Source organism: Oncorhynchus mykiss, chromosome 17 (genome assembly GCF_013265735.2).
Source record: "Oncorhynchus mykiss isolate Arlee chromosome 17, USDA_OmykA_1.1, whole genome shotgun sequence".
NCBI lineage: Eukaryota > Metazoa > Chordata > Actinopteri > Salmoniformes > Salmonidae > Oncorhynchus > Oncorhynchus mykiss.
The window spans coordinates 35,139,283-35,211,371 of NC_048581.1; the positions used below are offsets into that span (position 1 = coordinate 35,139,283).

A 72,089-nucleotide genomic window follows, 5' to 3' on the forward strand; every position below is an offset into this window, starting at 1 on the left:
AGTGTACTGTAAATGATCGAGACGATGTGGATGACAGCAAGTAAGAGAACATGGGTAAGCTTGTTATCAAGGCAAAGGGTGGCTACTTTGAAGAATCTCAAATATAAAATGTTGATTTTTAACTTTTTGTTTTGTTTACTACATGATTCCATATGTGTTATTTCATAGTTTTGATGTTCACTTTTATTCTACAATGTAGAAAATAGTAAAAATAAAGAGAACCCATGGAATGAGTAGGTGTGTCCAAACTTTTGACTGGTACTGTATATACGTGCCGTGTTCAACCAGTCCAACCATTTCAGAGTTTCCTAGTTCCAACTAGCACACGAATGCCGCATGACATTAAGCGAGAGGAGAGACATGACACTATAGAGTACCACAGCGTGAGTCATATCCATAAAAATCACCTTGTCTGAGAGAGATTTCCATGGTTATCAAAACGACACGCCAGGGTAAGCCTACACGAAACACAGCACTTATTTTAAGTTTCTCTAAAATCCCCTATGGAAAAAAAATCAATGGTGGAACCATTTCCCTGTTTCACCTCTAGCTTTTGTGGGTATTATGACACCACTGTGGGGCTCTATGCTGATAACGTTTGTAACCTTTAACATATACATTCCCACTATGCATGTATAATAGGAAACAAAGTAAATTATATTGTGCTAACTGTATTAAGTTAAAGCAAGCATTCAGACCAGCCTTTTTGATTGAACTTCCCTAAACTACATTACATTGTACCTGGATTTCGATGCTACTGTGGACATTCCTCTTTTCAACATGCTGTCAGGGGGGTGGTAGAAGCCACATCCCAGCACGGTGAAACAAGGAGGAGTTTATTGTTGCCAGGTGGGATTAAGCTGCGGTCACAATTTTGTGGGAAATTGGTATTTAACATATGATTGGATGAATCCATTTGAACGGCCCTCCAACTGGTAATTACTGGGAAACTCGTTTATCATCGCCAATGGGTGGGTGGATGCTTATGCCTCTCATATTCTAGTCGGAACTAGGAAACGCTGAAATTTACGATTTGCTAACTGGTTGTAGTTATACCGATGCTTTCATCGAATTAGCAACTCGGAAATGTCCGTGTTTTCTAGTTCCGACTAGCATTTGAACGCGGCATAAACACCCACTTCTATCACATGCCTAGTTAAATAAAATAAAAAAATAACATGCTCAACTCTGATGTTGTTGACAAAGGAAAAGGACCTCTATAACCAACCTGCACTCAGGGGTAGACGTAACATAGTAAATGTAAATCCGGAACATTCCAATTATTAAGTGTTAGTATGTAATCTATTAATTTGTGGATGTCCATCATCCATTTCGTATGATATATTACAAATTACAATTCATATGATATTTTACGTTTCACAAAACATATATGTTACGAATTCTGATTTGTTGTTGATAACCTTAGCTAGGTGGCCGGTGTGGCTAATGCTAACATTAGCTAGGTGGCTAACGTTAGCTAGGCTAGAGGTTAAAAGGTTACGAGTTAGGTTAAAGGGTTAGCTAACATGCTAAGTAGCTAAAAAGTTGTAAGTAGTTGCAAAGTTGCTAATTAGTTCAGATGCTAAAGTTTTCCATGATGAGATTTGAACGGTCACGAGACTTTCACGGTATACGCCTACCCATCCACCCTACTTTAGTTTTTGCCTTAAAGGTGCAATATGCAGAAATCGCTCCGCCTTTACCTGGATGCTAAAATTCTAATAGTTCTTCTAATTTCAGTTTGTGACAAAACAAGCAATGTAGAGAATCATTTAACATCTAAACCACTGTGAAATATATTTTCAAAAACCCCAAATATAGTATTTTCAGCTTTTTGAAGCTGGTGTATAAAAACTGAAAGTAAATTATACAAAAAATTATGAACGGGAAGCATCGAAATAGCGCACTTAAAACCAATCTACCTCTTCTTAGACTTGCTTTCAATGAGAATGACAGATCTATAACTCATATTACGTGGATGTGTACTCAGAGCATGTGTTGACCAAAAATGCAATCACTGGCATTTTCAACCTGTCCCTGACCCAGTCTGTAACACCTACATGTTTCAAGCAGACCACCATAGTCCCTGTGCCCAAGAACACCAAGGTAACCCAAATGACTACCAACCTGTTGCACTTTGAAAGGCTGGTCATGGCTCACATCAATGCCATCATCACAGAAACCCTAGACCCACTCCAATTTGCATACCGCCCCAACAGATCCACAGATGACACAATCTCTACTGCACTCCACACTGCCCGACACGAGCACCATCATTATGTTTTCTGACAACACAACGGTGGTAGGCCTGATCACCGACAACTATTAGATAGCCTGTAAGGAAGGAGGAGGTCAGAGACCTGGCAGTGTGGTGCCAGGACAACAATCTCTTCAACGTGATCAAGACAAAGGAGATGACTGTGGACTACAGGAAAAGGAAGGCCGAGCACGCCCCCATTCTCATCGATTGGGCTTTAGTGGAGCAAGGTCGAGAGCTTCAAGTTACTTGGTGTCCACATCACCAACAAACTATCATGGTCCAAACACACCAAGACAGTCATGAAAAGTTTTACATCTGCACCATCAAGAACATGGTTGCATCACAGTTTGTTATGCCAACTGCTTGGCATCAGACCGCTAGGTGCTACAGAGGGTAGTGCGTACGAACCAGTACATCACTGGGGCCAAGCTTCCTGCCATCCGGGACCTTTATACCAGGCGGTGTCAGAAGAAGGCCCTAATAATTGCCAATGACTCCAGCCCCCCTAGTCATAGACTGTTCTCTCTGCTACCACACGGCTAGCGGTACCGGAGCGCCAAGTCTAGGTCCAAAAGGCTCTTTGGAAGCTTCTACTCCCAAGCCATAAGACTCCTTAACAGCTAATCAAATGGCTAACGAGACTATTTGCATTGACACCCCTTTTTATTTTTACGCTGCTGCTACTCGCTGTTTATTATCTATGCATAGTCACCCCCGCACATTGACTCGGTATCGGTACCCGCTGTATATATCTCCTCGTTATTGTCATTTTATTGTGTTACTTTAAAATATATATATATATATATTTAGTAAATATTTTCTTAACCAACAATGCAGTTTTAAGAAAAATAAGAGTTAAGGGCTTGTAAGTAAACATTTCACAGTATTTGCCACGTGAAAAATCTGAATTTGGTCGCCCAAAAAGTCTTACATAACCATATATACCAAACGTAAACGTAAATATCATACTCATTGGACTGTAACTTTACAATGTTACGGATAGTTTAATAAGACCGGGCCACTATAATAGCATTTTCGGCAGTTACATGCAACAACAAAATAGTATTCATAAAAACGAATCTGTTCATATATTTTTTGTAGCCCAATGTGCATGATAGCTCTAGTTTTAAATTATGGTTGATGCAGCTTGTGTGCCATTAGCCAATTAGCGTTTCTCAACGAGTTGAACGCATGTGAACGCACACAACTCCTATTTACCGCTTCACAACTGATGATTACCACCTTCCCTCTTGGTTATGAACGCAGCACTATTATATTCGCAGATCGCGTCACTCGAGTTTGGGTTGGGTTGCAGTCGTTTGTTAATTCAATTGATAGCTTTCCTAGTGGGCAAATGCCCGTAAAGATACACATTCGTCTAAAAATGTTAGTCTTTAATAGATAGATTAAATATGGATTGAAAATTGGATTTAACAGTGGACTATTTCTGCCGTTCTATTATTCACGGCTGCACATTTGTACAAAACCTTTGTTGGGCCAAATGGCCATTTCGATCAGGTGGCCACCGGACTAATCCTGAGAAATTATTTCAAGGGATAGATAGATCGTTGTCATTGAGAAGGGCATTGTTACAATACCACTGCAACAGGTCTCCAGTAAAGACGACATCAATAATTGTGTAACAGGAGAATGTAAATTAGAGAGGCTCTCGTGCGTATAATACACGGGGTCGACAGAAAAAAGGAATAAACTTGATCCGATGTCACTGCTCTGTTGGGTTATCGAATACGTGAGGGATTTGATATCCTCGAATCGAAGATAGCAATAGCCAACGTTGCATGCGATACGGAGCCAATATGATGCCGGTGAGTTATTTTAACAGACTACATGTTCCTTTGATGTTATGATTAAGATTATGATTAGACAAGACAGAATTGTTTAGAATATGCCCTCTCTCCCTAGGCTATGTTTTATCTAGTTCCTCAGCCTATAGCATCTAGTTCTCTATTATATTGAGACAAAGGCAGGATCTCCACACAAAATCTGAGTAGGTTTTTAGCACACTGACAATCAACATGTTGCTGGCAACAGTGGCATACAGTGGTAACAATAGCCGGTTCTGTAAATACTGTGTATTTTTGTCATTTTTAGCAGATTTATGGGAGCAAGAGCAGATTTACCAAGGCAATGTCGACAGATTTTAGACCTAGTCATGTCAGGATTCGAACCAGCATCGTTTCGGTTACTGTCCCAACGCACTTAACCGCTAAACTACCTGCCGCGCTTGCAGCCTTCAATTTTCAATTAATCCCTGGCTGCATTAATGACTTTCAGTAAACCCAGTCTTCCAATCCAGGGTAACAATACAGGACAGATTTGTTTGAATACCCCACATCTTGGCCAATTATGGGCTTCCTTGACCAGAGTGTTGTATGCAACATTAGCGTGATTAACAATAGTGGAATCGGAGGTTTGCCTTCAAAATAAAAGACCACCATTGAAACTGATGAAAACCGATAAACATTGTGGAATCATTGTACTAGATACTGCTAAACAAAGATGGAGTGTTATATAAATTCAACAAAATACAATAACTAGTTAATTTGACACGAGTAAAAATCAGTTGAAATTGCACTGCGGATGTATAGACTTCAGAATTGCACTGGGGGCATACATATATGTTTTATATTTAACCAGGCAAGTTGGTAAAGAACAAATTCTTATTTACAATGACGACAGAGGGTTAACTGCCTTGTTCAGGGGAAGAAATACAGATTTTTTTTTACCTTGTCAGCTCAGGGATTCGATCTAGCAACCTTTCAGTTACTGGTCCAATGCTCTAACCACTAGGCTACCTGCTGTAATGTTTGGATTCCAAAGCTATACGATACTACAGATAGCAAGTTAATTATCTCATATCTCGGAATAGATGTGTAGTGTTGTACTTCTTTGAGTTTTTACCGCCAATAGACTCATTCATTCCTTGACTGAGAGCGCTTCTTGTCCCAGAATCGCCCAGAATGCACCTCACGGCCCATTGACGTAGCATGGGCAACGTTTCCCATCTCAAAGTATATCTGCCGTTGGGAATGTCAAATGTGAGGCACATCGATCTGCAGGTTAAGATTGTAGACTCCTAAATTGATAGTGCAGTTTGTTTAGGCAATTTTACAGCAAACTAGCTTCTTTACATGCTGACATTTCATTTCTTATTGTGTGTTTGCTAGTTAGCTATCTAGCCAGATAGTCAGCCCATAGAGAGCATTGCATTATGGATTTTATAAACGACTTGAGATGCCACAGATGATTTTCATTATTGCTACCAACCTTACTATAATGCCAAAGTTAGACATTTGTTCACAAAAATATTGTTTTCACATATTTGTTTTTTGAACACTGTAAATTTAAAGGAATGAGTGGTTTGGAGTGGATTTTTCCTTCCAATCTCACCAGTCAACCTACTATCTGTTTACCTATGGATCCTGGGTTCATGAAATGGGGTTCCAGCCTACTCCGTGACACCCACAGATTACAATTCTAAAGAGTATGCACAAATATTGGTGTCGTAGCTCTTATTGTGAGACTTTATTTTCTCTAGGCTGGTTACGACAGAGCCTGGTCGCGAACCCAGGGTCTTTGGTGGCACAGCTGGCAGTACAGCACCCTTAACCCCTGCGCCACCCGGGAGGCCCCGATATCATGGATAGTCAGTCCTTGAATCAATATCTCTGTCTATCATTTCTCCATGCCCATCTGTTAGCTTTTCACCAAAACAGAGACAGGGTGTCCTCTTTGTTATTGTTTCAACTACAGATTCTAGTTTTAAAGGTAAAAAAGCAAATAAGACCATTTTTTAAAAAAATGTATAAAAATAAATGTAACAATAGTTTGACAAATCGGTAAGCTTTGAAATAATATCAAAGTCAATTGTTGATATTTTTCAGTGATGAAGATATGGATGTCTCATGGTGAAGTATGCAAAATGGGTCCATTTCGAGCTCCTCCATATCCTGAATGTTTTGTCATTCCTGTCCAAAAAGTCACTGTCTGACCACTTCTACCGTGGGAAAATGGGAATGGAAGGTTTTGTTCAAATCAAAAGGGGGTGCTGTCAAAAAGTGACTGAATTCATATAGAACATCCCAGCTTACAAAATGTAACCCTTATTGGGATTTTTTTATACAACGGGTGGTTCCATCTGACTCATCTGCCCAGTCAGGCAATTTATAAACTTGCCATTGACTCCAGGTAAATGCACATTGCAAACTGTTTAGGTGCAGATAATGCATACTTTGGTTGAGTGCACCCATTCATAGCAGTCTCAGGCCCTTACATCGAGAGTAGAATGTATACAATGCATAGTCATATGAGAGGCAGCGTGAGCCTCAAATCTTACCCCACACCCCACACCCAGAGCACGACTGCTGTAACCAGTAAATAAGAATGTGTTCTTAACCGACTTGCCTAGTTAAAAAAATAAAAACCACTCTTGGGTTTGACACTTACAAGATCCTCTTTGTGTGCTGCAAGAAAGTGTGACTGAATTTGTTTATAAAACTGTACTATGTGAAACAAAATACAAACTAACATTCTTACAAATTTGAACAGGCTTTCCTGCATTGCTCTAATCTTTGCCAGTCGTAACCTGGATAGGTTTCTATGTTTAGATTTTCCATGAGGTGGGTGCAGGGTTCCACACACAATGGGCACAATGGTGTTCTATTATTAGCTGGTCTGCAGAATGGTAAATCCAGATATTATCGAAGCTCTTGAGTGCGTCACTTGTTTGGCTCCCTTGAGGTCCGGTGTTTCCAAGTGAGGATTTACTGTCCTTATAGCCCTTGGACATGGTAGAGTACATGATTATTACTGTGTAACAATATACCCGAGTGATGATGTGTAAATTAGAGCCAACATGTCATCCTCAACAACATCTAAACGTTTTCCCTTTTCTTGTTCAACCAGACACTGATCTTTAAAAGGAACCTTGACTAATGAGTGGATGACATATCTTGACAACAGTTGAACCTAGTGAAGAAGAGGACAGTTGCCTTATCACTTGTGTAATTTTGCTAGTTAAACATGGGTTGGAAAGTAGACACAAAACAAGAAGTACAGCTATTTGAAGAACAATGACCCTGCATTGTTAAACTGTAATGACGGTGAGCGAAATATAACTCAGCGTGTCTGTTTGTTCCTCTTGGGAGCCCTATAGTGTTGGCCCTACATCTTGTGTTTCTTTATATAGGTTGAGATCCTGGAAAATTAGTGTTAGCCATGGTGGAACTCATAAATGTGGTGGTTAGGCTAAATCTATTTCAGGCTGTTCCATCATGTGGTTATGTGAACGGAGAATAGATTTTTACTCAACTTGCAAGGACCTCCTATCTTCAAGTGATTATTTAGCATGGTCAGGGGTGGTACAGATAGGGGTAAATAATAGATTAGTTTATAGGCTAGGCCTAACTTTGTTTTCTTGTTCCAAATATCATTGATTACTATTGTTAAACTCATCTCACACCTGAGGTTACAGAGTGCCTTTGCAACTGTTACCACTGTAACCAGTAGCAACCACACAGACACACACACTCTTTCTGCTGCGACATTTAGGCTATTTCTAAATTCATTAGGCGATTATTCAAAAGTACTGCTCCATGGCTGTGGTGGAGATTTACAATGACATTTCCCATTGTCCCAAAATGCCTATGTCAAAATGTAAACATTTCAGCGACTGGGTTGTATTTGCTTTCACCCAGTACTGTTTTTCTGCTCCCAGAGTAACGCTCAGCACAGTGGGGGTTGGGAACGGGGGAGGGTTGCTACTGCTACGCTGATTCAATAGTAAAGTCACGTGAGCCTGGCCATATGGCCTGGGTCCAGGCTGCAGCTTAAAAACATTGGGAGCTGACCGGCTCGCAAGCCTATCCCAATCTGCCAACATTTTATTAAAGATCCACACAACCACAAGTCAAGGGTTAGTGCTAATATCTTTTTTAAAACATGGAATGGAGAAAAGGATACCGCTTTAACTGAAAAGGTCCCTGTTTCAAGAGGGAACACAACAGTTCTTTGAAGTTGGACTCCGTAGGATGGCTTTGCCCCGATGATGCATGTATTGACAGATGCTCATTTGTTGTATGCTGTTATTGGCATGAATAATGAATGACTCCAGTGGGTTGGATTACTCCTCTAGCTTGTAACTGCCGTCACAGCAAACTTAACTCTCTATTTCCAATTAATTAGCTTTCAATTTGTGTCCGTCATGGTATATCGACAATTCACTCAACCTGTTTAACCAAATGTAATGGTCAGTTGGTCCGATAACAACTTGCGTGTGTCATTTCAATTTGTTCTCTTCCCATGCCTACTTTTGAGCACTTTAGCATTTATAGCACCACAGCACAATAACTCACCAAGAATGAATGTCACAAAAAAAGGTTATTTTGATTTCCTCAAGGCGTCTCATGCAAAGTTGTTTTTTGGGAAGAAATTTTCAGGCGCAAGAAGGGCTTTGTCAGTAATTAGATTTCGGATTAAGACCACCATCCACGATTAATTTAGTCTATCCCTATCAACAGTGATTTATACATGATCAAATACACAACCTTTTAGTTGAAATTTTGTTAAGAGAATGTGTTATAGATTCTCTAGTCCGAGTTATCGTGGTCAAATGCCTGACGCCTATGTTTATGTCACCTAATAACAGAGGAACAATTTGCAATTACAGCTAATCTTTCCAAAGATCTCACAGCACTTAGCTCACCTTATTCTCCACCAATTAGAATCCCTATTGCTAATGACGTTTGTTCTCAGTCACACTGATGCGCAATTAATGAGAAGCTTAGCCTCACCGATCTCATTAGATGCCCCACACTGTGAAACATTTTTTTTTTTTTTTACCACAGACTAGACCTCCCAGGCCAATGTCTGATCAGAATAGTGTTAAGTTGCCCCAGACACTCATCATGGGTCAGTTTTGCATTTTTAGGATTGGGGGAGGGGATGCTGATCCTAGATATGTACTTAGGGGAAACTTTACCCCCAAGCTGTCTGATCTGTCTGAATAGAAGGGCGATGTTGTGTTATTAGGGCTGCTCCCACACGCAAAGTCAAAGTGCTCTGCCTTTCCCCTGTGTGAATCAGGGGAATTGTATTCAATCAAGCCGCCTGTTTATATAGAATCTATCCTTAGAATTGAAAACAATCCATTCTAATTCTATCGTGGCTTTATTAATACAACTACTGCCTATGCACACGTCTTATTCTGAAAACTGGAATTATCAGTATGTGGGGGCTACCTGGAATACAGTGTAGCCTATAGGACAAATTCTCTCATAGGAAGTAAAGTATTCTATTCTACTTCTGGTTCTCCAATATATACAGTGGGGTCTAAAATTATTGACACCCTTGATAAAGTTTAGCAGTAATGACTGTATAAAATAATTCGTACTAATACAATTGCTTAGAGAAATGACTGCTCAGCAAGGAAGAAGCCACTGCTCCAAAACCAACATAAAAAAACAAGACTACGGTTTGCAACTGCACATGGGGACACAGATTGTACGTTTTGGAGAAATGTCCTCTGTTCTGATGAAAGAAATTGTATTGTTTGGCCATAATGACCATCGTTATGTTTGGAGGAAAAAGGGGAAGGATTGCAAGCCAAAGAACACCATCCCAACCATGAAGCACGGGGGTGGCAGCATCATGTTGTGGGGGTGCTTTGCTGCAGGAGGGACTGGTGCACTTCACAAAATGGATGGCATCCTGAGGGAGGAAAATGATGTGGATATTTTGAAGCAACATCTCAAGACATCAGTCAGGAAGTTGAAGCTTGGTCGCAAATGGGTCTTCCAAATGGACAATGACCCCAAGCATACTTCCAAAGTTGTGGCAAAATGGCTTAAGGACAACAAAGTCAAAGTATTGGAGTGGCCATCACAAAGCCCTTACCTCAATCCTATAGAAGCTTTGTGGGCAGAACTGAAAAAGCAAGGAGGCCTACAAACCTGACTCAGTTACACCAGCTCTGTCAGGAGGAATGGGCCAAAATTCACCCAACTTATTGTGGGAAGCTTGTGGAAGGCTACCCAAAAATGTTTGACCCAAGTTAAACAATTTAAAGGCAATGCTATCACATACTAATTGAGTGTATGTAAACTTCTGACCCACTGGGAATGTGATGAATGAAATTAAAGCTGAAATAAATCACACTTTGTACTATTATTCTGACGTTCCACATTTTTAAATAAAGTGGTGATCCTAAGACAGGGAATTTTTACTAGGATTAAATGTCAGGAATTGTGAGAAACCGAGTTTAAATGTATTTGGCTAGGGTGTATGTAAACTTCCGACTTCAGCTGTAGGTAGTTGGGAATTGTTCGATTATTTGTTAGATATTACTGCACCATTGGAACTAGAAGCACAAGCATTTCGCTACGCTCGCGTTAACATCTGCTAACCATGTGTGTGTGACCAATAAGATTTGTATTTTTATTTGATTATTCAAAATCATGGTAGCATCCACGCTAATGTAAAAGTGTTTAGAAACATATTATATTGTTATTTACAGTAAAAGTGACTCTAAAATGACACAATACATGAATGACTATGTTTTGTTTAGCTTTTTTTCTCCCAATTTCATTACGATCTTGTCTCGTCACTGCAACTCCCCAACGGGCTCAGTAGAGGTGAAGGTCGAGTCAGGCGTCCTCCGAAACATGACCCGCCAAACCGCGCTCCTTAACACACGCCCGCTTAACTCGGAAGCCATTTGCACCAATGTGTCGGAGGAAACACAGCTCTACTGACGATCAGTCAGCCTGCAGGCGCCCGGCCTGCCACAAGGAGTCGCTAGAGCTAAGTGATGCCCCCCCCGGCCAAACCCTCCCCTATCCCAGATCTTTAGGGGTGTCAATCATTTTAACCCCTACCTTTTTGAGACTTGTTATACAAAATCTCTTTCTTTAAGCAAATGTATACAATTATATAATTTCGCAAAAAATGATTTTGTTGCACACAATATAGCTCAGTATTTTAATGATTTTATACAGTCATTATTGCTAATCTTTATCAAGGGTGTTAATCATTTCAGACCCCACTGTACATACAATACGAGATCAATTGAACATCTACCGTGGGGGATAGCACAAGGGCTGTCATTGGCGCTCATTCAACAACAACAAAAAAGTCACATTTCCATAATGGCTGATTATTCTGAGGGGAAAATAACATTCCCCTGTTCTATTAAAGGCTTGATCATCCACTGCAAGGATGCATCCAAAATGGTAACCTTTTCCCTACATAGTGCACTACTTTTTACCAGATCCATATGGTTCCTGGTCAAAAGTATTACCCTACATAGGGAATATGGTGCAATCGCGGATGCAGGCCAAGAGCCAGCAATGATAGCTCCCCTATACATTTGTGTATGGAAATACAAGTGTGCTACTTTGCATGTAATTTGATATTCGGTCGAAATGTTTTCGACAAGTCTTACAAAAGCCATGCATTCAGTGAGTGGTGCCAAGCAAACAGGGACATGCCAAGGAATTAGCATAAGCCCCCAATGTTCGCGGACCCATTTTTTTCTGAATTGTAGTTGTAAATAAAATATTATCTTATGCTCATTATTTAATGAGGCTATATTTGGGCATTTTCACAGCATTTGTAGGCCTTTTTAGACATTAACTTTTTTTTAATGAGCCTTACCAAGTAGGGTGCACTTCATCTCTGATTGTCCTAGATGGCCTCAAGGCTCACTCAGATCTCCCAATGTGCCTACCTTTTCCCATAGCCCTTGCCCTATGTGATTAAAATGACGGCCCAGTGCTGTGAAACAGGAAATGACAGCCTCCTTCACTTTATCAACCTCTGACACCATGCCCCACTTCTGTACTGGTTGAAACATGGGCTTCCTTAAGACGTGTATTTAGTCCAACGTTTTCCTATTACCACTCAATAAATGAATACATTAGTGTACGTGCAGTTTGGTTGATGAACAGCGTTAGTTTAAATACATTTGCTGTTGAGAAGTGTGCGGTATACAGAGGAACAAGCTGGGGTCCACATTTTTCTTCAAGCGGCTTTACAAGATACAAATAGGATTCAAATCAGCTATATACTGTTAAAGTGCGACTGCCTTTTAAAAATCCCCTTGCAAATCCCCTATGTGGCATTGATAGGAGTCAGAAACAGTTATTCTAGTGTCAAAATTGACTACAAAATGTAAATACGCAAATTTTGGTCATAAAGTCAGTCTCGTCTAAAACTGAGTTTGGAACATCTGTGCGTCACAATGGGTATTTGCCACTCCCCAATGTGTGCATGTCTGAAGAGAGGCCGGAAGTTGGGAAGTCTTTTTGCGGACATTAATTATCTTGTTTTCTGCAAACAGGAAGTCCTCTGGCTTTGCATGATGATGTCATATGGTGGAGTCTACCTTTTAAGAGGGCACATGGCCATGATGTTATCCTAACTCTAATTGCCAGTCTGTGGATTTCTTGTACTCCTAGCGTGACTAGGACCGAAAGGCAGTCAGTCATATCCCCAGCTGTAGTCCGATCCAGTGCCCAGATTGAGAGCATATTTTAAAAGAGGACAAAAAAAAGCCTCTTTTTAAACCTTTAGTGCACAGCTGCTTCAAACCGGATACTTGAATTGGTGCATGGAGTGTCAGCTGGCAAGCTTGTGCCACGGTTTCACAAATGTAGGATCAGTCGGCATTACGAGTGGTTTAGCATTGTTACGTGTCTCTCAGCCACTTCTGTTAAATGCCAGATGTTTGTGGCGGATGTGGAAGGCTTTATTATTTTATACTGTTGCCTCGGCATAATTATGTTTCTCTCCATAATCCAACTGTGCTTGACATCATAGATTTATCATGAATGGGTTCCGGCTTGAACACCTTTGACAAATTTCAGGAAATTGGTAGACAGCTCTGTTTGACAAATAATTTGAAAACCAATCAGATTGATAGTTTAGTAGGTTCTAAATCTCCTGATTTGATATGGATTATCTCCAAATTATAACTGGTTTTAGGCAGAGGTTTCCGGAATGGTAGGTTCTGTAGGTTGTTAGTGGGAACGTAGGGCTGCAGCGATGGCAGAGTCTACAGGACAGCTTCCATGTTACTCTCAGGATGTGTCCCACATGGCACCTCATGGACCTGGTCAAAAGTAATGCACTAGGGAAAAGGGTTGCCATTTTGGGATGCATCTGCAGTCTAAAGCCCATCTGTTACCTCAGTGATATGGACCTTTCAGGCCCCATGCCAGACCACCACTACGAAGCAACAAGTCAATGATGGCTTCTTGCATCCTCTATACCTTTGGGCAGCGGAGCGTGTTTGGCTTGGCCTGCTATTTATGGTGCGAATAAATTGCTGACTTGCACTTGGCCCTATAACCCTTTATTGTCCCCCATATACAGTTGTCACAGTGGCTGGCTGCAGCGTTTGCGCATTTGAAATGAAACCATTGACCTATGTAGAGTCTTGTGAAAGGTCAAATTCACAGAGCCCGCCCCCGTTTCTCGAGGACCAGTGTCCTTGACAGTGTTGCCTCTTCATCATGTTTTCATTTTCAGAGACTGGAGCTTGGCTCTATTGGAATTTGAGACCCAGTTTTCTCTTTGGAAAAAATGTTCAGAACTGCATTCGCCCCTTTATAATTCCAGAGGGGGTTCTGGAGTAGTTCCCAGATTGTCCCCATTCTGTCTTTGGGCTGGCTCACTCCAGATGTTGAAGCAAAGCCATTATTATTTGTGGAATTCCCTGTGGGAACTTCTATGTAAAAGGACCCATAAGCACAACATGTGAAGTTCATAGGACCATGTTAAATTGGGTGACAAATGAAAGCCACAAGTCTATATTTTTGAGAAATTAAGGCATATATGCGTTTCAACCATTTTCCATCCTCAAAATTAGGAATAAACAAATTGTCAAACAGATGGAAAAGGGGTCTTAGAAAACATCTACCAGATAGTCTTAAAAGGTATTAGAAATACATCAAAACACAATCATGTTGAATTAGACCCCTGCTAACTGATGCAACAGGCAACAATTTTAACTATTTTCTTAGTTACAGTTCATAAAAGGAGACTCAGTCAATTGAAATACATTTCTTAGAACCTACTCTATGGATTTCACATGACTGGGCAGGGGCACAGCCATGGGTGGGCCTGGGAGGGCATAGGCTTTATTACAGACAGAAATACCTGTTGTTTAACATGTACATTTTAGTGGCCTTTTGTCGCTGCACAAGGTGCACCTGTGTAGTTATTATGCTGTTTAATCAGCCTGTTGATGTGTCATACCTGTCAGGTGGATGGGTTATATTGGCAAATGAGAAATGCTCACTAACAGGGATGTAAACAAATTTGTACACACAATTTGAGAGAACATATTTTTGTGCATATGGAACATTTCTGGGATCTTGTATTTCTGCTCATGAAACATGGGACCAACACTTTACATGAGCAGGGATAGATTAAGAAATCATACGCTTTGTTCTTTAAATAGGCCCCGCCAGTTAATTCGTGTTTTCACTGATATCGATTTTGTTTCATGAATTATTAAGGGATTGAAACTCAAATCTGTTACCAAATCGGTAACAGAATGTCAGAAAATTGGTAACGGAATGTTTGCATTTGAAATGGTACAATGGGAAATCATAATAGTCACAAACAACAGTTGCTACTGTTCTCCATTTTGCTGGCGTACTATTATGTTCAGCTGATAAATGTTTTCCTTTCTCCTTCTGTCGTCTGGTTGTCAGAGAAAGAGGAAGAAAAGTCAGGACAACCTCTTCTCTCTATCTCTAACGTAACCTCTCCCGGCTCTTACTGACACCTCCCCACGAGCCCCCTCTCTTTAAATTCTTTATTTGGTCACGGACACCTATGTTTCATAAGTTTGGACACCACAGTACAGTAAACAAAAGTAGAGAATAATTCAGCATAAATAAAAGTAGAATATAGTTCAGTAGAGTGAGGTACAGTACATTACCCTATAATGTACTATACTCTACTATATTTACTGTGTTCTGTACTGTACTCTACATATCTCTACTGTGCTGTACTTTGATGTCCAAACGTGTGAAAAATAGACGTCTTTGATTGGTTCAGATTTGTTCTAGACCAACCACATTTGGTCTTGTTTGGTGGTGGAGCTCAATAAAATAATAGCCAGTGTGTAGAATAATACCTCCATATGCAAACGAGGATATTGCACCTTTGTATACGTATTTAGGGTGAATGACCTTCATATCCAAAATGATGCATTTCTGTGTAGTATAGATCAAGGACCAATGATGAAATTCTGTTGCCTCAATTCTGTTACCGGGTGTAAATCCACTTCACGTTCAATAACCAAAATATATATTTTTTTCTAATTCAGGGTGTCATGTCATGGCTGACATCCCATTCTTTCTGCAGACATTTCTGAATCTTAATTCGGAGCAGATTTGTAAGTGTTTGGAAATGTGGTCACATAAACTGAGGGAGATTTAACTGAAATTCTGTTACCAAACTTCCAGTAAATGTTTTATTTTTTTTATTTATGTTCATTGTAATTTCTTAGTCCTTGTGCGTAGAGTTGTATGGTTTGTAAACTTTTTTTTAAATCAATGGTTTTTGTTTGGCATACATTTTAAGTAAAAAAATATGAGTCTAAGCCCAATTCCGTTACCGTGGAATTGCCCCTATTAGGAAAAAAGACCACACTGACAAATGACTCCCTGTAAGATTTTTGGATCCAAAATAGACATTGACCATCTGTTTGTTTTCAAATGGAACAGGTACCTAATGTGCTACTTATTCTGTTCTCACTATTTTTGCGAGTCCCCCACTGCGATGGGCTTTCTGAATTGGCTCAGTCTTTGTCTGGGGTTGGACCCAGATGTTCTTTTAACAGGGTTTCTCATTCTATCATATTGTACACAGCACCAATGTCGAGTAACGCTGTTCTAATGGTCTATTTTTTTACTGTGTCTTAGATGTTCCTCACCGTGTACCTCAGCAACAACGACCAGCATTTCACAGAGGTGCCCGTTACCCCGGAAACCCTGTGTCGTGATGTGGTGGAGCTGTGCAAGGAGCCCGGGGAGGGAGAATGCTACCTAGCTGAAATGTGGCGAGGTTCAGGTGAGTTTCAGAACGGTTCTTACTCTGTCTTCTGCAGTAAAAAGAGACAGTGAAGTAAGTAGGAGAGGAGTGCTAGAAGGGCATGGGCCCTTCACCGTAGTCATGTGTGAGACTGTGGTATGACTGCTAGACCAGCCAGGACATATCCTGGCTAACATTTAACAGCAGTGTTAACTCTAGGTTTATGTTAAGGAGGGCTGCACTCATCAGTGTTGAACTGAATGAAACCAATCGAAGGCCAAAGTTTTCAGTGGTGGGTAGGAGTACCCCCCCCCCAAAAAAAACTGTTCCATTTCACTCTCTAGCCCCTACAGCTTCGATGTTCACTAATCTTAAAAGTGATGTAATAGGTGAAAGCAGTACCACTATCCCGTCAGATGTGAACACCTGAAGGGTAAGAGGCAAGGGACCAAAATGGAACCGTGCCTTGGACTCAAGAACCGCTTACTCAGGCATCTTTCTTTGTCACACCAGAACGCGCCATTAGTGACGGAGAGCGAATGCTGGACGTGCTCCAGCATTGGGGACAGCAGAGGGGGGAGGTTCGCTTCCTCCTGCGCCACGAACGGGCACCCTGCAGAGAGTCGGGTGAGAGCCACAAACACACATTTATCAATGCCCATCCCCCACCAGTACCCTGGATGTTAAATAGTGTGGTAACTGTATGTGTCAAGTGTAGCCTGAAAAATGGGGAAGCCTGGGTAGTCAGGTGTGTTTACTGACTGTTATGTGTGTGGTGTACACAATGTTCTATTCGTCCTATATTCCGTTACATTTGAGCCAAAGTTAATACAGCCGGCTACTATTCTAACTGGCAGACACATTTCGTTGTCCCCATTGTTGGGATGATGAATTTCAATACAATTGTTACCATATTAGAGTTGCTACGTGGCCACAATTGGATTTGAACAATGTCACATGTGAAGTAAAAACTCAAAATAACAAAGAAAAAATGTGTGATAAGATTGTATTTCTTCCTGTTATTTGGTGACGCATGCGGTTTTGACCATGGCACAATGCCAAGCATTCTAAACGTTGCTGAGATAATTAAAATCTCCGTGATCTCTTGCGGCTGCTGGGGACATCGTTATTTAACAGGGTACACTCTCGTTTTATGTCTTGCCTGCATTCTCTCAGGCCCAAAGGTCACCCAGGATTTTTCTGACTGTGACTGCGTCCCACATGGCCTGTGGGCCCTGGCCAATGTTGTGCACTATAAGGAATAGGATGCAGTTCATGATGCAGCCTGTGTGTGGTGATGATGATATGCCACGGGCACTGTCTGTGACTAACCTGAGCAATGCCATGCCACCCCGTGTGCCACATGGCCCACACATACCAAGACGTATGTAAATGCCTGGCAGAAAGATTCTTCAGCCGTCCTTAATCCTTCTTTTGCTACTATTGTGTTCTCTTCTATATTTTGTATATTTTATATGAACTTACCATAACCCAGTGGCACTATTGTCACAGCGTCCGTTGTGGTTGTTGGTTGTAATAACACAATCCAGTTTATGAACACACCCCCATATGATGTAGAATATGGAACACTTTAACACACTTTAAAGGTGCTACACATAGGATTTGTATTTCATTTTTGCATTGTAATTTCAGAAAATGTACATAATAGATCTGCAGTAATAGTGAAATGACGGTGTTTCGCAGTATTACTGACCTGCCAGTGTTGTGATTGGCTGTGATTAGGGTTGCATATTTTGGGGAATATTCAGTGGTGGAAACTTTGTGGGAATTAACGGGACTATATGCAATTTAATACTAATTCCATATAAATGTAGATGTTTTTTTTGCATTGGATATATTTACCATATCATATGGAGACAGAAACATAAACCTTTTACCTTATCATAAGTAGACTTAATTGCAAATTACAGGCCTCCCGGGTGGCGCAGTGGATAAGGGCGCTGTACTGCTGTGCCATCAGAGACTCTGGGTTTGCGCCCAGGCTCTGTCGTAACCAGCCGCGACCGGGAGGTCCGTGGGGTGACGCACAATTAGCATCGTCCCGCGTTAGGGAGGGCTTGGCCGGTAGGGATAACCTTGTCTCATCACGCACCAGCGACTCCTGTGGTGGGCCGGGCACAGTGCGCGCTAACCAAGGTTGCCAGGTGCACGGTGTTTCCTCCGGGTTGGCTGGCTTCCGGGTTGGATGCACTCTGTTTAAGAAGCCGTGCGGCTTGGTTGGGTTGTGTATCGGAGGACGCATGACTTTCAACCTTCGTCTCTCCTGAGCCCGTACGGGAGTTGTAGCTACTAAAAACAATTGGATACCACAAAATTGGGGAGAAAAAGGGGTAAAAAAATAAAATAATAATTGCAAATTATTCCATCCTTCCAATAGAAATAAAAAATATATATTTAGTTACGAATTGAACTTTAATTAAATGAGTAGACTCTTTACATGGGATGATTTCACTGAACAACAAAAGAAAGGGAACATTGAATGATCTCCAATGATCCATTGCATCTCCCATAAAGCTTTCAACATACATCTGTATGTTTTGGTTGTCTTCCTCTCAGGCTTCCATGTCTTCTCCCTGGACCTCCTCAATGTCCACTTCTTGAACATCAGACACTGAGGCCTCATCTTCACTGTCACTTTCCAACCTTTTTGAGGATGGCTCGTTGTCAGGCTCAAAAAGCCTCAAATTTGCCCGGATGGCCACCAATTTTTCAACCCTTGTATTGGTGCTTTGGTGTGTGTGTGTGTGTGTGTGTGTGTGTGTGTTCCCAAACAAGGACCAGTTGTGCTCTGAGGCGGCTGTTGTTGGTGGGATTTGGAGGATGATGGAGGCAACAGGGGAAACAGCATCAGATCTACAAAGTCCCTTCCACCAGGTGGCTGATGAGATGTTGGCACGACTACCATATTGCATCTCCATCCCAAAGCCCTTGCTTGGAAGTGTTACTTCGCCAGACTGCCAAGAACCTTGCCCTCATCCAGGCCAAGGTGGCGAGACACAGTAGTGATGACACCATAGGCCTTGTTGATCTCTGCACCAGACAGGATGCTCTTGTCAGCATACTTGGGGTCCAACATGTATGCTGCGGTGTGTATAGGCTTCAGGCAGAAGTCTTCACACTTTTTGATGCATTTCAGAACTGCAGTTTCCTCTGCTTGGAGCAACAGTGAAGTGGGCAGGGCAGTATGGATTTCTTCTCTTACATCTGCAAGCAGAGTCTGATCAGACAGGATGGTATTGTCTCCCTCAATCCATGCAATGGCTACTGCTACACGTTTCAGGAGTTTCAGGCTGCTTACCACTCTCTCACAAAATAAATCATCCAGGAGGATCCTCTTGATGGGGCTGTCCATAATCAACAGACTATGATATGGACATTTCTTGGAGAGACTCCTTCCCCTCCAGGAGACTGTCAAACATGATGACAACACCACCCCAACGGGTGTTGCTGGGCAGCTTCAATGTGGTGCTCTTATTCTTCTCACTTTGCTTGGTGAGGTAGATTTCTGCTATAACTTGATGATCTGTTTAGCGGAAATCAGGTCAAGCGGCCAATGTAGAAATTGCTCTGTCAATTCCTGGGTGCTAAAATTCAACACTGTTCACTCAATTTCAGTTTATGTGAGAAAACAAGCACTGAATAGTATAGGGAATCATTGTACCATCTACATCGCTGTGAAATATGTTTCATAACAAAAAAATATAGTTTTTACAGCTGTTTGAAGCTGGTGGACCACGACCGAAAGTAAACAGCTCAAGCGCGAGTCTTCGCCATGTTACGGGGGAGGGGGGGACATTTGTTTTGAATGCAGCCTAGTGCTGTTGCGGTTCACATAGATTCCACATGTGTAAGCACCTTTTTAAACAACTGCACCTTGTAGTCTGAGATGGCATGCTAACCATTAACTGCCCTCTCAGCTGGGGTGTATTCATTATGGAAACCATTTACCATTTTAAGAACCAAACGGAAGCAAACAGAGTAAAACATGTTTTTATTGGCCAAATTCAGGTAGGCCCCTCTCCGTTTGCTTCCATTTAAGAACCGCTTTGCAACAGAATTGGTGTCATGAATACGCCCATCCTCATGGTTAAAGTGAGCCCAAAGGGAACAATACACTTTACTTTCATTGCTGTGATCTAGGTTTTGTGCTTGTTATTTTTCCTCGAATATCTGCGTTGCGTTTTCATGAGACGATTAGCCAAGGTCATGTTCTTTTCAATGGTACCACTATGTGATGCCCCTTCATAACTTAGTCCTTTATGTCACTTGAAAACAACAGAAAGCCCTTTCTTTCTTAACCCAAGGCTCTCTGTTCATTTGAGAACCTTGTGTAGGTCCATGTGTTTGGGTTTCTAGTTGCTTGGAATGACGGGCCCCCTACGCAGGACTAAGCCGTATTACGCAACAGAGCAGTGCAAGGGATATCACAGCACAAAGGCTTTATTATTTGTTCTCGGGACACGATTGTAGTCAATTACAACCAGTCTGGCTCGGCTCCTTGTTTTGCTTGTGCTGTTATTACCGTATAAGGTGTAGGATTTGGGTTGTATAACTAATAAGCCTGAGTTGTGGACCCCCAAAGAGCTTATTAAAGGGATCAGCCTTGTTGCTCTGCCTTTTTTTGGTTACCCATATAAGCTGTTCGCAAAACAGCATTGCATAACCGTCAGACACTGGCACGGGAAGAGCAACTGTGTGGACGAGGCCTGGTTCTTTTGGCTGCTCCACCAGTTATTACATAATGAGCAGTTCTACAACTCATGCTTGTCCTTTTCATCCCGTATCTTCAGAGTATGACCCCTATTCATGGCGCAGTGCTCGGGGGTCTTGTGTCGGTTTTCCGGGTCATGTTTGTTCCGTCTTTGGTCATAAACCGACTGTAGTACACAAACAAATTGGAGCCCCCAATTTCCCAAAATAGCAATTAGCTTCTCACCTCTTTTTACACTTCCCATGATCAGTTGTGAAGCAAACGCATGTCCCTCTCCAACAGTTAGATATAAACACACACACAAGACAGCTGTATTTTGTCTTGTATAGGTGGATCAAGGGTTTCCGATCACTCGGCCAAAAGGAACATGGTCATGGTCCCTGTGGACCGATGCATGGAAAATGGGGTGAGTGAAACAATTGTACAACATTAAAATGAAGGAAGGTGGAAGCCGGGCGGTTTAATGGTGTGGTGTGACACGTTCTTTGTCATTATTGACCCCCCCCCCCAGGTGGCACCGCCTCGCATGGACATCACCCTCTCGGAGCTGCAGGAGATGGCATCACGGCAACAGCAGCAGATCAATTCGCAGCAGCAGCTCCTGGCCTCAAAGGTAGGGCAAGACATTGGCCATGTTGGAGAGCATGACACGTTGTGGGTAAATTTTGACTGACCGACTTGGCTATAAATAATCCTCAGTAATTATTTATGATGCAAGGGGATTTGTAGATCCGTGCAGTCGATGTCAAACAAGCCCATTGACTCGTTTGGCAGAGAAGCACCGCCACTAAATAAGGTCATGACATGTAATTCTTTACCTCGTCTCATGCCGAGGCCAGCGTGAGGCAGATAGGCCTGCATGGCAGGGCTCTAGATGAGACAATGTCCAATAAAAAAAAGTTGTTTCTTTCCCTTTCTTACCAATGCTTATTAGCTTGACATAGGCTTCCAGTTGAATAGGCTTGCTCTAGCGTCTGGTTCCTCTCGAGGTTTCCTCCTAGACAGTTCTTCACACGGTCCCCTCTGCCTTCTCTTTATTAAGCTCTAATAATAAAGGCAAGTATTTTTCTTTAAAGACATGGGAACGTCTGTGTGACCTCCTACACTGAGTTAGAAGTTTACAAAGGCTACAATAGAGAATGCTAACCTCTCGCCATTACCGGTAACAGCGAAGGTTAGCATTTTACATGTACATTTTAGTCATTAAGCTAACGCTCTTATCCTCTTATCTTTGTGCTTCTCCATGTGACTGTATAGGTGTTCAGAAACATCTTCTATTCTCGCATGCACTAAAAGTGACTCCAGAATGACAATACAATATTCTGTATTTAGTTACTATTGGGCAAGACATGATACAAATGACACCCAAAAACAAACTGCAAATGCTGAGTTTGTATATAGTCACAAACTTGATGTGGTCATTGTGTGCCAGGGATATGGGACCAAATACTACTAAATAATACTACTACTAATACTACTAAACCGTGGGTATTATTAAAAACTTGAATCTGAACTTGAACGTGTTTTCTTGTTTGGCCGGCTAGGAGCAGCGTCTGCGCTACCTGAGGCTGCAAGAGCAGCGGCAGCAGCAGGCGTCAGAGCAGGAGAGACTACGTCAGCTCCGTGAGAACGCTGAGAACCAGGAGACCAAGCTGCGGCGGGTGCGGGCCCTCAAGGGTCAAGTGGAGCAGAAACGCCAAAGCAACAGCAAACTGGGTTAGTGCCAAGGTTGGGAGAGAGGAGTCGAGGACACTCGATAAAGAGGGGTTTTTTTCCAACTTGACACACTCGACATTGCTTCACACAAAATGCCACTGTTTTAGCTGGTTGGCTTTGGCCTACAGCGTACACCCAGCTAACTACTTGTGGGTCAAAAGAAGATTCCAGGTTTTAGTTTCCAGAATCTTTTTTTTGTCCAGTTTTCTGTGTATTCCGAGAATGTACACCTGACAGTTATGGGAACGTTGTGTATTAAGGTTATTTATTTGGACATCAAAAAAACTATTGAACCTGAAGGTGCAATTTTTGGGGGAATGTTAGCTAAAACATTTCTCAATAATTAAAAAAAAAAATGTGCCATACCAGACGTTCGCAGAACATGTTTAGGTTTAAGATCAAATCTTGAAGTTAACGGAACATTTAGATTTTGCTTTGAACTAACACATTAGCATTCTCTAAATGTTACTTTTCAAGTTTGACATGTCTGTCTGTGTGTGTGCATGCTTGCATGTGTTTGTTGATTTGCATGCGTGTGTGCCTGGCCATATAGTGGAGGAGATAGAGCAGATGAACGGGCTGTTTCAGAGTAAGCAGCGCGAGCTCCTGGTGGCCGTCTCCAGAGTGGAGGAGCTGAGCAGGCAGCTGGAGACCGTGAAAAGCGTCAAGATGGAGTCTTCTCAGGACGGCCCGAGCTCCGCCGGCGAGCTGGAGCGTCTTTACAAGGAGCTGCAGGTAAGAAAAGGTCATATTAGCCTGCTTCCACACAAGTTTATTTTTGCGGCATTTACAGGTAGACTCTGCAAAATAACATCATGAACACAGCGGGACGACAAACATACACTATATGACCAAAAGAATGCGGACACCTGCTTGTCGAACATCTATTTCCAAAATCATGGTCATTAATATGGGGTTGGGTCCCCCCTCTGCTGCTATAACAGTCTCCACTCTTCTGTGAAGGATCTCAACTAGATGTTAGAAGAATGCTGTGGGGACTTGCTTCCATTCAGCCACTGATTTCAGCATTAGTGAGGTCAGGCACTGATGTTGGGCGATTAGGCCTGGCTTGCAGTTGGCATTCCAATTCCCATAGGTGTTCGATGGAGTTGAGGTCAGGGCTCTGTGCAGGCCAAGTTCTTCCACACCAATCTCGACCAACCATTTCTGTATGGTCCTTGCATTGTTCATGGGGGCGTTGTCATGCTGAAACAGGAAAGGGCCTTCCCCAAACTGTTGCCGCAAAGTTGGAAGTACAGAATCGTCTAGAATGTCATTGTATGCTGTAGTGTTAAGATTTCCCTTCACTGGAACTAAGGGGTCTAGCCCGAACCATGAAAAAGAGCCCCAGACCATTATTCCTCCTCCACCAAACTTTACAGTTGGCACTATGCATTCAGGCAGGTAGCGTTCTCCTGGCATCTGCCAAACCAAGATTCATTGATCGGACTGCCAGATGGTGACGCGTGATTCATCACTCTAGAGAATGCGTTTCCACAAGTCCAGATACTGATGGCAGGGAGCTTTATACTACTCCAGCCGACTCTTGGCATTGCGCATGGTGATCTTAAGCTTGTGTGTGACTGCTTGGCCATGGAAACTCATTTCATGAAGCTCCCAACGAGCAGTTATTGTGCTGACGTTGCTTCCAGAGGCAGTTTGGAACTTGGTAGTGAGTGTTGGAACCAAGGACAATTGATTTTTACGCACTACGCGCTTCAGCACTCGGTGGTCCCGTTCTGTGAGCTTGTGTGGCCTACCACTTCGAAGCTGAGCCGTTGTTGCTCCTAGACGTTTCCACTTTGCAATAACAGCACTTACAGTTGACCAGGGCAGCTCTAGCAGTGCAGAAATTTGACAATCACTTTTTGGAAAGGTGACATCCTATTACGGTGCCACGTTGAAAGTCACTGAGCTCTTCAGTAAGGCCATTCCACTGCCAATGTTTGTCTATGGAGATTGCATGGCATGTGTGCTCGCTTTTATGGACCTGTCAGCAACGGGTGTGGCTGAAATAGCCTGACCCACTAATTTGAACGGGTGTCCACATACTTTTGTATATATAGTGTATACCCCAGAATAAAACTGTTGTCTCTGAAGTTTTCTTAGAGCTTTTCTTAGAACTCAGTAGAGCTTGGTTTGCCTCGGCTTAGTTCTGCTCAGTAGTGGGAAAAGCTCTATACACACACTAAGCTGACTCTAGCTCTTTCTCACTTCTCCTCCCGATTTAAGCTGAGGAATAAACTGAACCAGGACCAGAGTGCCAAGCTGCAACAGCAGCGTGAGAGCCTGAGCAAGCGCAACCTGGAGGTGGCCACCATGGACAAGCGAGTGGCCGAACTCCGTGAACGCCTGTGGAAGAAGAAGGCAGCGCTACAGCAGAAGGAGAACCTGCCCGTGAGTCAAGACGAGGTTAAAAGTTTAAAAGCTTTATTGTTCCCTTAATGCAGTGTTCATCAGACCACATCAGCTCCACATGTATTGGAACTAAGCTGAGGAGTGGGGCCACGGACATGTATCACCAATACATAGACAGAGCAGTCCACGAGATCAATGTGATGTGTGCAGGAGTAATCTTTTACTCCTGCGTCCCTACATCAGGGATGGGCAACTTTTATGGGGGTGGGGGCCACAGAAAATCCGAACTTATCACGAGGGTCCACAGTGGCTCAAGTGTCGAGTACCCAAATCCATACTTTTGGGGGCACTTAAGTGAAATTGTTGCCCCACCTCACCATGCAAGTAAAACGTTTTAGCAGCCCCCTTAACTCTCAGCAGTAAGATGAGACCCGACTGAGTTCCTAAAAACGTTGTTTTTATTATTATTATTATTATTATTATTATTATTATTATTATAATATATTTTTATGGAAAATGATCCGCGGGCCTACAAAACCGCGGGCCACCCATCCCTGGCCTACATAAGGTAACATTACATATTACAAGACTCATAATAAGATATGATTAAGGCTCATACTAATAAAGCATCATACCTGCTAACTTTAGATAGTGTTACCCAAACATTCTCCAGGTCCCCAGAAAGAGCCAGGCCCTGCAGCCGTGTGGCCCCTCCAGGGTGGCGGCCGTGGGCCCTTACATCCTGTCCTCCACCGCGGCCCCAGGGCCTCCGGTGCCCAGCCGACAGGAGCTCCTGATCAAGCCTGCCTACCCTGACGGCACCACCACCTTACCAATGCCAGACTCCTCCATGAAGGCCCCTCCTAGACCACTTAAACCCTACTCCGGTAAAAAAGTTGTTTTGTTATGGATGATTTTACTTTGTGTGTTCAATTGCGATTTTGTGTTTGTGAATGCGTTGGAAAGTGAATGCGTTGGCTGTGTGTTAGTGTGTGTGTAACTGTGCAGTAGTAAATTGTGCACATCTATTTGCATTTTGCAATTCAAGTGCTCTTTCCATGTGTTAACACTTCTCCACGCTCGGACAGGTTTCCAGTCATCCAAGATGTCCAAGCTGTCCGACTGGTCCAGCTCCAGTGCGGAGTCCAGCGGCAGTCACCATGGCATGTCCTCTACTCTGCCTCGCATGTCCAGCCTCTCCTCACAGGGCTCAGGTATCTTCCTTAGACTTGGCTAGGAACCAGGGGTCAGTTCCACTGCATGAATGAACAAATCGGAATAGAAAAGAATGGGCAATTTTGAATTAAAGAAGGGAATTCTTGCAAAGGCCATATTATTTTGAAATTAATGTCAGGTCACCCCCTGAGATGTAGCATAGTCTTTTATTAAACTGATGCTGAGTTATATATTCAAAATAAAGACTGGTTACAGTGATTGTGATGTGTATTTGATTCTTACCATCTTGATAATGTTCGGTTAACGTTCTTATGTGAATGTCATATGGTTTGGATAATATTCTAATATGACATGGATGTCATATGGTTTGCATAATGTTCTAATATGACATGGATGTCATATGGTTTGCATAATGTTCTAATATGACATGGATGTCATATGGTTTGCATAATGTTCTAATATGACATGGATGTCATATGGTTTGCATAATGTTCTAATATGACATGGATGTCATATGGTTTGCATAATGTTCTAATATGACATGGATGTCATATGGTTTGCATAATGTTCTAATATGACATGGATGTCATATGGTTTGCATAATATTCTAATATGACATGGATGTCATATGGTTTGCATAATGTTCTAATATGACATGGATGTCATATGGTTTGCATAATGTTCTAATATGACATGGATGTCATATGGTTTGCATAATGTTCTAATATGACATGGATGTCATATGGTTTGCATAATGTTCTAATATGACATGGATGTCATATGGTTTGCATAATGTTCTAATATGACATGGATGTCATATGGTTTGCATAATGTTCTAATATGACATGGATGTCATATGGTTTGCATAATGTTCTAATATGACATGGATGTCATATGGTTTGCATAATGTTCTAATATGACATGGATGTAATATGGTTTGCATAATGTTCTAATATGACATGGATGTCATATGGTTTGCATAATGTTCTAATATGACATGGATGTCATATGGTTTGCATAATGTTCTAATATGACATGGATGTCATATGGTTTGCATAATGTTCTAATATGACATGGATGTCATATGGTTTGCATAATGTTCTAATATGACATGGATGTTATATGGTTTTGATCATGTAAATGTCATGTGGTTCAGATATTGTTCGGATGTGGTTTCCTCTGTGGTTGCAGGAGATGCCGAGACCCTCAAGGACCAAAAGGGGCGTCACATTTCTATGTTTGACGCCCCGCCTCCCCTCCCCTCACGGAACAATCAGAGCAGCGAGGACCTCTTGAGGGATGCCCAGGTACTGCACTGATTTTCAGAAGCATTTTAGGAACCTTTCATTTTTTTTGTTATATAACTAGGCAAGTCAGTTAAGAACAAATTATTATTTACAATGATGGCCTACCCTGGCCAAACCCCAGACAACGTTGGGTCAGTTGTGCGCCACCCTATTGGACTCCCAATCCTGGCCGGATGTGATACAGCCTGGAACCAGGGACTGTAGTGACACCTCTTGCACTGAGATGCAGTGCCTTAGATCACTGCGCCACTCGGGAGCCCATACAGTATCCACAAGGGTCATACAGTATACTTAAAAGATGCTCCCTTGCTATGTTTCTCCCTACCGGACTTCCTTTCTTGCTAGAAATGATCACAGACCCACAGAGAATGTGGTCAGAGAGATATAGATTATTTCACTCTCCATTGTTTAGCTTTTTCCAAAAATGCCTGATTAGTCAATGAAGCAGCTTCAATCTATTTTTGATATACAGGGTTGCATTGTTTTTTAGTTTGAGATTTGATTCCTTCATGGCCCACATATGTAATAGTGGATATGTGTGTGAACTGTCAGTTGCATTGCATAAAACCAGCTGTTAACTGACATTTGTTGCAGTGATATTACTATGCATTTCATTTTCATCATACTATGTATGTTACGGTCTTCTTGACTCAATAGGCTGGTGGTAAGGCTCTGGGCAAGGTGCCACCTCCTATCCCTACCAAGCCCCCGACCTTCGGTAAACCGCCCTACAGCACAGGCACCTTCCCGGGCAAGGCAAAACCGTCCGCCTCCCTCCATCTGTGTGCACCTCCTCCCATCCCCATCCACAGCCACACCCTGCCTCTGCCCCCCAAGCAGGAGGCTCCTCCGGCGGCCACGGTGCGCCCCTTCACCCCCGATCCTCCAGAATCCACAGTGGCCGTGCCTGTCCTCCAGAAGCCACAGACGGTGGCGGCCTCGTCCATCTACTCCATGTACACCCAACAGCCCCGGACAGGCGGGGGCACTCTGACACGCACTCAGCCCAGAGGTGAGAGGAGCCATGGGCTACTGTAGTGTCTTGGCTAATCCTGTGACTCTGTTACTAAACTGAGTAATTTGTTAAAATCATTCTGCAATTTCTGTTTTGCAAAATACCTGCCTTAAATGTCCCTACTTACAGCCTTACTCTTTTTTTAAAAATATGTAATGGGGATTGTGTTAGCGTGCTAGATTGTTTTATAGCTATGAAGCAGCTTGCTTGATCCCATTCACACACATTGACCATTCACTCTTTCTCTGATAGTGTATGGAAAGCCAGTTATCCCAGGCAGTGGGGGGCAGCAGTCGCTCCTTCAGGACTCCGTCTATTCGGGGGCCGGCGATTTCGAAGTGGACCAGGGGGGTCCCGGTCTGGCGCCTCCGGCCCCTGAGAGCCAGGGGGGCCAGGAGACAGAGCGGGCCCCTCGTCCCCTCAGCCCCACCAAGCTCCTCCCCTTCATCTCGCACCCCCACCGGCACCCTAGTGACGCCGACCTGGAGGCCCTGCGCCGCCGGCTGCACCATGCCCCGCGGCCCCTCAAGAAGCGCAGCTCCATTACAGAGCCTGAGGGCCCCGCGGGGCCCAACATTCAGAAGCTGCTCTACCAGAAGACCACACTGGCAGCCATGGAGACTGTTGTGGCGTCTCCCTATGAGGGTGAAGGTGGAGGAACATGGAAGGAGGGCGCCAGTGCCGTTGGAGCCCGAGACCGCACGGTTATGTCCCAAGTTTTTGCCGCCGCAGCGTCCCTCGCCGAGACAGAGAAAGACGCACAAGTGCCTCCACCTCAGCCGCCCCGCTCGCCCATCCCAGAGCCCTCTTCCTCCTCCAGCCACACACTGCCCCAGTCGCTGGAGGAGGAAGAGCCAGAGCCCTGCCCCCCGCCCCCCCATCAGACAGAAGCCTACCTGGAGGAGTACCCACCCTACCCGCCCCCTCCATACCCCAGCGTGGGGGAGCAGGACCTGGGGGAGGACACCCTCAGCATGCAGGCTCCGGAGGTCACGGGACAAGTCACTCTGCCACCGGTATGTAGCCACACCCACATCCTGTGTCCAAATGCCCCATACTAGCATACTACATAGTATGAATTCATATTTTAGCCAAACATACTAAAAGGGCTGCTGGTGTAGATGTTTGGGGTACCTGGATGGTGAGATATTTGGTATTGTTTGGTATTGGGGAAACCATTTCAATTGATGTATTGTTTGTGTGAGATATATATATATATCACTCACTCACTCACTCACTCAGTCGGAAGTTTACATACACTTAGATTAGTCATTAACTTGTTTTTCAACCACTCCACAAATTTCTTGTTAACAAACTATAGTTTTGGCAAGTCGGTTAGGACATCTACTTTGTGCATGCAACAATTGTTTACAGACAGATTATTTCACTTTTATAATTCACTGTATCACAATTCCAGTGGGTCAGAAGTTTACATACACTAAGTTGACTGTGCCTTTAAACAGCTTGGAAAATTCCAGAAAATGATGTCATGGCTTTAGATGCTTCTGGAGGTGTACCTGTGGATGTATTTCAAGGCATACCTTCAAACTCAGTGCCTCTTTACTTGACATCGTGGGAAAATCAGAAGAAATCAGCCAAGACCCCAGGAAAAATAATTGTAGACCTCCACAAGTCTGGTTCATTCTTGGGAGCAATTTCCAAATACCTGAAGGTACCACGTTCATCTGTACAAACAATAGTACGCAAGTATAAACACCATGGGACCACGCAGCCGTCATACCGCTCAGGAAGGAGACGCGTTCTGTCTCCTAGATATGAATGTACTTTGGTGCAAAAAGTGCAAATCAATCCCAGAACAACAGCACAGGACCTTGTGAAGATGCTGGAGGAAACGGGTACAAAAGTATCTATATCCACAGTAAAACGTTCTATATAAACATAACCTGAAAGGCCGCTCAGCAAGGAAGAAGCCACTGCTCCAAAACCGCCATAAAACAACTGCACATGGGGACAAAGATTGTACTTTTCGGAGAAATGTCCTCTGGTCGGATGAAAGAAAAATAGACCTGTTTGGCCATAATGGCCATTATGTTTGGAGGAAAAAGGGGGAGGCTTGCAAGCCAAATAACACCATCCCAACCGTGAGGCAGGGGGTGGCAGCGTCATGTTGTGGGGGTGCTTTGCTGCAGGAGGGACTGGTGCACTTCACAAAATAGATGGCATCATGAAGGAGGAAAATTATGTGGATATATTGAAGCAACATCTCAAGACATCAGTTTTAGCTTCGCAAATGGGTCTTCCAAATGTACAATGACCCCAAGCATACTTCCAAAGTGGTGGCAAAATGGCTTAAGGACAACAAAGTCAAGGTATTGGAGTGGTCATCACATTGCCCTGACCTCAATCCCATAGAAGATTTGTGGACAGATCTGAAAAAGCGTGTGCGAGCAAGGAGGCCTACAAACCTGACTCAGTTACAGCAGCTCTGTCAGGAGGAATGGGCCCAAATTCACCCAACTTATTGTGGGAAGCTTGTGGAAGGCTACCCAAAATGTTTGACCCAAGTTAAACAATTTAAAGGCACTGCTACCAAATACTAATTGACTATGTAAACTTCTGACCCACTGGGAATGTGATGAAAGAAATAAAAGCTGAAATAAATCATTCTCTCTGCTATTATTCTGACATTTCACATTCTTAAAATAAAGAGGTGATCCTAACTGACCTAAGACAGGGTAATTTTTACAAGGATTACATGTCAGGAATTGTGAAATACTGAGTTTAAATGTATTTGCCTAAGGTGTATGTACACTTCCGACTTTAACTGTATACACCCACCTGAGCATCTGTCTTTTTCAGCCATCTGTGTTTGAAGGGTGTAATATCCACTTGTCACTAGGGCTGTTGCAGTGACCATATTACCTCCACACCGGCAGTCATGAGTCATGACGGCAGTAAAATTCCATGTGACTGTTGAGTCACGGTAATCTCCTCTTATGCACTCTGGACATGCGTTGGTAGTACCCAACTCCCTAATGACCATCAAGTCCTAACGGCCTGGTACTCAGCGCTATGTTGTTCCTCTAACCACTCTGACATCAATGCAAATACAATGGAAAATCACATCAAACACTTATCATCAAAACAGTATCATGATTTTGAAAATTCACCTCACTGTGATGATCAATTTGAAGGAGTTCAACAACCGGTCAAATTGACTGGAAAACATGGTCATTCTGGATATTGTTTCAAAGCCTAACACAACAACATCGACAGCTCTTTCTGAGGTGATTAATTCAAATCCCCGTACGCATATTAGAGCTTATGTACAGTTGAAGTCGGAAGTGAATACAGTGAATTATAAGTGAAATAATCTGTCTGTAAACAATTGTTGAACAAATTACTTGTCATGCACAAAGTAGATGTCCTTAACCGACTTGCAAAAACTATAGTTTGTTAACAAGATATTTGTGGAGTGGTTGAAAAACGAGTTTTTATGACTCCAATCTAAGTGACTAAACTTCCGACTTCGACTGTGTACGCATAACCTTTATATGAACCCAAGCCCCCCCCCACAAAGAGAATTAATTTAAATAATGCTTGTGTCATTCTGTAATACATAGCCTACTGCATATTACACACGGCAAAAAAAATAAATAAATAATGATTTAAGATGTCTTTGGTACATAATTGGTCTAGCTAGCCTATACTACAAAATGAAACATATTCAAGTAATCCCCTTTGAGTGTGGACTGTATTATTATCCATACTGAATGGACTGGTTACCTTTTATTCTATACTCCAAATGTTCTATCCATGAGTCTGGGAGAGAACATATAGGCCTAGGCGATGCTATTGGTTCATAAATTGAGCTGTGCAGCTTACAGAGTTAATTAACCTATTCTTATAGACAATTTGTGTTTGATTTTGAATAGCCTAGTAATAGTGCATTTTTTTTAATAGGTCATAATTAAAAGGCTGACACATTAACTTTAACTACAGAATATCTCACCACTGTGCTTTTCCATCTCCCCTCATTCCTTTCTCGAGCGTGCAGAGGGCTGTCAACAGTGAGGGGCTGTCAACAGAAATGTGTTTAGTGTGAAAACATGTTACGATCTATGTTCCTGAACATGTTTCAATTGGTTTCCCAAATGAAGGAACAGGGTTGGAGAGCTCATGGCATACAGAGTTTGGGCGGAATATTACCTGTTGCGCAGCGAGAGGCTGCATGCTCCTCAAATAGTGGTTGATGCGTGGACTGAAATAAGTGTTGTTATAAACCCAGACTTTTCTATATGCAGTCCTGTGTGAAAGCAGAGTTTTGATGGTTGCCACTAAAAATAGGAGGTTCCCAGCTGCTACTCTGTTTATTTTCAGCTGCTCATATTAAGCACATGCTCCACCATAAATCCAGAGTAGCCTGCCCGCCATAGCAGGAAAGCGACCTACATTCACTATTCGAGTGCAAGTGTTTTTTCCCCTGTACCTGGCCATTTGGGGCCATTCTAAATCTAAACTCATTTTACATACAGTACCAGTCAAAAGTTTGGACACCTACTTACCTATTCATTCCAGGTTTTCTCTTTATTTTTACTATTTTCTACATTGTGGAATAATAGTGAAGACATCAAAACTATTAACAAATTGACATTTTCCTCATTGACTGACCTTCATGTCTTCACTATTATTCTACCTTCATGAACTTTCAAAGTTATTGAAATTTAAAGTAATGATTTCTCTTTGCTTATTTGAGCTGTTCTTGCATAAATATGGACTGTGTGTGTGTGTATACATACATACATACATACATACATGCATGCATGCATACATACATACATACATACATACAGTGGGGCAGAAAAGTATTGTAATATTCATCATAGGTACACTTCAACTATGACAGACAAAATTAGGGGAAAAAAATCCCAGAAATCACATTGTAGGATTTTTAATTAATTAATTTGCATATTATGGTGGAAAATAAGTATTTGGTCACCTACAAACAAGCAAGAATTCTGGCTCTCACAGACCTGTAACTTCTTCTTTAAGAGGCTCCTCTGTCCTCCACTCGTTACCTGTATTAATGGCACCTGTTTGAACTTGTTATCAGTATAAAAGACACCTGTCCACAACCTCAAACAGTCACACTCCAAACTCCACTATGGCCAAGACCAAAGAGCTGTCAAAGGACACCAGAAACAAAATTGTAGACCTGCACCAGGCTGGGAAGACTGAATCTGCAATAGGTAAGCAGCTTGGTTTGAAGAAATCAACTGTGGGAGCAATTATTAGGAAATGGAAGACATACAAGACCACTGATAATCTCCCTCGATCTGGGGCTCTACGCAAGATCTCACCCCGTGGGGTCAAAATGATCACAAGAACGGTGAGCAAAAATCCCAGAACCACACGGGGGGACCTAGTGAATGACCTGCAGAGAGCTGGGACCAAAGTAACAAAGCCTACCCTCAGTAACACACTACGCCGCCAGGGACTCAAATCCAACGAAGGAGTGGCTTCGTAAGAAGCATTTCAAGGTCCTGGAGTGGCCTAGCCAGTCTCCAGATCTCAACCCCATGGAAAATCTTTGGAGGGAGTTGAAAGTCTGTGTTGCCTTGCAACAGCCCCAAAACATCACTGCTCTAGAGGAGATCTGCATGGAGGAATGGGCCAAATTACCAGCAACAGTGTGTGAACCTTGTGAAGACTTACAGAAAACGTTTGACCTCTGTCATTGCCAACAAAGGGTATATAAAAAAGTATTGAGATAAACTTTTGATATTGACCAAATACTTATTTTCCACCATAATTTGCAAATAAATTCATTCAAAATCCTACAATGTGATTTTCTGGATTTTTTTTTCTCATTTTGTCTGTCATAGTTGAAGTGTACCTGTGATGAAAATTACAGGCCTCATCTTTTTAAGTGGGAGAACTTGCACAATTGGTGGCTGACTAAATACTTGTTTGCCCCACATGTATGTATGTATGTATGTATATATATATATATATATGTATATATATATATATATATATATATATATATATATATATATATATATATATATATATATATATATATATATATATATATATATATATATATATATATATATATATATATATATATATATATTTTTTTTTTTTTTTTTTCAATTTAGATGCACTCCTTCTCTCCAACCCTTACATCTGTTATGGTTCGACATGAAGACAAAGTGATGGGGTAATAAACCGCTCCTCCTCACTTAAGGTGACCTGACTTCAACCCCCTTGATGCCTAATCCAAAGCTCACCACCCGTATCACCTATAGCACTCCCGTGACTGCCTCCCCTCTACCCAGCACATTCCAAAGCCATCTGCCTCCTACAGATAACCATTAACTTCTGATGTAAAAACCAGTCTATATCACTCCTCACATACTATAGTATTACTCCTGATGTATCATGTCTCTATAACAATGTTCCATGTTTAACCCAGAATCTAACAGCTCATACGCATTAAAAAGGAAAGAGATACCACAAATTAACTTTTAATAAGGCACACCTGTTAATTGAAATGCATTCCAGGTGACTACCTCATGAAGCTGGTTGAGTGCAAAGCTGTCATCAAGGGTGACTACTTTGAAGACTCTCTAAAACTTTTTGGGTTACTATGTGATTCCATGTATGTTATTTCATAGTTTTGATTTCTTCAATATTATTCTACAATGTAGAAAATATAAAAAATTAAGAAACTCTGGAATGAGTAGGTGTGTCAACCTTTTTGACTGGTACTGTATTAGTAAAGACGAGATTAAATTGAGAATAGTCTGGTGGGTGAAAAAATGATGACTTGATGAGAGAACAGCATGTGCAGTCTGAGGCAAAGAACAGAGTGCAAGCTTTATTTGCAACTTTTTCAAGTCATCAATAGCCTATCATGCAGCCCATCTATGTTCTGGTTGCTAAGACATTCTAAGGTTTGTATCATTCACAACTAAAGTTACCAAATAACTCTAAATCTAGTGCATAGGACCTGTTTCAAATTCCATTCTACGCTCAACATAGCCACTTCATATGCACGGAAAAGGAAAAATATAATTTATTTTTTATTTATTTTAAGTTTCAGCCTTATTCTAAAATATATTTTTTTTCAATCTACACGCAGTACCACATAATGACAATGCAAAAACGTTTTTTTAGACATTCTTGCTAATTTATTTTAGAAAATATATATTCCACAGAATGTGGAAAAAGTCAAGGGGTCTGAATACTTTCCGACGGCACTGTAAATGATATTCTTCTTACTATAAAATCATGTAATACTGTGTAAAATCATAGCACGGGAATTATAAGCATATCTTGTTTTCTAAATGACAGCCTATGGAGCATAGCCAGATAACATGCATAGACCAACTCATTCTGTTCTTCTGAAATACATTTTCTTCATAAGCCGCATCAGTGGCTTGTATGCTTGGAGGCCTGGAGATGCTAAACTTGTTTGTTAATTAACTATCAATTACCGTGAGACCTGCAGACATTTGCATGACAATAACTCTCACAACATTTCGTGACCGCCACAGCCCTACTTGTCACTTAAATTCCGTTGGATTTATTGTTTTCACTTTAGTCCAGCAACTCTTTCATACTCTTGCTTGTGCCTGTAGTTTTTTTTGTTTGTTAACATTACGACCGTGGAAATGTTTGTAATGACCTGTCAAACACACCCCGGTAATGGCTGAAATGGGCTCAGTGGAATTCGTTGTCTTTCTGTTGACTCTATAAGAACACTAAAGCTTCGTCTGGGATTTACACACCGTCTCAACACTTACATCACAATAAAGAGTAAATAAATATTACTTTATTTTGATGGGTGTTCATTTTTTTGTGGAATTGAAAAGTAATGATTTAATGCAGTTGGGAGGTAAAAAAGAAAGTTAAAATGACAACAAATAAGATGCACTGAAACGAAAGCAACTTCCGAAAATGAATATTTTGGATTGTAGTGATATTATGTCTGGTCTCGCGAGCAATGTAAAGTATGTTTAGATAGGTGCATTCTAAAGCCAAGCGTGTTGATTTTTTTTAATACGAGGGTATCCTGCTATTGACAGACTTGTTGAACTATGCAAGAGTACGTGACCACAGTAATTAATGAAGCAGTCGAGACAGTGCAGGTAGGCTAGACTGAGCAAGTGTTTGGTGGTTTCAGCCCTGTGCCACCCCTTTATGTTAATGTTACATATATGTAAGTACACCCAGTGTATTTATGCAAATGATGCACATATCATTACATTTTTTTAACACATCCAAAAATAAATACCTGATACAATAACAATGTATATTGGACACATTGAATAACTGAACTGCATTCATTATTTGTCCGAGCCAGTCAAATGTTTTATGCGCTTTAATTCAGTCAATGTCTGATGGATAATACAAATTCAACAAAGTTTAGAGGATCTTCATCCATTGTCCAAGTGTTACATTTATTATAATTCATTTTAAAACCTTTTAGCAATTTCGATAACCATAGCTAACAGATGTCACTGCATCATATTGTGAAACACCTACAGCCCTCACTCCTCTCCTCCTGCAGGGCAAGAGGACCAACCTGCGGAAGGTCGACTCGGAGCGCATCGACCACGGCATGCGGGTGAAGTTCAACCCCCTGGCCCTGCTGCTGGACTCATCACTGGAGGGCGAGTATGATCTGGTGCAGAGGGTCATCTATGACGTGAGTAGTCCCACTCCTTTTAATTGAAGAGATAGTGTTGAGAAGATAAGTAGGGTGGGGAGTCAAAGAGTTGTTGGCCAGATTCGAACTCAGTGACGTGAGTTTTACATCATTAGCCCTCCTAATTTCAATGTCAATACCTCAGACGACTCTTCCAAGCAGACGTCCCATAAGCGAAGGCTTTGCAATACCGCTGCAAGTAGTACTCTTAAGCAACTACAGACGCTAGTCTACGTCCATCAAAATGCTTAGCTTAGAAGTTGCCCTTAAGCACAGTTATAGGACCTGCTAAAACCTACCCAAATCCTAACCTCAACCATGTTGCACTTAGGCACAGATCTAAGATCAGGTAAACCCTCCCCAAATCCTAACCTCAACAATGTTGCACTTAGGCACATATTTAAGATCAGCTAATCCCTCCCCAAATCCTAACATCAACCGTAAGGGGTAAAGACGGATAACTGACCTTGTCTCGGAAATGTCTTGAAACATATTAACTTTGTGCCTTATAGGTGGATGACCCCAGCCTGCCCAATGACGAGGGCATCACAGCCCTGCACAATGCCGTCTGTGCCGGCCACACCGAGATCGTCAAGTTCCTGGTGCAGTTTGGCGTGAACGCCAACGCCGCCGACAGCGATGGCTGGTGAGTCATTGTCACTTTACAGTGGCCATTGTCACGTTACAGTTGCCGTTGTCTCTTTACAGTAACTTTACAGTGGTTGTTGTCACTTTACAGTAGCTTTATCAAAGCTGTTGTCACCCCCGGTTATTCTTTTTATTTCTCCCCCACTCTCCCTCACCCATCATCTTGCTCTCATATCCTCCAACTCTCCCACCTTGTTCCCTCTTATCTCTTTCTCCCTCTGCCCTCCTCTCTACCTCCCTCCCTCTGTCCCCACCTCTCCTCTCCGTGTCTCTCTCCCAGGACTCCGCTGCACTGCGCGGCCTCCTGTAACAACGTGCAGGTGTGTAAGTTCCTGGTGGAGTCCGGGGCTGCTGTGTTCGCCACCACCTACAGTGACATGCAGACAGCGGCAGACAAGTGCGAGGAGATGGAGGAGGGCTACGCACAGTGCTCCCAGTTCCTCTACGGTGAGACCGCTGGTGTACTCTGACTGGAGGCAAAGCACAAATATTATTTGCTCAAAACACTGTTTGCCTATTATTCTTTTTCCGTTTTGCACTCGACCCCTCTGCTTGTTTACAAAATGTAGCTACCCTCACCTACTCTAACTGACGTTCGTCCTTCCATAACATGTTTTAGCGGATATTGAATTCGAACAGCTTGTTCCTGACAAGGTGGGTGGGATTTTGTGTTGATACAGGTGTACAGGAGAAGATAGGCATCATGAACCGTGGGGTGGTGTACGCCCTGTGGGACTACGAGGCCGAGCACGACGACGAGCTGGCCTTCCAGGAAGGCGACTGCATGACTGTGCTGCGGCGCGAGGACAAGGACGAGATCGAGTGGTGGTGGGCCCGTTGCGGAGACCGAGAGGGCTACATTCCAAGGAACCTGCTAGGGGTGAGCAGGAGAGGGGGGGGGGGACACTAGCCTGGCCACACATGTGCTCCACCCCTAAGTCATAGGCACTCCTGTAGATCTGAAATGATGGGATCGGTGTAAGAAATATGGCAAAAATCATAGGCAGGGTGAAGAGCAGTCAATTTTGGAATTCGGCAGTAGTGTCTGTCTGGAGGCTGCAGCTCCATATTGTATTCAGAGCAGTGGTTTAGTATAGGAAAAGTGGACATACACATATCCATTGGTTTTGATCAGGGGCCATTTCCACAAAGCGTCTAAAAGGAGGAATGCTGATCTAGGATCTGTCCATATACCGTAAAACTTCATCCAAATGCAGGGCCTCCAACAAACGCCTGTCTCTTCTAATGGCCGGGCATCGCAAAATAAATGCCAGTCTCTATTAAATGTAGGGTCATAACAGGGTAATTTACCAGTAGGTTATGCATGCACACATTCTCTCACACTGCTCCACTGGGATATCACAGCATCTCTACCAAAGAGTTCAGAATTGTTTTTCAAACATCTCTCTACCTTGTGCTGGGTGATTGATCCCAACCTGCCAAAGTGCAATAATTCTGTCTGTTAGCCAGCGAAAAAAACTGACCACCGTGTTGTTTTTAGTTGAACCTTTATTTAACTAGGCAAGTCAGTTAAGAACAAATTCTTATTTAGAATGACGACCTAGATAGAGGTTGGATATTCAACAGACATTCGGCTCTATGGGGCTAGTTAGAGAGATACAGTACCAGTCAAAAGTTTGGACACACTTACTCATTCAAGGGTTTTCTTTATTTTTACTATTTCCTACATTGTAGAATAATAGTGAAGACATCAAAACTATGAAATAACATATATGGAATCATGCAGTAACCCAAAAGGTTTATTGTATATTAGAGATTCTTCAGAGTAGCCACCATTTGAATTGATGACAGCTTTGCACAGTCTTGGCATTCTCTCAACCAGCTTCACCTGGAATGTTTTTCCAACGGTCTTGAAGGAGTTCCCAGCCCTCCATAACGCTCCTTCTTGGTCAAATAGCCCTTACACAGCCTGGAGGTGCGTTGGGTCATTGTCCTGTTGTAAAACAAATAATTGTCCCACTAAGCGCAAACCAGATGGGATGGATTATCGCTGCAGAATGCTGTGGTAGCCATGCTGGTAAAGTGTGCCTTGAATTCTAAATAAATCACAGACAATGTCACCATCACACCTCCTCCCTCATGCTTCACGGTGGGAACCACACATGTGGAGACTACCCGTTCACCTACTCTGCGTCTCACAAAGACACGGCAGTTGGAAACAAAAATCTCACATTTGGACTCATCAAACCAAAGGGCAGTTTTTCACCGGTCTAATGTCCATTGCTTGTGTTTCTTGGCCCAAGCAAGTCTCTTATTATTGCTGTCCTTTAGTAATGGTTTCTTTGCAGCAAATTGACCATGAAGGCTTGATTCACACAGTCTCCTCTGAACAGTTGATGTTGAGATGTGTCTGTTACTTGAACTCTGAAGCATTTATTTGGGCTGCAATTTCGGAGGTGGGTAACTCTGAACTTATCCTCTGCAGCAGAGGTATCTCTGGGTCTTCCTTTCCTGTGGCGGACCTCATGAGTCAGTTTCATCATAGTGCTTGATGGGTTTTGCGACTGCACTTGAAGAAACTTTCAAAATTCTTGAAATTTAAAGTAATGATGGACTGTCTTTTCGGTTTGCTTATTTGAGCTGTTCTTGCCATAATATGGCCTTGTCTTTTACCAAATAGGGCCATCTTCTGTATATCACCACACCCTTGTCACAACACAGCTGATTGGCTCAAATGCATTAAGAAGAAAATAAATTCCTCGAATTCACTTTTAACAACGCACACCTGTTAATTGAAATGCATTCCAGGTGACTAACTCATGAAGCTCTTTGAGAGAATGCCAAGAGTGTGCAAAGCTTTCAAGGCAAAGGGTGGCTACTTTGAAGAATCTCACACTCTTTTGGTTACTACATGATTCCATATGTGTTATTTCATAGTTTTGATGTCTTCACTATTATTCTACAATGTAGAAAATAGTAAAAAATAAAGAAAAACCCTGGAATGAGTAGGTGTGTCTAAACTTTTGACTGGTACTGTATATCCAACTTCCAACCTCAAACTAACTGTACCACAATCCACTTTGCCGCTTTTGCAGTGTGTTCTAAATGTACGTTTTTTAATTAGCAAACAGGACTGTCGGTGAACTTATTAATGACAGTAGCTTTTTTTTATCAACTTGTAGAGCTGGAAACCTGATTATAACAGTGTGAGCTCTGCATTTTTAAGCAAATAAACACCTGGGCGCTTAAAGTTATCCATTATGGCAAATTAAATATCAAAAGTCCTACTCTGAGATGTTGTGAATACTGGCCCCAGTGCTGGAGGTCAAAGAACACGTTCAGTGAAAAGCAGGGGTGCAACTTTCACTGAGCGGTCCAGTAGGCTATTTGGAGTGTTTATCCAATTGTGAAAAAATATTTATAATAATAATTATGTCACCCCCACTTCTAAAACTGAAGTTGTGCCCCTGGGGAAAAGTATAAAAGTGCAACTTTCAATCTATTTGGGGAAGAAATTACCCTTGAGGGTCTACTTCTCTGATTAGAAGACTGGTGAAGACCTAACGTTTCTTAGTCGCGCATGCCTTGTGAAGACCTACCAGCTCCTTGCGTAACCCCCTTGACAAAACCTTTTCTGCCATTTCACATAACGGAGATAATCCTTTATCTGGCAAGAATGAATAGATTTCTTTAACTAGTGGGGGAAATACTGTCACTTAAGAATATTATGTGATAATGCTGAATCTAAATTGTGACCATCTAAATGAGAATCTCAGCCCACTGCTTACCATAGTTGTATGATCTTTAAAACTTGTATTTTCTTTTTCTTAGCTGTATCTGAGGATCAAGCCACGGCAGAGGAGCTTGGCTTAAATCATATCGGCTCACGTTCCACCCTGCTCGCTGACAACAACTCCGACTTGAAGAAGTTGAAGAACAAGAAGTTACTTTAGAAAGGCGAATGAAGAACTTTAATAGTCCAGCACTACATTTCACGCTTCTGGTCATTTTGGATGTCAAAGTCAAGCATTACACTTCAATCGTTTGGTCTTTTGGACCTGTCTGTGAAGGACCATATCATGCTAAATGGTTTTTCAACCTATGTATGGATAATATACACATGGTCATGCTGTTTCCTTTTCACTGCAGGAATGTATACACCGTGCAACATTTGTAATGGAGACTTCTGGACAGTTTTTTTTTGTAGACGTGTGATTTTCTGAGCAGAATCAATTTGTAAGGGTTTGTAACTGTGGCAGTTGGAAATGTAAAGCTTTTTCTACGTCATGGCATTTTCCATTATCTTACTATCAGGTTATCACAAACAATCTTGCTGTGGGTATACAGTGCCTTCAGAAAGTATTCATACCCCTTGACTTATTCCACATTGTGTTACAGCTTGAATTCAAAATGGATTACATTTGTTTATTTCTCACCCCATCTACACACAATACCCCATAGTGAGAAAAAAATGTTTTGTATTGAAAATGAAATACAGAAATGTCAAATGAACATAAGCATTCACACCACTGAGTCAATACATGAAAGAATCACCTTTGGCAGCGATTACAGCTGAGTTTTTCTGGGTAAGTCTCTCTAAGAGCTTTGCACACCTGGGTTGTACAATATTTGCACATTATTATTTAAAAAATTCCTCAAGCACTGTCACTCGCGTTGGTTGATCATTTGTAGATCGCCATTATCAATTCTTGCCACATATTTTGAATCCGATGTATGTCAAAACTGTAACTAGGCCACTCAGGAACATTTGATGTCTTCGTAACCAACTCCATTGTATATTTTAGGTTTTTGTCATGTTAAAAGTTGAATTTGTCTCCCAACGTCTGTTGGAAAGCAGACTGAGCTTTTCCTCTAGGATTTTGCCTGCGCTTAGCTCTATTCTGTTTATTTTTATCCCAAAAAACTCCCTAGTCTTTGCCGATGACAAGCATACCTATAACATGATGCAGCCCCCACCATGCTTGAAAATATGAAGTGGCATTCAGTGATATGTTGGATTTTTGCCAAACCTAACGATTTGTATTCAGTACATAAAGTTCATTTCTTTGCCACAAAATAAAATCTACTTATTTAGGCTTGCCCAAACAAAGGGGTTGAATACTTATTGACTCAAAAGCTGAAAAGCTTTTCATTTGTATTTAATTTGTAATTAAAATAATAATATCCACTTTGACGTGTGTGTATGCGTGCGACACAGAATCTGTTTAATCCATTTTAAATGGTTATAACACAATGTGGAAAAAGTCAAGGGGTGTGATCACTTTCTAAAGGCACCCTAGTTCCACCTGGATTTGAAGCTCTCTAATGTTGTGGTGGAGTTACTTTGTTTTCCTATGAATGTCTATTTTTCAATATTTTTGTCAAACATTTTGTGTGTAAGTACTGTATGTAGCCTGGCATGCTGTGCTAGTAATGAATGTTGAAAAGCACAAGCTTCAAGGGCCTTTGCTCAACATCACCTCCTTATCCAATCCTTCATATCTTAAAGGGCTGCTCAATGTTATTCCCGGAGAGGTACCGTCCTGTATGTTTTCGATCCAACCATAATCTAGCCCATCCTATTTATAACAATTAGGTGGTTGATAAACTGAATCTGGTTAGTTACAACTGCGGTTGGAGCGAAAACATACACGAGGCTAGCTCTCCAGGAACAGGGTTGGGCCTCCCTGCATGTGGACCAGACAGAATATGACCAGCATTTTTTTTTTGGTTACACGTTATAACTTTCATGATTAAGCCATTATAATCCTTTATAAATGCCTAATAATTAATGTAAATAGTCATTAATAGTATGTAGACCCTTTAACTATTTATACATCTTTAGCCTATTCATGAAAGTCATTTATAAAAGTGTAAACACATTTTATTAACGGAATTGAGTAATTTAAACCAGTGACATTTCAAAACGTTGCTTTTAGCTAAGCTGCAAAATTCACATTAAATGTGTTCTGTGAACAACCTGTGTTGACCATCAAGCCAAATAAGTTCAGCTTTTAAAGTCAATAAAAATATGCAAAAATATGTCTTTTGATGTTTTTTATGGGGAAAGAAAGTGTCACGATAAAACATGTTTAATAGTATTTACGCAACCTTGATGCAATGCATACACATACTTGCCACGTGTCTCAACCAAAGAAGCTAATAATACCTGTAATATCATATTTATTATATCATCTAAAAGAAAAGCGCTCTGCATGCTTTCTGTATATTTCTTATGACCGCAAACATGTAAAGATCAGCTGATACTTGAATAAGCAGCATACATCCGTTGTCACCGAGACCTCAATATGCATCAACACCATGACAAATTGAATCCCGTGTTTCACTACTGCACACCTTAAAGCTCTACGGGACTTACGTCCGGTAACCTCTGGCGGACTCAAACATGCAGAAGCTATTCCAAAACTACAAAGTGCAAAATAGACAACTCTCACAAAAATGTTTGTGCTTCAAAATGGTATTTAGAAGTGTATGTAACACTACATTCAATGCATTAGTTATAATTGCACACAACCTCGTAAAGGGTGAGGGATAAAGTCTAGAGTTCAATAAATATTTGTCATTTAGGAGTCCATTTAGTCTGATTATTAGATTTTCACAAGTCCCTATTAAGCATGCAGACTCCACATGGGTATCTAGCTGCACAAAGCTGCCTTGTACACAGACAAGCCTGAAGCTATGACATAGACAGCATTGGGTTCAATGGGTTGACATAACAGGGTAACAAAAGCGGCGTCTCTACTATGGAAAACATCGCATCACTTGATACTTGCCCCTACATTTCTTTCAGAATGGGTTTGCAATGCAACATTCACTTGACTACGCCAAGCATCTCGACTCTGCTCATTCTCAACCCTCACGTTATTGCTGCCCTACACAGACTTAGTTGAATTTAACACTTAGAAAATTAGCATGGCAGCATTTACGGTCGCCACTTATTTGCGTCGCCAAAATGGGCAGCACGTAGTCTACTTTTCCTTAATACTAATCAAGGCGAATGAAGTGCAGAGAGTAAACCACAATATTTTAGAAAAAGTATGGAAGGAAACTTGCATTCAAAAGCATGGTAGAAGAGCTCTTCCTTTTGCAGACAGGACCACCACTGGTCGACTTCCCTGCTTTCCACATGCTTTTGAAAGCAATGCTAACTGATACAACCTATTTACACTAGCATCGCTACATGCTCCAAAAATGCTAGCCATTCTGCACATTGCTAAATAACAAACTTAAAAACGACAACACCTTAGGTCAGGGTTTCCCAAACTCCCCCCACGGGTATACGCTTTGTTTTTTGCTCTAACACCACACAGCTGATTCAAATAATCCAAGCTTGATGAGTTGTTTAATTGAATCAGCTGTGTATTGCTAGGGCAAAAACCTTTGCGTGCACCCGGGCGGGGGCAGGGCAGGACCCGCCCCTGCCGAGTTTGGGAAACCCTGCCTTAAGTAAATCGACAATGAGCTAAAACTTTTAAAAAGCCAACTATCCCTTTAAACCTCCAAAGGATGGGTATGCTGAGTATGTTCCACATCGTCCAGTCCAAGTAAAACAGGGAGAGCATGCATTTGATCTATTGTATCTGTCATGAAATGACCCTCTGGTGTTTGGAGCCAGAGAGGGGTGGGAATGGTTCCTTCAAGCAATCCACAGCAGATTAGATGAAAGCTTAGCCTGCCTTCGAAGAGGTCACCCAGCTTTCGACTAAAGACGCTGACCTTTGCCCAAACCCACACTCGTCAAAGCGTCGCCCCAGAATCCACCACTGAGAAGGATCAAGGTTTTCAATCGGGCTTCACATCTCTACATGGCATGAGGGGCAGATGAGGAAAGTACAGTACAGATACACTTAGATACAAACAAATGGTGATTAAAATACCAGTGTGTGGTTCAATACCAATCTACTGGGATGACGTCCGGTGCCGGCAGTTCACACAAACTTACTCAGAAAGGGGGGGGGGGCATGTTCAAGAGAGCTTATAATTTCCTCTCCTTCCCTCCTTTCTCCTCCTCTCTATTTCTCTATCTCCCTCTGGTTCTGGTCGTGGATCTGGTTTTGGTCATGCGAGTCGGGCAGGAGGCTGGTGACGTGGCCGATGCCCTTGGTCACGCCCTCCCTGAAGAGCAGCTTGGCGCCCATGCGGAGGTACTCAGGGTGTTTGATGAAGCGGAAGCAGACCACGGCCCTCTCTCCTGTGCGCAGCTCCTCCTGGTGGTGAAAATAGGGAAGGGCACACAAAACGGTTTGTGTTGACTCATAAAGCAGCAGGGCCACAATCAGTAGGTAGACGTTGCTGATAGAGCTGACCTGATTCCTCTTCCTCTACATGGCAGAGTGGCATGTTTGTACTATATAATAAAATCTCTATCTGAACATTGCACAAGGTTTCATTTCTGGTATAAAAAAAAATATTGACCTTGTACAAATTTGTCTAAATACTACAATGTATGAAGGATGCTGTATAAAAGAAAAAGGAGTGTATACTTAAACAATAATGCCCGAGGGGGTGTGGTATATGGCCAGTATATCACGGCTAAGGGCTGTTCTTATATCACGGCTAAGGGCTGTTCTTATGATTGGATACAGCCCTTAATCGTGGTGTATTGGCCATATACCACAAACCCCTGAGGTGCCTTACTGTTATTATAAATAGGTTACTGAGGTAATTAGAACAGTAAACAAGTAGTTTTGCCTCATACCAGTGGTATATTTAAACAATAAGGCCCGAGGGGGTGTGGTATAGGGCCAATATACCACGGCTAAGGGCAGTTCTTACGCATGACGCAATGCGTAGTGCCTGGATACAGGCCGTAGCCGTGGTATATTGGCCATATACCACAAACCCCTGAGGTGCCTTATTGCTATTATATATTGGTTACCAATGTAATTAGAGCAGTTTAAATAAATGTTTTGTCATACCTGTGGTATACAGTCTGATATACCATGGCTGTCAGCCAATCAGTCAATCAGCATTCAGGACTCTAACTACCCAGTTTATAATTATTGTTACTAAACTAACCTTTCCATGCAGGCACTCCACGGTGGCCGTCTGTCTTACGTTCCCCACGTGCACGGTCACTTGGAAGCCCCGACGGAATGTTTTGGCGTGGAAGAGAAGGACGATGGCCGCCTCAAACTGCCAGCAGATGGTGGGGTTCATCTTCGGGCTGACCATCACCATACCCTATTCAACACACACACACACACACACTCACCAATAAGTACTTTGGGAGATGGGAAAGGAACAACCATTGTGGAAGTGATTTTAGAAAACAGTACACTGCATTTTGACTACATCTGATTTGTGAGTTGTTTGTGAGTGTACGTTTGTATTATATTGTATTATGAGTGTGCATGGACATTGTGTAAGATTGTTTCAAGGACCAAAATGTGTTTGTCACTGACAGCTATCAATTTAAAATAATAACTGTATTTATAGAAGAGAGAGAGAACAAAGAGAGAACAAAAACATAGTAGGCTACACAGACCTCCTACCTATACGTGAGATTTCACATGTAACACACAAAACAGAGGACATATGACAGTATCATAACCATGAGCAGTTTGTGCAGTCGTCTTGTTTCCAAATGTGACCCTGCAATGTTCAGTCATATTAAGGGATGAGATTGGCAGAAAATAGAAAACGGGAGGGGAAACTCTAGTATCTTATAGATAAAAGTCATGAAAATTCACATCTGGGTGAATGTGGTGCGGGTATGTTGTGGCTGAACCCTCTGACCTTGCGGAGCAGCGATCGGTCAAAGTTGCCGAGGGCCAGTGTGGCGGCTTGGCCGGCTCTCAGCACCCTGCATGCCGAGCGGTTCCTATGGATGCTGCCCACCTTCAGCCTCAGGAAACGGCCCTCGTCCGTCGGGCCAACCACCAGCCTCTCCCCTTCGCGACACACCCCACTGTCCACGGGACAACGGGAGGAAAAACATTATGATATGTCAAAGTGGAACTCTCCAGGGCAAATCATTTTTAGCAGCGCTTCAGGGATACACCGTTTGCAGTACATCGACTTCTATTGGTTTTTGATTAGCTAAAAGCTTAATTGAGCAAATCCTCTAAAAGTATCTTTAAAAAAAGCCCAACAAAGTCACCTATAGATGTGAACATGATGCACGAAAAATGAATAATAAATCGGTAACATGACATGAATGGGATTTGTGCCACAAATGCTTAGCACTTGGAAACTGTGCCAGGGAAACTAACCCAAAGCAGGATTGTTGTCAGACCTTGTCCATAGACAGCTTACAATCCCTAGAACAGTGCAAAATCAATCCATTATCATTCATTCATGAGTATCAATATGACTTATGGCCAACTGACCTGTAGAGAGTTCCTCCCACCACTGTCCCCACATCTGGCACGGTATATATCTCATCTACCTATATTCACAAGCAGAGGAATTAGGACGTCTATTTTGCAAGCGTTGATGCAGAATAAGGGTGTGAATCTGAATGTGTGAAAGTGCACGTTCACATCTCGTATGTATGCAATGTATGTGTGGGGGTATGTTCTGTTGTGCGTGTGCATGAATGCATGTATGCGTTCGGATGGGTTTGTAAAGAGTGTGTGTATGTGGGTAATATATTAGTTGTTTGTGCACAAACGCGTGTGCATGTGTATTATTGTGTTAGTTGTGAGTGTGCGTGGACACACACACAATGTCCATGCACACACATCATTCACACAATAATTGTATCCGTTAATGTGTCTGGGTGTAGTACCTGGAACTCAGTGAGTTGCTGCATGAGCTCCTCTTGCTCCTTGCTGTTGCTGAGAGGAGGCAGGATGTTGAAGAAGACCTTAAGCAGGTCCAGACTCTCTCCAGACACGCTGGACAGGGTGAAGATGGGTGTGATGCTACGGCATAAAGAGTGGGCATGACTTTTACAACCAGTATATAACCTAAGCATAACATTAGAAAAGGCATCATAATGGTGTCATTCAGTGTAAAGAAATTGGCTTGGGTGATCGTAACGTCATTCTCTGGATGTCAACTGGTTATCTGGTTGAGGAGACATTGGATAACCAGATTACAACCAGGTAAAGACATGTTTTTCATTGCTACATCAAGTCATAAAAATGTCATATTTTGGATGTTATCTGGTCACATAACCAAATAACAACCAGATAGACATATTTTAATGGTTGCTCAAAAGATGTCTAAAAAAACTTCTCACCTGGTTATCTGACTTCCATAAAATGTGTTTACACCTGGGAAAATCGCATCATTATGATGTCCCATGCCAAATTCTGCCCACTTAGATAGTTAGTCCCTTGATGCTTAAATGGGTGTATACACCCAACTAGGCCTGGGAATTGCCCGGGACCTCACAATATGATATTATCATGATACTTTGGTGCCGATACGATATCTTTTGCGATTCTCACAATTCTATATGTATTGCGATTTGATGCAGCAATTTTATTGTGATTCGATGTTACAAACATATTTCTCACCATATGTCTCCTGCAGAGGGACAAGCGAGAGCCATGAGAAAACAAGTTTTGATCAATCATGGAAATAAAAGTGCTAAAACAAATTGGCTCCCTATTTAAAAAGATGGAGAACAAAAAAGGGAAAAATACTGGAGTTTTGGTGCAGCTATCGCAAACAATAATATTGAGATATTGTCAAAGCAATATGATATATCGTCAAAAATAATATCCCAATATGTAACTGTATTGATTTTCCCCCCCACCAATACAAACAACGTTGCCGTACATGCTTGCTAAGTCAATTCCCTTCTAGTCACTCTGGACTAAGGCCTATGTGGTGTATATTGGGTTCTGAATCTCAATTCTAGTTTCCTTATAGGTCTTTTCTCCTTTTCAGCAGCTACCTGGAGGATTGAGCGAACTGCTGGGCGGCTGTGACGGCGTCATCCGGGCTGGCCACCACCATCGGCACTTTGTTACAGCCAGGCAGCTTGAGGACATGCTCCAGCTGGCGTACTGTGCGCTCCACCGTGCCCTTGGCGCACAGGTCCACCTTGCTGACCACGATAAAGATGGGTACCTTTAGTGCCATGGCCAGGCCCAGGTGCTCCCGGGTGGTGCCAGCTAAGGGGGAGAAAATCGTATCTGGTTGGGTCAGTGGTAGGGTCGCAAAACTCCCAGTAATTTACCAAAGTTACCAGACTTCAGAAATGTTGGTAACTTTGGTAATTTATAGTTGAGTAGAAGAAAATGGTGTCAATGTTGTCCATGAGTTTCTAGTAAATAGACCATATGGTTCAGGAGAAGATTTATGGAAAAACATCTAATCAACAAGGACCTCATTTGCAATTAACACCCTCTTTGTGTCACCTTTATTTAACCAGGTAGGCAAGTTGAGAACAAGTTCTCATTTACAATTGTGACCTGGCCAAGATAAAGCAAAGCAGTTCGACACATACAACGACACAGAGTTACACATGGAGTAAAACAAACATACAGTCAATAATACAGTTTAAACAAGTCTTTATACGATGTGAGCAAATGAGGTGAGATAAGGGAGGTAAAGGCAAAAAGGCCATGTTGGCAAAGTAAATACAATATAGCAAGTAAAACACTGGAATGGTAGATTTGCAATGGGAGAATGTGCAAAGTAGAAATAAAAATAATGGGGTGCAAAGGAGCAAAATAAATAAATAAATAAAATACAGTAGGGAAAGAGGTAGTTGTTTGGGCTAAATTATAGGTGGGCTATGTACAGGTGCAGTAATCTGTGAGCTGCTCTGACAGTTGGTGCTTAAAGCTAGTGAGGGAGATAAGTGTTTCCAGTTTCAGAGATTTTTGTAGTTCGTTCCAGTCATTGGCAGCAGAGAACTGGAAGGAGAGGCGCCCAAAGAAAGAATTGGTTTTGGGTGTGACTAGAGAGATATACCTGCTGGAGCGTGTGCTACAGGTGGGAGATGCAATGGTGACCAGCGAGCTGAGATAAGGGGGGACTTTACCTAGCAGGGTCTTGTAGATGACATGGAGCCAGTGGGTTTGGCGACGAGTATGAAGCGAGGGCCAGCCAACGAGAGCGTACAGGTCGCAATGGTGGGTAGTATATGGGGCTTTGGTGACAAAACGGATTGCACTGTGATAGACTGCATCCAATTTGTTGAGTAGGGTATTGGAGGCTATTTTGTAAATGACATCGCCAAAGTCGAGGATTGGTAGGATGGTCAGTTTTACAAGGGTATGTTTGGCAGCATGAGTGAAGGATGCTTTGTTGCGAAATAAGAAGCCAATTCTAGATTTAACTTTGGATTGGAGATGTTTGATATGGGTCTGGAAGGAGAGTTTACAGTCTAACCAGACACCTAATTATTTGTAGTTGTCCACGTATTCTAAGTCAGAGCCGTCCAGAGTAGTAATGTTGGACAGGCGGGTAGGTGCAGGTAGCGATCGGTTGAAGAGCATGCATTTAGTTTTACTTGTATTTAAGAGCAATTAGAGGCCACGGAAGGAGAGTTGTATGGCATTGAAGCTTGCCTGGAGGGTTGTTAACACAGTGTCCAAAGAAGGGCCAGAAGTATACAGAATGGTGTCGTCTGCGTAGAGGTGGATCAGAGACTAACCAGCAGCAAGAGCGACCTCATTGATGTATACAGAGAAGAGAGTCGGTCCAAGAATTGAACCCTGTGGCACCCCCATAGAGACTGCCAGAGGTCCGGACAGCAGACCCTCCGATTTGACACACTGAACTCTATCAAAGAAGTAGTTGGTGAACCAGGCGAGGCAATCATTTGAGAAACCAAGGCTGTCGAGTCTGCCGATGAGGATGTGGTGATTGACAGAGTCGAAAGCCTTGGCCAGATCAATGAATACGGCTGCACAGTAATGTTTCTTATCGATGGCGGTTAAGATATCATTTAGGACCTTGAGCGTGGCTGAGGTGCACCCATGACCAGCTCTGAAACCAGATTGCATAGCAGAGAAGGTATGGTGAGATTCGAAATGGTCGGTAATCTGTTTGTTGACTTGGCTTTCGAAGACCTTAGAAAGGCATGGTAGGATAGATATAGGTCTGTAGCAGTTTGGGTCAAGAGTGTCACCCCCTTTGAAGAGGGGGATGACCGCAGCTGCTTTCCAATCTTTGGGAATCTCAGACGACACGAAAGAGAGGTTGAACAGGCTAGTAATAGGGGTGGCAACAATTTTGGCAGATAATTTTAGAAAGAAAGGGTCCAGATTGTCTAGCCCGGCTGTTGTCTAGATCAGCTGAGCAGATTTGGGAGAAGGAGAAATGGGGAAGGCTTGGGCGAGTTGTTGTGGGGGGTGCAGTGCTGTTGACCGGGGTAGGAGTAGCCAGGTGGAAAGCATGGCCAGCCGTAGAAAAATGCTTATTGAAATTCTCAATTATGGTGGATTTATCAGTGGTGACAGTGTTTCCTACCTTCAGTGCAGTGGGCAGCTGGGAGGAGGTGTTCTTATTCTCGATGGACTTTACAGTGTCCCAGAACTTTTTTGAGTTAGTGTTGCAGGAAGCAAATTTCTGCTTGAAAAAGCTAGCCTTGGCTTTTCTAACTGCCTGTGTATAATGGTTTCTAGCTTCCCTGAACAGCTGCATATCACGGGGGCTGTTCGATGCTAATGCAGAACGCCATAGGATGTTTTTTTGTTGGTTAAGGGCAGTCAGGTCTGGGGAGAACCAAGGGCTATATCTGTTCCTGGTTCTAAATTTCTTGAATGGGGCATGTTTATTTAAGATGGTTAGGAAGGCATTTAAAAAAAATATCCAGGCATCCTCTACTGACGGGATGAGATCAATATCCTTCCAGGATACCCCGGCCAGGTCGATTAGAAAGGCCTGCTCGCTGAAGTGTTTCAGGGAGCGTTTTACAGTGATGAGTGGAGGTCGTTTGACCGCTGACCCATTACGGATGCAGGCAATGAGGCAGTGATCGCTGAGATCTTGGTTGAAAACAGCAGAGGTGTATTTAGAGGGCAAGTTGGTTAGGATGATATCTATGAGGGTGCCCGTGTTTAAGGCTTTGGGGAGGTACCTGGTAGGTTCATTGATAATTTGTGTGAGGTTGAGGGCATCAAGTTTAGATTGTAGGATGGCTGGGGTGTTAAGCATGTTCCAGTTTAGGTCGCCTAGCAGCACAAGCTCTGAAGATAGATGGGGGGCAATCAGTTCACATATGGTGTCCAGAGCACAGCTGGGGGCAGAGGGTGGTCTATAGCAGGCGGCAACGGTGAGAGACTTGTTTTTAGAGAGGTGGATTTTTAAAAGTAGAAGTTCAAATTGTTTGGGTACAGACCTGGATAATAGGACAGAACTCTGCAGGCTATCTTTGCAGTAGATTGCAACACCGCCCCCTTTGGCAGGTCTATCTTGTCTGAAAATGTTGTAGTTTGGAATTAAAATGTCTGAATTTTTGGTGGTCTTCCTAAGCCAGGATTCAGACACAGCTAGAACATCCGGGTTGGCAGAGTGTGCTAAAGCAGTGAATAGAACAAACTTAGGGAGGAGGCTTCTAATGTTAACATGCATGAAACCAAGGCTATTACGGTTACAGAAGTCGTCAAAAGAGAGCGCCTGGGGAATAGGAGTGGAGCTAGGCACTGCAGGGCCTGGATTCACCTCTACATCGCCAGAGGAACAGAGTAGGAGTAGAATAAGGGTGCGGCTAAAAGCAATAAGAATTGGTCGTTTAGAACGTCTGGAACAGAGAGTAAAAGGAGGTTTCTGGGGGCGATAAAATAGCATCAAGGTATAATGTACAGACAAAGGTAAGGTAGAATGTGAATACAGTGGAGGTAAACCTAGGTATTGAGTGATGAAGAGAGAGATATTGTCTCTAAAAACATCATTGAAACCAGGAGATGTCATTGCATGTGTGGGTGGTGGAACTAATAGGTTGGATAAGGTATAATGAGCAGGACTAGAGGCTCTACAGTGAACTAAGCCAATAAACACTAACCAGAACAGCGATGGACATTAAGGAGAGGCATGCTCAGTCGAGTGACCAAAAGGGTCCAGTGAGTGGAGAGGTTGGTTGGGGGTCACGGCGATTTAGACAGCTAAATCGGTAGCAAGCTAGCATAGGAGCAAACTAGCATAGAATGGAGGTCTGTTATTAGCCAACTCTTGCGTTCCGTCAGTAGATTAGTGGGTTTCCGTGTGGTAGAGGGGATTAATCCAAATCACACAACAACAAAAATAAAAACAATAGATATAGTTATAGAGGCCCAAGAAGAAAAATAAATAAATAAAAATAAAATAAAATAAAAATTGTCCGTTTGTCTATTCAGATAGCAGCCGATAAGATAGCCAACGGCTAGCAGGCCGCAGATGGGCGCCCAGGCAACGTTGCGCCGGAGGTGCCAGCCGGACAATTCCCTCGGGTAGACAACGTCGGCAGTCCAACTGTGAAGGCCCGGTGGGGCTCCGCGTAGGCAGCAAAACGGGTCCGGATAGGTGACTGCAGCCCAGGAGTGATTGATGGAACTCTTCAGCTGGCTAGCTCCGGAATCGACGAAAGCCGATAGTCACATGGATAGCAGCTAGCTAGCTGTGAGATCCAGGTATGGATGTCCAGAGCCAGCGGCCGAAATCCGGTATGTTCCGTTCCGAGCTGCGCTGCACCGCGCCGTACAAAACTGCCGATAGATTCTTGAGCCAAAGGACAGCCGATGACCACAAACCGTGGTTAGCTGAGTACTAACGATTAGCCAGTAAATAAGCTAACTAGCTTCTGAACCAGCTTCAGAGTAGCTTCTGGACCAGCTTCTGGCTAGCTCCCGGCTAGCTTCTGGCTAATTTCTGGCTAGCCTCTCCGAGGATTACAGATCTGAGGTAAATAATACTTTTTTATATAAATATAAATTGGTGAAGCGGATTGCAGGAGAGTGTTCTGAAGATGAGTTTTTGGAAAATTAAAAATGTATGTGAAAAAAAAGTTGTAAATATATCTATATATTTATATACACGACAGGACGAGGACAAAAATACGACTGAACTGCTATGCCATCTTGGGAAAGAACACTGTAACACTAGTCAGTGGTCACATACTGTAAGTAGTTAAACGCACATCACTTTTCATAGCTTGCTGGGCCAAACAAATCCTGTAGAAGTTAAACAGGCCGGCACAATCTACACTGTTATTATAGCTATGTGATCGGGCTTACCTATGCCTGTGTTGGCGCTGACCACCAGCATGGCGAAGTCTGGGCAGTAGCTGGTGAGGCCAAAGATGGTGGTTTTCAGGTACTTGTGGTGGCCGGCCAGGTCAATGAAGGTGATCATCTTAGAAGAGCTCTCACAAATCTCCTCGGCTGTACGGGAGTCACTGTAGTTCACCACCTTCAAAAGCCACAAGAGAGGAAGTTCAATTAACTTGTGTGTTGTTACACTGTTTTTATGGGTTAGTAACAAATGGAAGGTGTTCAAAACATTTGTGTGCTGTTACACAGTTTTTTGTGTTATTACACTTTTTTGTTATATCAGTGTAGTTTTTGAGGAATACGTTTTTTTTTTATATACAGTGCCTTGCGAAAGTATTCGGCCCCCTTGAACTTTGCGACCTTTTGCCACATTTCAGGCTTCAAACATAAAGATATAAAACTGTATTTTTTGTGAAGAATCAACAACAAGTGGGACACAATCATGAAGTGGAACGACATTTATTGGATATTTCAAACTTTTTTAACAAATCAAAAACTGAAAAATTGGGCGTGCAAAATTATTCAGCCCCTTTACTTTCAGTGCAGCAAACTCTCTCCAGAAGTTCAGTGAGGATCTCTGAATGATCCAATGTTGACCTAAATGACTAATGATGATAAATACTATCCACCTGTGTGTAATCAAGTCTCCGTATAAATGCACCTGCACTGTGATAGTCTCAGAGGTCCGTTAAAAGCGCAGAGAGCATCATGAAGAACAAGGAACACACCAGGCAGGTCCGAGATACTGTTGTGAAGAAGTTTAAAGCCGGATTTGGATACAAAAATATTTCCCAAGCTTTAAACATCCCAAGGAGCACTGTGCAAGCGATAATATTGAAATGGAAGGAGTATCAGACCACTGCAAATCTACCAAGACCTGGCCGTCCCTCTAAACTTTCAGCTCATACAAGGAGAAGACTGATCAGAGATGCAGCCAAGAGGCCCATGATCACTCTGGATGAACTGCAGAGATCTACAGCTGAGGTGGGAGACTCTGTCCATAGGACAACAATCAGTCGTATATTGCACAAATCTGGCCTTTATGGAAGAGTGGCAAAAAGAAAGCCATTTCTTAAAGATATCCATAAAAAGTGTCGTTTAAAGTTTGCCACAAGCCACCTGGGAGACACACCAAACATGTGGAAGAAGGTGCTCTGGTCAGATGAAACCAAAATTGAACTTTTTGGCAACAATGCAAAACGTTATGTTTGGCGTAAAAGCAACACAGCTGAACACACCATCCCCACTGTCAAACATGGTGGTGGCAGCATCATGGTTTGGGCCTGCTTTTCTTCAGCAGGGACAGGGAAGATGGTTAAAATTGATGGGAAGATGGATGGAGCCAAATACAGGACCATTCTGGAAGAAAACCTGATGGAGTCTGCAAAAGACCTGAGACTGGGACGGAGATTTGTCTTCCAACAAGACAACGATCCAAAACATAAAGCAAAATCTACAATGGAATGGTTCAAAAATAAACATATCCAGGTGTTAGAATGGCCAAGTCAAAGTCCAGACCTGAATCCAATCGAGAATCTGTGGAAAGAACTGAAAACTGCTGTTCACAAATGCTCTCCATCCAACCTCACTGAGCTCGAGCTGTTTTGCAAGGAGGAATGGGAAAAAATTTCAGTCTCTCGATGTGCAAAACTGATAGAGACATACCCCAAGCGACTTACAGCTATAATCGCAGCAAAAGGTGGCGCTACAAAGTATTAACTTAAGGGGGCTGAATAATTTTGCACGCCCAATTTTTCAGTTTTTGATTTGTTAAAAAAGTTTGAAATATCCAATAAATGTCGTTCCACTTCATGATTGTGTCCCACTTGTTGTTGATTCTTCACAAAAAAATACAGTTTTATATCTTTATGTTTGAAGCCTGAAATGTGGCAAAAGGTCGCAAAGTTCAAGGGGGCCGAATACTTTCGCAAGGCACTGTATATAGTCTTTGCTCAAAGGAAGGGAAAACTCATGCGTGTTCATCCTTCCTTCTTTATCTTGTCACCTATAAGACACTGTTACCCACCTCCCCTTTGCTATTGAAGCCCAAAATCTCAAAGCTGATGCTTGATGTCCTGCCGGTTTGAATCTCATGAAGGTGCCTGAAGAGGTTGAGGCGTGCCCGGCCTCGCCCGTTGTCCAGCTCGCCTTGAGTCAGCACGCCCAACAGTGTGGACTTCCCTGAGTCCACGTTTCCCAGTACCGCCACACGCAGGTCCAAGAACTGCTCTCATATACACACAAGAGACACTGCAGTGAAATTACAGCAGATTGACGTGGCAGAAATCCTTCATTGTATGTACAGCTTACCATTGACCATTGATTGAGTGCAAAATAAGAGAGTCACTCTCCTTTTGCATTTTAATGCTTAATTGACAGACAGAAAATAAACAACGGGAGATAGGTGAGGAGGAGACAGTGAGAAGTGAATGGAACCACAGACTCCAGTGGGGAGTTGCATATGTGCAAGGAGCCAGGAGTGTTACAACTGGATCACGTCTCAGCACACAGTCAGCCCTTCTACTCTATTCACTCTGTAGTCCATAGGCTAGCCTTACTTTTGAGATTTGTAATTTGGGTGAATTGTCTCTTAAATAAGACAAGGTGCTGTTTAATCTCACCTGTTGGTCGTCTGGAACTTTTCGGACAAGAACCTCTGCGATTTTCCGGCAGTTTCTGTCCGAGTCGTAATCCACCTCTCTTTCTCGTAGAAGTGTGATGTCAGCACCAACCCTGGTGAGGCAGAGATAGCACATTTCTAACCAACACCCACCAAACTGAGGGGCAACTGTTAAATACAGTAACAATGGCAAACTGTCAAATTAGACATTTATAAACTAGCTTCTTCAAGATTCAATGGGTATAATTGAAATGACCATGGAGTTGAAGAAAGTATCCCAGATTGTGCCTTTGGTGATGTTTGCAAACAAGGTACTGACATACTTCTCTGCCATCCTCCGTAGGGTCTTCAGCGAGGCTCTCATGTCTCCCTCTGACAGTCCGACAAGCAGGCCATTGTCTTCCACCCCAATCTGATACACCGCCTCGCCCCGTCCCTCTTGAAGACGCCATTTTAACTGGGTGGCCAGGTGCTCAAAGCGGTATTGTGTGGGGTTCACCAGCTTCAGCTGCGGTGAAGGTAGAGCACGGGACAGCACTTCACCACCAACAAGTGTCCAACAAGTGAACCTCGTGTTTGAGAGGATGCATGCATATACATGGATGTGTTTTGACTTTTGATTACTAGCTACAGGTGAAAGGGAAGATGACATGCAAAAAGAAAGAAATGTATAATAGTACCTTATATTCAATGTTTCCCTCTTCAGCCTGAGAGAAACAGAGGGATGGACATGTTTTGAAAATGTGTGCCTGTACTGTATTTTGACAGACAAGCACACACCCCTGACTAATGTACTTCTGAATAAAAACTACCCACACCACAGCAAGCTATCACTAAAGTATTTTACATCTATGCACCACCAGGGGAACAATGTATCTTGCAACATCATGGAGCTGCCAAGCTGCTCTCTCACAACATTGTTATGTGCGAACGCCAGCTGTTGATGTCAACAAACAAACAAATGTCCATTCCCTGCTTATAACAACGTTACATATGGCCAAAAAGTTTCTTACCATGGAAAAGCTCAGGCGACACCATCTGCCAGATGCTAGCTAAAATAATGTCAGAATTTGTAAATAGCTAGGCTCTGGCTAGTCTAGCATTGGATAACATCGCTAGCTAGCTAAATAACATGAACTTGATAGCAAGCTCCAGCTAGCAGTAGCTGTACATCTGCTACAGTAGCTAGCCAACTTACCTCGGGTGGTAAATACGGTGGGGTTTTGTTGGTCTTTGTCTTTTTATTCCTCCGTCTCTTTCTTCTCTTCCCTTTTTTTGAACGCGTTTTTTTGGACGTCATCCTTCTCCCATTACCTGAACTGGGTCCTTGCAAATTTGATCTAATGTTAGGCAAATTTGATCTAACGTTAGCGACTGTACCAACGCCAGTCCCGCCTGATATTCGCCCATCCATCACGAAAATGAATTAGCTAACGCGAACCCACACTGTTTCTGTCAGTAAGAATATAACGGACTTAAAGTTTTACGTCTGCAAATGAATCAATACACATACATATGGGCTCAGAATGTGTAGCTAACGCAATCGGTCCAACTGAGGCTGGCCTTCTCTCCATCACTTGCCTTCTACTCGTCCAGGGTTCCCCAACTAGCGGCCCGCGGCCCGATTTATATTATATTATTTATGTTACAAATGTTATACTATTATTATTTGTTCTAATTGTTGGACATACAATATTATAAAAACCAGGAAATCAGATTCAAGTGATTTTAATTTTGGAATTCTGTTCCCAAATTACCACACATAATAAAGAGAGACTTGATCTCAAACAAATGTAAGCAAGGTTTGAAATGATTCAATTTTTTTGTTGTGAAATATAATATCTGCTTGGGCTTCTTGCAGTCAATTTGCAGTCTACAAATTATGTTCTGGTCACCAACCATCAACAAAAAAATCGTCCCGCTGCTAAATCTTGCAGATGATCCCTGCGGACTGTAAAAAATAGGTTGACGCTCCTGCCTTAAACGAGCCTCCACCACTAGTATCCGTGTGATCTGGGGTTTTCCTTCAGGGTTTGCAAATGTTACCAGAATCACAATGTTCAAATTGGCTATATGGTAAAAAAAAAAATATTACATTTTTTAGTGTGGGTTTCGGTCTTAATTTAAGATTAGGCATAAGGTTAGCAGTGTCGTTAAGGTTAGGTTTAAAATGCAATTTTAAGAGATAAATTGTAGAAATAGGCGGGGGACTTTATGGCTGTGGTAACTAGTGACGACCGGAAGGAAGGACCTCCTGGATCGCTTCCTGACCAATGGGTCAGGTCAGAGATACCTTTGAGGAGATGGGAAACTCCATTGAAATCGAATGAACCCCCATTGTGTACGTTTCCCATGCTAAGTCAGTGGGTCAATGGGTCGCAAGGTGCATTCTGGGCAATTCAAGGGGTAAGAAGAGCTCTCCCTCAAGGAGTGAATGGGAGCTCAAAACCCCAACATTAGCATGAATTTCGTCAACAAGAAGTACAATATTGGAAATATTTTCCAAGATATAAGATAATTAACTTACTATCTGTAATATTGTATAGCTCTGGAATCGTGACATTAGGTACTTTCAAGGAAAATAGGCACGTTTCTCGACTCTTATTTTTTATTTTATTTTTTTAAACAACATTTATTTTTATTTTTATTAACAACAAATCAATACATAAAGCACATGGGGGAACACAAGCATACATAGGTTACAAACAATGGACATTCGAGCTAGGGGGTACAATATCACATTACAATTACACAAGGACCTTAAGGGACATACATATACTTACAATTCGAACAGCTTTTTTGTTAGTAGAGCATTTAACCGTTTTAAAATAAAGTTCCATTTCTTTTGTAGGGTAAGAAAATGTGGTTTTCTGTTTGTAAATGTACATTTGTGTATATGAAATTTGGCCAAAAGAATAATGAAATTAATTACATAAAAATGTTTCAGCTTATTTCTATCTTATGTTAAGAATCCAAACAGTACATCTCTCCACAATAGTGTAAAATCTTCATAAATGTGTTCAATTATAAACCTACTGATGTCTTGGCACAGTTTTCTTACATGCATACAATGCCAAAAAAGATGCAAAACTGTTTCTGGGTGGTCATTACAAAAGGAGCAATTTGAGTTGATGTTTTCCTTAAACTTCTTCAAATAGTGGTTGGCAGAATAATATTTCTGAATCATTTTAAAGGAAACTTCCTTAATTTTGTTAACAAGTAGGTATGTGTGTGGCAACATCCAAACTTTTTTCCAACAGATATTATCAATAAATCCATTCCAATAAGGCATGACATAAGGTATAGATAGATACAACATCCTTCTGAAACAAGGTTTGTATCTCTCTGTTGTTGAATGGACCAAAAGAGAAACAAATCTTTCCTACTGATGAGTCAACAGGGTCAATAGAAGGTAGGCTCTGAGGGTCAGGACTTGACACGTTCCTGAATAACATAGCAACACCTGAGGGAATGGCATCTAAAACAATTGCAAAATCTTCAGGTGTTACAGGGACCTTGTAAAGCGATAAGAATTCCTTATAACTGAGTAAAATACCCTCTGCATTTACTAGTTGGCTCACCAATAAAATATTATTTCGGAACCAACATTCTAAAAACAAATAACTATTTTTCTACAATATATCCCGATTATTCCATATATATTATCTGTGTGGAGAAAAAATTGTGTTGATAAATTAAGGACCATGATAAGAAAACCTGCCGATGAAAAGCAGAACATTTCACTGAAACTTTGTCAATATTATAATTGCAAAACAACACTAATGTAATGGGTACGGTTTCTCCAAAGAAAGTTGAAAAGCATTTGGTCTATCTCTTTGCTTATTTTACTTTCAAGATAGGCACGTTTCTCGACTCATACCCTGGAGAAGGGATTGCGTGACGATTGGGTTTAGCAACCGCGTGACGCAACATGATAACGTGAACGCGATTGGTCGACAGTCTGTTGGGTGGGGTGTTTGCGCCTACAGTTTTGCTTCTGTACTGCAGTTTGACTGACGTCCGGTCCAGGAAGACAATTTCTTTTGACTGCCAGAGTCCGATTTGAAATTTGCTAATAAGACATTTCAGTCACCGCCTTTGTGCACAAAACATCAATTGAATTATTCAAATAATTGTCGCTGAGGCAGAATTTTTTTCCATCAATCACTGCCGAAGATATGAACATTTTATTTTCATCCAATGTCTGCCGTGTTGCATTGCTCCCTGTGCGCTAGTGCGCATGTATGTGATGTTTGCACTGCCCGTTAGGCAGCCGCCATAGAGCAGATTGACGAGGGCGCCATTTTCTTAGCTAAACTGACCAAGACGCTCCTGACGCCGCCCTTTGATAAACAGTGCCCACTTTGTCAAAGACAAGGGACAAAATATTTTGCTTGTCCATTTCCCAGCGCGCCTCTCCAGGGTGGTGTTGAAGAAACGCATCTCTGCAGCGCTACACCAACGTTCCGTCAATTTTTTTTTATCTGACTTAAATCATGTAGCACATATAGGATATGGTAGAGAGAGTATGTGGCCTTTTCTGTAGCCTACAGGCTGGAGATGAAATGTATGACAACGTAATGAGAGGGACAATATTAACAAACAACATATCCTAAAGACAGGCCAGGTCAAAGTAAAATGGACAATATTGAATGGACCATCACAACTGTTGTCCAGGAGTTTCACCACATTGTCATGATCAGAGGGTTCAAATTTGTATCCATACATTTTTCACAAACTGATCATAGCAAAAAAGAAAATACTTCTGCATTTCCTGCTGAGTAAATAGACTGACGATAACTTCTGATAAAGTTGGGTAGCTGATATTCAGAGCATAAATAGCCAAATTGATTAGTCACAGGAATCAGGACTAATAAATGCAATGCAATGGCCTGTTTTTACAAAGGGTGGGCCGTGGTAGGCTACACCCCAGTAAGCATGAGCTGACTTCTGTCTTGTTTTGGTGTTTTACAAATGGTAGGTTTTCCACATTGATGGACATTCATAAAATAACATTTCAGACAACACTGTAGGCTACACCTCAGTATGGACTGACCGACGCTGACGCCTTTTGGACGTCTTTTTTAAGTGCAGTTCAGGACTGGCCTTGATTTCCACATTCACAGACATTGGTTTTTGGTTTGGTCTAGACCAAATTTGAACCAATCATAGATGACTATGAATGGTTCAGATTTGGTGCGGGTCCAGACTGGCTTTGATTTGGGCCAAGGATTAAATTACTTATTTTCAACTTTCATTCAGAACCAAAATTGAGCCTGATTTCAACATCCGGTGATCTCGCCTATGGTGGCAGAATGGCAAGGCCTTGGACATCGGCCTTGGATGTTTGTCTGTGTCAACCGAATGTTAAATGAATCCATGAATTCGCTTATACTAAATGTGAGTAGTTTTTATTACTTTATTACTTTTTATTATTTTTTACTTTAGTTTATTTGGTAAATATTTTCTTAACGCTTCTTGAACTGCACTGTTGGTTAAGGTCTACACTTGTTGTATCCGGCGCATGTGACAAAGTTTGATTCTATTTTTTTTATTTGACCCCTTAAAACAACACATTTCACTGCACCTATCCAGTGGTATGAAATACTTAAATAAAAATACTTCAAAGTACTACATAAGTAGTTTTGGTGGGTATCTGTACTTTACTATTAATATGTTTGACAACTTTTAATTTTACTTCATTACATTCCTAATGAAAAGAATGTACTTTTTATTCCATACTTTTTCCCTGACACCCACAAGTACTTGTTACATTTTGAATGCTTAGGAGGACAGGAAAATGGTCCAATTCACACACTTTTCAAGGGAATATTTGTGGTCATCTCTACTGCTTCTGATCTGGCGGACTCACTAAACACAAATGCTTCATTTGTAATTTATGTCCGAGTGTCTCCCTGAGCCCATGTCCCAGACAGACAGAACAGCAACACCAGCAGAGCTACAGCACCCCTCATTCTAAAAGAACACCTCTACTGAAATGATGTAGTCTAGGGCTCAGTGCCCTTTCTTATACATACACAGCTTGGGTATCGACTGCATGAGAATTTAACACATCGGTGACAGAAAGAACACTCTGAGAGAACATTGCCGAAGAAGACCTCATGTCTCTTATATCTGATGTTACTTACAGCGGTGGAAGAAGTGGACCTGTGTTTGGTCTCTCCACTTCCTGTTCTGACCTGTGTGGCAGTCTGGCAGCCTTAATGGGTGAGTCATCCAAAGTAAACAAAGGGAAGCAAGACAACTTTCAAAACACATTGACAAGTGTTGCTTCCAGTGCTCATAAAGGTAGACTTACATAGTAATGAAGAATGGCTTTTCTGTAAATAGGGCATGCAAGCTATGTGCATTGTGAAATCGTGTAGTATGTGTAATAGTTTGTCTGCCATTCTAAATGTAAACATTTATAGGCCTACATCAAAGGCACTTTTTAAAACCATGGGGAAATAAAGTATACAAATGTGTTCCTACTACTAAGAAATATGAACAATTAAAAGTAAATTAAATCAAGTAAAAAACAACACCAAAACTCCCTTTTCAAAGTCATTTATTAACCTCTGAATTAAATCAGTAGAACTAGACTGTGGTGGCCAAAGGATTATTGAAGATGTATAACATGTAAAACATACTAAAGGAGTTCAAAGACTGTGAATCAAAGTTTAAATGTCAAGCTTCAAATATTGTGTTTGTGTTGACAATACGATGCTTTTAAAGAATTGTAGATGTATGGTGGTGATGCAGCAGCAGGGTTAGTTCATTCCAGAATGCTTTGACAAACTTAAATTCCAAGTCCATGTCAATTACACTGGTCCATCAGAAGGTAGCTTGGAGTCGGAAAGGCAGAATGTGGGACATCAAGCACGACAAAATGGCAGATCATAGTCTGAAAAGAGAGAGACAGACATCATCAGATACTTGAATATTTTAGGGCCAGTTTCCTTGGCCCCGATGAGCTTATTCCTTGACCAAAAAGTAGAATCTGCACTGAAAGTGCTTTTTAGTTCAGGACTAGGTTTAATCTTGGTTTGGGAAACTGGCGAATACTGTGTATATCATAAGAGCTCAGGTAATCGCATTAATATATACTGTAGGCTAACTATTTACTTCAAGGTGAATGGTGATTTAGCAGGTAAAGTATACATTACCTTGAGATTCGGAGAGTTCTGCAGTCTGCAATCAGCCAAGTTTACATTGGCTTCGTTCTTACACACAGTCTCTCCCACTTTGACAGTCATGGTGTGCTTCACCCGAGCAGGAGGGTAAATCTAAAAGTCAACAGAAATATTTACGTAAGGTGAATAGTTTAATCTACATTTGTACTTTCAATATTCTCATTCAAGTCTAGTGCCAAATCCGAGGACTTAATTACAATTTTAGTTCAATTAGTGATTAAGTATTTTTTCCGTTCAGTTAGTTCTGAAGAATGTAAAACTATTATAAAAACAAATAAGATATTATTGCAAGTGGTGTGCAAGTGTGCAGTCTACAGACCTGTGGTGTGGCAGATAGAATGTCGACGACCTTGTACGCAAAAGCATATTTGTTCATGCGATTATGGAAGTCAATGGCAAAGTTGGCTGCCTCTGTGACACCAGAGCCGTAGGAGTACTGTCCGGACTTGTCCCCCAACACACAAGAGATCACGGTGAGTGCCGCAAGAATTGTGCACAAAGCATTCATCTCTGTACCATTCAAGTCTGTGGAAGAAAGAGAGCATATCTTTGACACACTTTGCCTTTAGAGATTTGTTCTATTTTTCATTCTTTAAGACAGGTAAGTGTATATGAGGCATCAGGACTAGCTACCCTTTCAGGTTTTGAAACAGCACGTGTTGAACAATGGAGCAGGTTGAGAACAATATAAGAATATCGTCTGAGAGAGAGTTCAGCATATTTTATGATAATCGACATTGTAAAAATGTGCGCAGTACGTTGAGCACTTCAACAAAATACTCAGCCCGGATAAGACATCCCTGAATTATGAGATACATGATTGCAGGTGGTAAGGTTGTTGGATATAATGCCAGTCAAAACCAGACCTAGGCATTATACAAACAAGCTGGTATTTAGAAACTGGCATGAAATATCCTATATTTCCTGTGTAAAATATTTTCTGTGTCAAATAATAACATTGTTTAAAATGTCTTAACAGAAACCATATGCTACTGTACTACCATATGCTACTGTACATCTAGATACATTAAGATGACACATTTGCCTTGAGAAGAGAGACTTTAAAACAGGAAAAACATGCTCACCTGCAAGCTGCCTGAATGCTGAGTCATCTTCCAGCAGCTATTCTACTTTACCCTGGTGAGAATATGCCGTCCCCCTCTTTGCTCAAGCGAAACATAGCATCAGTGACTCTCTTCCACTTTCACATCTATTGTGTTCAGCTGGCCCTGAATTCCAATGATTAATCATTTCCACAGAGGGGATTCACCGCTACTGCTGCAGCAGACTGCAACTTGTTTCTGTCTGCTTCCCTTGACCAGTTTGCATCGAGAGAGAAAGCAGAACAACACATTTCTTGCTGGATGATGCCTCAGGAGTCCTTTATTTACTGTATAACCCAACGCAAATACTTTCTGTCCTCTGGGTTAGGTTTCACAAAACCAGGAAGTGACCTTTGACACTATACAGCTGAGCTCAGTGGAAGCCACTCCTACTCCTCAGAACAAACAGTTGTAACTTATACTGACACTCCGCTGCTCAGACTGTTAGTTTGTGTATCAACATGGCAGAGGCCATAGACCTGATCCGTTTTTCAATCTATCTGGATCTACTGGCGTGGCAGGTTAGAGCTCAAGAGCGTTGGGCCAGTAACCAAAGGGTTGCTGGATCGAATCCCGAGCTGACAAGGTAAAAATCTGTCGTTCTGCCCCTGAACAAGGCAGTTAACCCACTGTTCCCCAGTAGGTCGTCATTGTCAATAAGAATTTGTTCTTAACTGACTTGCCTAGCTAAATAAAGGTTAAATTAAACAATAAAAACATACTGAAGGATCCAGTGACCATTCCCTGTGGATACAGCTTACTTGAATGTCGGTCCACTTAGATAATTGAAGTAGAAATTATGCACCAATATGTAACTTTTAAAAGCCCACATGGAAAACTCTGAAAATCTGCATTTTGACATGTCCCTCCTCATGGTTTTCGTACTTATAGTAAGATTTTAATCCACTTAAACTAAAAATGTTGGCATTTTATTTTCACCATCATTGTAAAGCCCTAGTTCCTTTGCTTTTACAAAGTTTTCTGAAGATTTGATGGTTGAGTAAGCTTGGGAGGAGGTCCTGAGTGAGTGTGTGCATGTGTGTTTGTGTGAGAGAGCGAGTGTGTGTGTAGATAAGAAGATAACTAGAGTATTACAAGATGTTTGTGAACAAAAGTCTCAGTGATGTTATGTCACTAAGAATACATTTCACTGATTCTTCGTCTCCACTAGGACCGCCTTTATGGGATGGCAAAGTTGGGAATGGACCCCCCCACATAGAATTTGTCAAATTATTATTATTTTCTTCTCACAGTCAGCTACAGCTAGCTTCATTGAGTTGATTTAATTTTTACAGGGACAGTGCACAGTAATCAACGTTTCAGTAAAAGTGCCGGTTTTAGCCAGCCAGCTAACTTTCAACCACAGTCCCTGGGCAGGTTATTAAAACAATTACACGTTTTGGTAGTGGCGCAATTAATACGCTCGTTGATGGAATGAGTGGACCAAGGTGCAGCGTGGTAGGCGTACATCTTAATTTATTAAATGAACACCGAAAAACCAAAAGATACAAATGAAACGTAAAGTTCTGGGCTGCTCGCAGGCAGCTACACAAAAACAAGATCCCACAAACTAAGGTGGGAAAAAGGCTGCCTAAGTATTATCCCCAATCAGAGACAACGATAGACAGCTGCCTCTGATTGGGAACCATACCAGGCCAAAAAAAGAAGTAGGACAACTAGATTACCCACCCTAGTCACACCCTGACCTAACCAACATCGAGCATTAAAAGGATCTCCAAGGTCAGGGCGTGACAGCAATGAATTATAATTATTATGAATTATGAAATATAGCTAGTTGGCTAAGCTTTGATCAGCATGGGTATCCGAAAATAGCTGGGCACTGCCAAGAGCAAAAAAAAACTGGAGGACCACCATGTCGAGACCGATGCTGAGCTCACCTAGCAGCTTGCTAGCCCGACCACAGAGGTCGATGAGCCTAGCAGCCAATGCAATACCCACCCTTCCCCCCATGCTGCCTGCTGACCAACAAGATCAAGAAGAGCCATGGCCTAGCACCAGCAGCACGAGAGTATGATCACAACAAGCACCTGCACCTCTGTTACCCCAGCCACTTGCACCTCACTACCTTGGTGATGAGGAGCCAGTACAGGTTTGTCTTGACACTTACTCAATATTTTTTCAATGTGTGTAGCTCCCAGTACAATTTCTTTAGGAAACCCACGATGGCTGCACAGTACACTGGGAAAAATTTGAAATGACTTCTTGATCAGAGATAGACTGGCCACCTGGCCACGGTGTCAGTAATTTTGAAATCAAGTGACAATATCACAGAGTTGCTGGCTGAAATCAGATCTACTTGTGCATATGGCACAGATGTGAGACTTGAGGCCACAGGCTTATTGAAAGCAGTGACAGAGACAAGTTTTTTAAGTTGACTCACAAAATCAAGTTCAACAAGTTACTGCAGTATGAAGCTATTGATCTGCACACTGGTGTCAAACTTGTCCGCAGTACGTATGAGTGCTCTGAAAAATCCAGCTCCAAGCACACCAGCTCCAAGCAAACGACAGAGCCTCACGAGTAAAACTCTGCAAGAGTATGTAGTTGAAAGAACACTGGGTCAGCCTGTTGATAGAGAACAGAAGGAGTGTAAAATGACTGTTCTTGAGCACTTTAGATGCCGTGCTGGGGGAAATGGCATCACGATTTAGCGAAGGAAATAGTCAACTGGTGGGAAGCTCTTATGTGCCATGGATCCTGAGAGCCCAAACTGTTTGGATGTGAACATGGTCAAGCCATTGTTGGATCTAACCAAAACTGAACCACTGGAAGAGGAGTTTATTGTGGCTTGCACATTCTTGTAAAGTGAAATTGCAACCACAGCCAGCAACAAAACAAATGTACCACGCTCAGTGTTCTTCAGAGATATTGCGGGCCTTTGTCAGTAATGCAGACTGCGCTATTGGTACTGCAACATGGATTAACATTTGGGGGCATTTACAGCAATGTGTAAAAATTCCTTCATCATAAAGAACGTATTCAGTGAACACAGATACAGCTTGTTCAGCTGGCATTCGAGAGGGAACTGACTACCAAATTTTGCCAGGAAGGAGAATGGAATCAGAAACTTCTCATGATGTTCAGCACATCATCGAAGAGGCTGCAACTCTTCTAAATGGTACGTTACAACCTTTATGGCCCTGGCCGCCATGCCAGAAATTAATAATTCATTGGTTTTCCCTCATGGAAGCCTGATTGTTTGGCATATTTTTGTATGCAATGTATAGTTAGTTACTTTAGGCCTTTGCTTTTTAATTCAATGCATGTTAGATTTATCTGTAATTTTTAATGTCATTGCTTACTTTTGCAGCTCTAATTGCTGTTGATAGATAAAGTATTCTTAACCTTACAGCATACGATGACATTCTAGACGATTCTGTGCTATCAACTTTGTGGCCAGAGTTTGGGGAGGGCCCTTTCCTGTTTCAGCATGACAATGCCCCCGTGCACAAAGCGAGGTCCATACAGAAATGGTTTGTTGAGACTGGCCTGCACAAATTGACTGGCCTGCACAGAGCCCTGACCAAAACCCCATCAAACACCTTTGGGATGAATTGGAATGGCGACTGTGAGCGAGGCCTAATCGCCCAACATCAGTGCCTTCATCAATGTTACAAAACCTAGTGGAAAACCTTCCCAGAAGAGTGGAGGTGGTTATATCAGCAAATGGTTAGACCAACTCCATATTAATGCCATGTAATGAGATGTTCGACGAGCAGGTGTCCACATACTTTTGGTCATGTTGTGTACTATGGGGGAGACGCACTCTCGCAACTTCGGTTGAAGGATATACAATCCCGCTGGAAGTCCCGCCTTCCACAGGTGATAAGCGTGAGGCTCGGATTCATTCCTTCAATTATTCCGCTATTCACCTCGGTGTGAAGTGGGAACTATTCACCTCGGTGTGAAGTGGGAACTATTCCCCTCGGTGTGAAGTGGGAACTATTCACACCACTAAAACAAATAATTGGAAAATAAGTGTTTCACATTGCGCCAACCTAAACCCTAAAGTGATAGAGTGTGCTCACCCCCTGGACGTTGTATGCTGAATTTTGTACTTGAGATCAACCCCAAGTCATGCGGTTATAGTACTTCTCTGAAAGATGTGTGCATTGTGCAGTACGTGACGTACTGCGTACAAACTCCCTGGAAGGACGTGTAGAATTCTTAAGGAAGCTTGGAATTACTGATGGCGACTTTCCTTTCCAGGATGCCGGTACCTCGGCTGGGCCGAAGAGCAGGAAGCGGAGATGGATAGGGTGGTCGAAGCAAATGTCTTGCCTGCCTGGGTGTGGGGTATGCGGTGACTGCCCACGCCCAACCCTGCTCATGTGCATTCTGTCACCGATTATGGTAGGCTACAGGAAAGAGAGAGAGAGAGCGACTAGGTTTGGTGGGTAGCCCCCGCCGCCTGTGTCTGCCACGGTCAAGCACAGCTTGACTCTCTTCCCAGACTTGTTGATGAAGGGCCCCACCTCAGTGATCTGTTCCTATGTGGTTTTTGAAACCGGGCTAACTAAAACAAGTACTGTGTAGAGTGCTAGCCAGGTTGGCTACTCAACGAGGCGAGTTAGCTATTACTGGCTATTCCTTCCTCCCCACAATGTAGTTGCTGAGGTAGCTCTCTTGATTATTATACGTAGCGTTAAGTCGCTTGGTTATTCTAAATGGGGCCGTGCAGCGGTCAAAGAGGCTAGCTAACCTAGCTTAGACTAAAATACCTTGCGGCTAACGTTGGCTAGCATGCCTAACTTGCGGCTAGTGAAACTTATTATCTTTCCCCCCGGCGTTATGGCAACCCCATTCCTATTTTCAATTCCTGGAGTTGGAGGGAGTGGAGGAAGCAGGATTTGCGGGCACCTCCAATGAGGAAGCAGCCCCCGAGCACTTGGCTGGCGTACCCCCTGAGCGAGTGGTCTTGGCACGGGTCTGAGTGACAACAGTGCCCCCACGTTTGGTTAGGGGGAGGCTTGCAAGCCGAAGAACACCATCCCAACCATGATGCACGGGGGTGGCAGCATCATGTTGTGGGGGTGCTATGCTGCAGGAGGGACTGGTGCACCTCACAAAATAGATGGCATCACGAGGAGGAAAATAATGTGGGTATATTGCATCAACATCAGTCAGGAAGTTAAAGCTTGGTCACAAATTGCTCTTCCAAATGGACAATGACCCCAAGCATACTTCCAAAGTTGTGGCGAAATGGCTTAAGGACAACAAAGTAAAAGTATTGGAGTGGTCATCACAAAGCCCTGACCTCAAAATTTGTTGGGAGAACTGAAAAAAAAACGTGTGCGAGCAAGGAGGCCTACAAACCAGACTCAGTTACACCAGCTCTGTCAGGAGGAATGGGCCAAAATTCACCCAACATATTGTGAGAAGCTTGTGGAAGGCTACCCGAAACGTTTGACCCAAGTTAACCAATTTAAAGGCAATGCTACCAAATACTAATTGAGTGTACTTAAACTTCTGATTGACTGGGAATAGGATGGAAAAAATAAAAGTTGAAATAAATCACTCTACTATTATTGACATTTCATATTCTTAAAATAAAGTGGTGGTCCTAACTGACCTAAGACATGGAATTTTTACTAGGATTAAATGTCAGGAATTGTGAAAAACTGAGTTGAAATGTATTTGAGTTTAAATGCATCCAACTTCAACTGTATGTGCCCTCAGCAAGCACCTCAGAGTCTACAAACTCAGAATGCTCATGATCCACTGGCTGTTGCAGCCGTTTGGCTGGTGGCGGCGGAATTGAGGGGGCAAAGAATGTTACACACATCCATGCTACTGTCCTGTATTCAGTCTCTAGGGCTCATAAGATAAAGAGCTATGTAACTCCATCTCTCAAGCTAGACTCACTCAAGTATCGCGTTTTTCTTTCCGGGTTTCGGCTCTCCTTAGCAGAATTTGGGCTGGGTCACACAGTGCGTTTTCGCCAGTGCCTTCACCTACTGGGGCTGATGGCTCTGTGATGGAAGTCGTATCCATGGGGCTGTTGTTTATACGACCCTTCCAACTCTGAGCACTAGTCACTCTCCTGGACGCATCTCGC

The 72,089-nt window shown here is 42.3% G+C and overlaps 3 protein-coding genes across 6 annotated transcripts; 1 reads left to right on the forward strand and 2 right to left on the reverse strand.

Annotated features, from left to right (window-relative positions):
- Positions 1–313: 313 nt before the first annotated feature.
- On the forward strand, positions 314–43,957 carry LOC110493802 (apoptosis-stimulating of p53 protein 2). 4 transcript variants are annotated; one of them, XM_021568298.2, is made up of 18 exons: positions 314–452; positions 16,216–16,363; positions 16,838–16,951; positions 21,386–21,462; positions 21,568–21,669; positions 22,601–22,772; positions 23,326–23,507; positions 25,005–25,184; positions 25,804–26,017; positions 26,219–26,344; positions 27,498–27,613; positions 28,271–28,625; positions 28,881–29,644; positions 37,171–37,308; positions 37,821–37,954; positions 38,237–38,403; positions 38,637–38,836; positions 41,749–43,957. In XM_021568298.2, exons 2-18 carry the CDS (start codon positions 16,216–16,218, stop codon positions 41,788–41,790), a joined length of 3,231 nt encoding a protein of 1,076 aa, XP_021423973.2. In that variant the 5' UTR covers positions 314–452; the 3' UTR covers positions 41,791–43,957. The 4 variants fall into 4 exon arrangements, with proteins under 4 accessions (XP_021423973.2, XP_021423971.2, XP_021423972.2 ...); XM_021568296.2 differs by lacking the exon at positions 314–452 and adding an exon at positions 3,512–4,086; XM_021568297.2 differs by lacking the exon at positions 314–452 and adding an exon at positions 3,513–4,086 and having other exon boundaries at positions 25,005–25,169.
- A 126-nt stretch (positions 43,958–44,083) lies between these two features.
- LOC110493803 (GTP-binding protein 2) lies at positions 44,084–59,924 on the reverse strand. The gene is made up of 12 exons (XM_021568299.2): positions 58,913–59,924; positions 58,395–58,421; positions 58,038–58,222; positions 57,716–57,827; positions 57,121–57,318; positions 55,059–55,233; positions 49,790–50,009; positions 48,671–48,806; positions 48,270–48,328; positions 47,677–47,848; positions 46,957–47,121; positions 44,084–46,145 (listed from the first exon to the last, which is right to left on the reverse strand). Exons 1-12 carry the CDS (start codon positions 59,126–59,128, stop codon positions 45,951–45,953), a joined length of 1,860 nt encoding a protein of 619 aa, XP_021423974.2. The 5' UTR covers positions 59,129–59,924; the 3' UTR covers positions 44,084–45,950.
- A 4,341-nt stretch (positions 59,925–64,265) lies between these two features.
- zgc:194981 (CY domain-containing protein) lies at positions 64,266–66,363 on the reverse strand. The gene is made up of 4 exons (XM_021568300.2): positions 65,993–66,363; positions 65,227–65,432; positions 64,881–65,000; positions 64,266–64,618 (listed from the first exon to the last, which is right to left on the reverse strand). Exons 2-4 carry the CDS (start codon positions 65,413–65,415, stop codon positions 64,532–64,534), a joined length of 396 nt encoding a protein of 131 aa, XP_021423975.2. The 5' UTR covers positions 65,416–65,432; positions 65,993–66,363; the 3' UTR covers positions 64,266–64,531.
- Between the last annotated feature and the right edge of the window lie 5,726 nt (positions 66,364–72,089).

Bases quoted from the DNA above. Each gene is read 5' to 3' on its own strand.
- LOC110493803 (XM_021568299.2), bottom strand. From the start codon at position 59,128: ATGGATGGGCGAATATCAGGCGGGACTGGCGTTGGTACAGTCGCTAAC. The intron at 48,329-48,670 runs GTACTACACCCA...TTGTGAATATAG, and splicing joins AGCAACTCACTGAGTTCCAG to GTAGATGAGATATATACCGT. The intron at 47,122-47,676 runs GTCAGAGGGTTC...TGTGTTGAATAG, and splicing joins ACCGATCGCTGCTCCGCAAG to GGTATGGTGATGGTCAGCCC.
- LOC110493802 (XM_021568296.2), top strand. From the start codon at position 4,060: ATGCGATACGGAGCCAATATGATGCCG. The intron at 16,364-16,837 runs GTGAGTTTCAGA...TTGTCACACCAG, and splicing joins TGAAATGTGGCGAGGTTCAG to AACGCGCCATTAGTGACGGA. The intron at 25,185-25,803 runs GTTAAAAGTTTA...AACATTCTCCAG, and splicing joins TGCCCGTGAGTCAAGACGAG to GTCCCCAGAAAGAGCCAGGC.
- zgc:194981 (XM_021568300.2), bottom strand. From the start codon at position 65,415: ATGAATGCTTTGTGCACAATTCTTGCGGCACTCACCGTGATCTCTTGT. The intron at 65,001-65,226 runs GTCTGTAGACTG...GTTGACTTTTAG, and splicing joins TTCTATCTGCCACACCACAG to ATTTACCCTCCTGCTCGGGT. The intron at 64,619-64,880 runs GTAATGTATACT...CTCTCTTTTCAG, and splicing joins AGAACTCTCCGAATCTCAAG to ACTATGATCTGCCATTTTGT.